This window comes from Caretta caretta, chromosome 1 (genome assembly GCF_965140235.1).
Source record: "Caretta caretta isolate rCarCar2 chromosome 1, rCarCar1.hap1, whole genome shotgun sequence".
Lineage (NCBI taxonomy): Eukaryota > Metazoa > Chordata > Testudines > Cheloniidae > Caretta > Caretta caretta.
This window is the reverse complement of record NC_134206.1, coordinates 5,139,226-5,211,314: the sequence shown is the minus strand read 5'-3', so window position 1 is coordinate 5,211,314 and position 72,089 is coordinate 5,139,226. Positions and strand designations below refer to the sequence as shown.

The 72,089-nt window shown below is 45.6% G+C and overlaps 2 protein-coding genes across 2 annotated transcripts; both read right to left on the bottom strand.

Annotated features, from left to right (window-relative positions):
- Positions 1-18,532: 18,532 nt before the first annotated feature.
- On the bottom strand, positions 18,533-35,741 carry LOC142072979 (olfactory receptor 52P1-like). Its single transcript, XM_075131418.1, has 2 exons — positions 35,461-35,741; positions 18,533-20,422 (listed from the first exon to the last, which is right to left on the bottom strand). The coding sequence occupies exon 2, from the start codon at positions 20,376-20,378 to the stop codon at positions 19,326-19,328; it is 1,053 nt and encodes a 350-aa protein (XP_074987519.1). The 5' UTR covers positions 20,379-20,422; positions 35,461-35,741; the 3' UTR covers positions 18,533-19,325.
- A 17,142-nt stretch (positions 35,742-52,883) lies between these two features.
- Positions 52,884-54,226, bottom strand: LOC142072974 (olfactory receptor 52P1-like). Its single transcript, XM_075131383.1, has one exon. It carries the CDS (start codon positions 54,185-54,187, stop codon positions 53,135-53,137), a length of 1,053 nt encoding a protein of 350 aa, XP_074987484.1. The 5' UTR covers positions 54,188-54,226; the 3' UTR covers positions 52,884-53,134.
- Between the last annotated feature and the right edge of the window lie 17,863 nt (positions 54,227-72,089).

Below are 72,089 nucleotides of genomic sequence, written 5' to 3'. Positions count from 1 at the left end.
AACCGGGTAGAATTAGTGGGGGAAGCAAAAGTGGATGGGAATCTGGGAGGCAGTGACCATGAGTTGGTTGAGTTCAGGATCCTGACAGCAGGATACAGACCCTGGACTTCAGGAAAGCAGACTTCGACTCCCTCAGGGAACGGATGGCCAGGATCCCCTGGGGGACTAACTTGAAGGGGAAAGGAGTCCAGGAGAGCTGGCTGTATTTCAAAGAATCCCTGTTGAGGTTACAGGGACAAACCATCCCGATGAGTCGAAAGAATAGTAAATATGGCAGGCGACCAGCTTGGCTTAATGGTGAAATCCTAGCGGATCTTAAACATAAAAAAGAAGCTTACAAGAAGTGGAAGGTTGGACATATGACCAGGGAAGAGTATAAAAATATTGCTCGGGCATGTAGGAATGAAATCAGGAGGGCCAAATCGCACCTGGAGCTGCAGCTAGCGAGAGATGTCAAGAGTAACAAGAAGGGTTTTTTCAGGTATGTTGGCAACAAGAAGAAAGCCAAGGAAAGTGTGGGCCCCTTACTGAATGAGGGAGGCAACCTAGTGACAGAGGATGTGGAAAAAGCTAATGTACTCAATGCTTTTTTTGCCTCTGTCTTCACTAACAAGGTCAGCTCCCAGACTGCTGCGCTGGGCATCACAAAATGGGGAAGAGATGGCCAGCCCTCTGTGGAGATAGAGGTGGTTAGGGACTATTTAGAAAAGCTGGACGTGCACAAGTCCATGGGCCCGGACGAGTTGCATCCGAGAGTGCTGAAGGAATTGGTGGCTGAGATTGCAGAGCCATTGGCCATTATCTTTGAAAACTCGTGGCGAACCGGGGAAGTCCCAGATGACTGGAAAAAAGGCTAATGTAGTGCCAATCTTTAAAAAAGGGAAGAAGGAGGATCCTGGGAACTACAGGCCAGTCAGCCTCACCTCAGTCCCTGGAAAAATCCTGGAGCAGGTCCTCAAAGAATCAATCCTGATGCACTTGCATGAGAGGAAAGTGATCAGGAACAGCCAGCATGGATTCACCAAGGGAAGGTCATGCCTGACTAATCTAATCGCCTTTTATGATGAGATTACTGGTTCTGTGGATGAAGGGAAAGCAGTGGATGTATTGTTTCTTGACTTTAGCAAAGCTTTTGACACGGTCTCCCACAGTATTCTTGTCAGCAAGTGAAGGAAGTATGGGCTGGATGAATGCACTATAGGGTGGGTAGAAAGCTGGCTAGATTGTCAGGCTCAACGGGTAGTGATCAATGGCTCCATGTCTAGTTGGCAGCCGGTATCAAGTGGAGTGCCCCAAGGGTCGGTCCTGGGGCCGGTTTTGTTCAATATCTTCATAAATGATCTGGAGGATGGTGTGGATTGCACTCTCAGCAAATTTGCGGATGATACTAAACTGGGAGGAGTGGTAGATAAGCTGGAGGGGAGGGATAGGATACAGAAGGACCTAGACAAATTGGAGGTTTGGGCCAAAAGAAATCTGATGAGGTTCAATTAGGATAAGTGCAGGGTCCTGCACTTAGGACGGAAGAACCCAATGCACCGCTACAGACTAGGGACCGAATGGCTAGGCAGCAGTTCTGCGGAAAAGGACCTAGGGGTGACAGTGGACGAGAAGCTGGATATGAGTCAGCAGTGTGCCCTTGTTGCCAAGAAGGCCAATGGCATTTTGGGATGTATCAGTAGGGGCATAGCGAGCAGATCGAGGGACGTGATCGTTCCCCTTTATGCGACATTGGTGAGGCCTCATCTGGAGTACTGTGTCCAGTTTTGGGCCCCACACTACAAGAAGGATGTGGATAAATTGGAGAGAGTCCAGCGAAGGGCAACAAAAATGATTAGGGGTCTGGAACACATGACTTATGAGGTGAGGCTGAGGGAGCTGGGATTGTTTAGCCTGCAGAAGAGAAGAATGGGGGGGGGGGGATTTGATAGCTGCTTTCAACTACCTGAAAGGGGGTTCCAAAGAGGATGGCTCTAGACTGTTCTCAATGGTAGCAGATGACAGAACGAGGAGTAATGGTCTCAAGTTGCAGTGGGGGAGGTTTAGATTGGATATTAGGAAAAACTTTTTCACTAAGAGGGTGGTGAAACCCTGGAATGCGTTCCCTAGGGAGGTGGTAGAATCTCCTTCCTTAGAGGTTTTTAAGGTCAGGCTTGACAAAGCCCTGGCTGGGATGATTTAACTGGGAATTGGTCCTGCTTCGAGCAGGGGGTTGGACTAGATGACCTTCAGGGGTCCCTTCCAACCCTGAGATTCTATGATTCTATGATTCTAATGCATTTTCTAGCTAGATTACTTACTAACTTTACAGGAGTTGGAGGGCTTGCATCCTTGATCTCTTCCCAGCAAAGGTATCACACAGACAGATCAAAGCCTTTCCCCCCCTACAAGTTTGAAAGTATCTTGTCCCCTCATTGGTCATTTTGGGTCAGGTGCCAGCCAGGTTACCTGAGCTTCTTAACCCTTTACAGGTAAAAGGACTTTGCCTCTGGCCAGGAGGGATTTTATAGCACTGTATGCAGAAAGGTGCTTATTCTTCCCTTTATATTTATGACAGGAGGTAACAGAGGCGCAGACCTGTAGCCCTAAACACCAATAGCCTTGTGGCCTTCCTGCCCATTCTGTTGAGCACAAAGTCTCACTTAGCCCATGGCCTCAACTACCTCTTGTTGCAATGAGTTCCTCAGTTTAATTAGGCATTGAGTCAAGAGAGCACTCTTTTTTTATTGGTTTTGAATTTGCCATGTTTCACTTTAATTGAATATCCTCTTGATCTTGTGTTAGGAGACATGGAGAACACAGTCTCAATCTACTCTCTACCAGGCAGTATTTTATAGATTTTCACATCTCCCCTCTAATTGATCTTCTTTGTAAGGTAACAATCCCAGTCTTTTTCAACTTCCATTATGCTGCCCATTCACCTGGCTTGGTTAGCTCTCTCTGAGGACTTCTCTGGACTTGATTAGGACCTAAATAATCTTGTGCCACCTGCATATGTTGCCACATCACTGCTCAACACCCCCTTTCTAGATTGGGAATAAGTATTAAATATTTGCTCTACAGTTTGTTATAAATTGTGTAAACCTCCCACCCCTCTCCCACCACCCACTTGCTGTCCTTCACAGGCACCTTGATCATTTCTGACCCTGATTGACACATGAACCACCTCATGGCAGTTTTCAACCTCACACACTTTGACGCTTCAGCATTCTTTCTAATGGGCATCCCTGACTTGGAAGCTGCTCACGTCTGGATTTCCGTCCCTTTCTCTATTTTCTACTTTATGGGCCTGCTGGGAAATTTCACGCTCTACTATGTTACAGCCAAGGAGCAGACTCTGCACAAGCCGATGTACCTGCCGCTCTCCATGCTGGCACTCACAGAAATCGGCACATCTACTTCCGTCATGCCAAATTCAATGTGCATATTTTGGTTCAATTTGAAAGGTATTACTGTGGGTGGCTGCCTCACGCAGATGTTCTTCATTCACGTGGCTTCTGTGACACATTCAGCCATCCTCATGACAATGGCCTTTGATCGCTGTTTCGCCATATGTAACCCTCTGAGATATGCCACTGCCATCAACAACGCATGAATAGCTAAGCTAGGGCTAGTGGGTTTGATAAGAGCTGTTCTCTTCCTTCTTCCCATGCCCCTGCTCCTGAGCAGGCAGCCATTCTGTGCCAACCACATTATCCCACATACGTGCTGTGACTACATGGCCGTGGTGAAGATGTTGTGTGGCGACATTACAGTCAACAGGATGTACGGTTTGGTAATAGCATTTGTAATCATCATGTTAGACCTGACACTTATTGCCCTGTCCTATGGTCTGTTCATCAGGGCTGTCCTCAGAGTATCCTCCAAGAAAGCCCACCAGAAATCTTTCAGCACGTGCACAGACCATATCGGTGTGATGAAGATGTCTTACCCTTCCTTCCTCTTCTCCACTGTGACATACCAGTTTGGTCAGGAAATTGCTCTCCATGTTCACATCATCTTGACCAGCCTATATTACCTCCTTCTCTCCATGTTCAATCCTATCATTTATGGGGCCAAAACCTTCGAGCTTCGTGAGAAATTGCGTAAGTACACTTGCAAAATATGATTACCCGGTGCCACTGATTTTAAGCCTTCGTGACAAGAGGGTGAAAGTATATCTTGTTAATCAAGGGTGCTCTGTTCTCCTTTGGCTGAGCTCAGCACTGTGGAAGTTCAAGTCTGAGAAGCTCCTCACACCTAACCTCTTATCACTGTATCACCAATCTCTGATCTCTCTGCTGCTAAGTTCCCACTTTCTCACCATCAACTGATCTCTCTCAGTGTCATCTATCAGCCATCAGCCCCAGAAACCCTGTCACTTGTTCTTTCCATGACTTTCAAACCAACAGAAGATACGGTAATTTTCTGAAGCAAGGTGGCTTTCCATTATACCCTGTTTGAACCGGTATCTTGTTCAGTTTGACAATCTGAAGCCATGCTTTCTGATAGCCAAAGACAATAAAGTAAGGACAGTGCTGAAATATACCTGATTTTTCTACATCCAGTCCTTCTTGAAGCCTGGAGGATAAACTCAATGTTACGGTTGGAAAATGTTAATAGAGGAAAGGTGCTGCAGGAATTGAGGGCATTCTAGTAGAGCTTCTTGGTGAGAGTTTTGAAACGATGTGTTTCTGAGAACTGGACCACATTACTCTGAATTTGAGGGCAGTTTGTGAAACAGATGAAACAGAGATTGTCACTATATGTCCAGGTGATTGAATCGCTTGCTGTCAAGGTTCCTCCCCCACTCTGAACTCTAGGGTACAGATGTGGGGACCTGCATGAAAAACCTCCTTAGCTTATCTTTACCAGCTTAGGTCAAAACTTCCCCAAGGTACAAAATATTCCACCCGTTGTCCTTGGACTGGCCGCTACCACCACCAATCTAATACTGGTTACTGGGGAAGAGCTGTTTGGACGCATCCTTCCCCCCAAAATACTTCCCAAAACCGTGCACCCCACTTTCTGGACAAGGTTTGGTAAAAAGCCTCACCAATTTGCCTAGGTGACTACAGACCCAGACCCTTGGATCTTAAGAACAATGAACAATCCTCCCAACACTTGCACCCCCCTTTTCCTGGGAAATGTTGGATAAAAAGCCTCACCAATTTGCATAGGTGACCACAGACCCAAACCCTTGGATCTGAGAACAATGAAAAAGCATTCAGTTTTTTACAAGAAGACTTTTAATAAAAAAATAGAAGTAAATAGAAATAAAGAAATCCCCCCTGTAAAATCAGGATGGTAGATATCTTACAGGGTAATTAGATTCAAAAACATAGAGAACCCCTCTAGGCAAAACCTTAAGTTACAAAAAAGATACACAGACAGAAATAGTTATTCTATTCAGCACAATTCTTTTCTCAGCCATTTAAAGAAATCATAATGTAACACATACCTAGCTAGATTACTTACTAAAAGTTCTAAGACTCCATTCCTGGTCTATCCCCGGCAAAGACCCAGCATACAGACAGACACAGACCCTTTGTTTCTCTCCCTCCTCCCAGCTTTTGAAAGTATCTTGTCTCCTCATTGGTCATTTTGGTCAGGTGCCAGCGAGGTTACCTTTAGCTTCTTAACCCTTTACAGGTGAGAGGAGCTTTCCCCTGGCCAGGAGGGGTTTCAAAGGGGTTTACCCTTCCCTTTATTTTTATGACACTTGCCTTCCTGAGTCTTTCACAACCTAGATTGGCTGATGTCTCATTTTTGCGTCTATACAATTATACAAAATCTGTTATGAAGAGTCTGCACCAATGAAAGAATGATTGCACTGGTTACTGCTGATATGTATGACCAGAAGCAGAAGCATCCTACTTCCAGTGAAGACATTGAGGAGGAAATGTTGCCTTTTAGGGACTAACAGTAACAATATAATGCAACTCAGAATATGCACATTGGCTAGCATCATTGAATGTATTTAGAAATAAATAATATAATAATGTTAGTGTTGTTTTTACGCAACATAAGTTTTCTGCTCCCTTGGGCAAGGCAATTTTTAACAACATAATTTGCTATTTTTTCTTTAAAACACCAGCCACCCATCAATCAGGATTCAATACAAATACTGGGGGTTTGATTTTCAGTTTGATTGTCATCTCATAGATTTGTAGGTTATGTGGAAAAACTCCTTCTGGGGCTTTTAGCTTCTTTTCTTTTCTTTTCTAAATCAGATCTATGTAAGGTATCTAACAAAACGTTTCATTTGTTACTTGATGTATAGACCATTGCATTTATTCTAAAAAACCCCTTTGTTTCAAGAAAGAGATTGCACTACTTTTAGGTTAGTTTTTAAGTTATTTGGGGCTATTAAAGCAGTAAAATGCGGCAAACCTGATGCAGTAGCTCAAGCTGAGCTGGAGGCAGAGCAGCAGCAGCCAGAAAAAGAAAGGTCCAGAGAAGGATCCCTGAAGGCAGAACTGGGCTGAGGCCACAGATGCAGCACTCAGCCATGTTGTATCCTTGGGAGCAGCAGTTGAGGAAGAAATCACTTGAGACACAGAGAGCTGTGAGCCATGAAAGCAGCCATTTATTTTCCACACCCTGAACTAACCAAACCAGCCCAAACTGGCTGGGCTACCCCCTAATAATCTAACTCAGTTGCCAGAGCAACAACAAGCTGCTATTACCATGACAACCAAATACACAACATATTCCTCCCCCCTTTATAAGAACATTTCCTAAATAAAACAAACACTAAACTAGAGAAGGAAGGTAGACTGCCTCCATTCCCAGCTAAACCCCAAGGATTATTTTGCCCCATAACCGTGGGTTCACCCTAGCTAAAGATCCAGACATTGGAGTGTTGTCCCCTTGCTGATTTCAAAGCTTGTTTCATTGTCTGCACAAATCTTTCAGCTAATCCATTGGTCGATGGATGATATGGTGCTGTAGTGATGTGGTGTATCCCATTTGCCTTCATAAACTTTTGAAACTCCTGAGAGATGAACTGCGGTCTGTTGTCACTCGCAAGTTGTCCTGGCAGAAAAAAACGACGAAAGAGTCCCTATAGTTTTTGGATAGTACTCTCTGCAGTAGTGGACTGCATTCTGGAGACTTCTGGCCATTTAGAATGGGCATCTACCACCACTAAGGACATGTTTCCTTCAAGGGGGCCAGCAAAGTCAACCTGAATACATTGACATGTGTTTTCAGGCCAGTCCCTGGGTGTAGGGGTACCCACTGGGGTGCATTCCTGACACCCTGACATGACATACAAGCTCTTGCTTTCTCTTAGAATCATAGAATATCAGGGTTGGAAGGGACCCCAGAAGGTCATCTAGTCCAACCCCCTGCTCGAAGCAGGACCAATTCCCAGTTAAATTGGAGGTCCTGGTGATGTCAAAGAACTATGACGTGATCGGAATAACAGAGACTTGGTGGGATAACTCACATGACTGGAATACTGTCATGGATGGATATAAACTGTTCAGGAAGGACAGGCAGGGCAGAAAAGGTGGGGGAGTAGCACTGTATGTAAGGGAGCAGTATGACTGCTCAGAGCTCCGGTACGAAACTGGAGAAAAACCTGAGAGTCTCTGGATTAAGTTTAGAAGTGTGTGCAACAAGAGTGATGTAGTGGTGGGAGTCTGCTATAGACCACCGGACCAGGGGGATGAGGTAGATGAGGATTTCTTCCGGCAGCTCACGGAAGCTACTGGATCGCATGCCCTGATTCTCATGGGTGACTTTAATTTTCCTGATATCTGCTGGGAGAGCAATACAGCGGTGCATAGACAATCCAGGAAGTGTTTGGAAAGCGTAGGGGACAATTTCCTGGCGCAAGTGCTACAGGAGCCAACTAGGGGGGGCGCTTTTCTTGACCTGCTGCTCACAAACTGGGTAGAATTAGTGGGGGAAGCAAAAGTGGATGGGAATCTGGGAGGCAGTGACCATGAGTTGGTTGAGTTCAGGATCCTGACACAGGGAAGAAAGGTAAGCAGCAGGATACGGACCCTGGACTTCAGGAAAGCAGACTTCGACTCCCTCAGGGAACGGATGGCCAGGATCCCCTGGGGGACTAACTTGAAGGGGAAAGGAGTCCAGGAGAGCTGGCTGTATTTCAAGGAATCCCTGTTGAGGTTACAGGGACAAACTATCCCGATGAGTCGAAAGAATAGTAAATATGGCAGGCGACCAGCTTGGCTTAATGGTGAAATCTTAGCGGATCTTAAACATAAAAAAGAAGCTTACAAGAAGTGGAAGGTTGGACATATGACCAGGGAAGAGTATAAAAATATTGCTCGGGCATGTAGGAATGTTATCAGGAGGGCCAAATTGCACCTGGAGCTGCAGCTAGCCAGAGATGTCAAGAGTAACAACAAGGGTTTCTTCAGGTATGTTGGCAACAAGAAGAAAGCCAAGGAATGTGTGGGCCCCTTACTGAATGAGGGAGGCAAACTAGTGACAGAGGATGTGGAAAAAGCTAATGTACTCAATGCTTTTTTTGCCTCTGTTTTCACTAACAAGGTTAGCTCCCAGACTGCTACGCTGGGCATCACAAAATGGGGAAGAGATGGACAGCCCTCTGTGGAGATAGAGGTGGTTAGGGACTATTTAGAAAAGCTGGACGTGCACAAGTCCATGGGGCCGGACGAGTTGCATCCGAGAGTGCTGAAGGAACTGGCGGCTGTGATTGCAGAGCCATTGGCCATTATCTTTGAAAACTCGTGGCGAACCGGGGAAGTCCCGGATGACTGGAAAAAGGCTAATGTAGTGCCAATCTTTAAAAAAGGGAAGAAGGAGGATCATGGGAACTACAGGCCAGTCAGCCTCACTTCAGTCCCTGGAAAAATCATGGAGCAGGTCCTCAAAGAATCAATCCTGAAGCACTTGTATGAGAAGAAAGTGATCAGGAACAGCCAGCATGGATTCACGAAGGGAAGGTCATGCCTGACTAATCTAATCGCCTTCTATGATGAGATTACTGGTTCTGTGGATGAAGGGAAAGCAGTGGATGTATTGTTTCTTGACTTCAGCAAAGCTTTTGACACGGTCTCCCACAGTATTCTTGTCAGCAAGTGAAGGAAGTATGGGCTGGATGAATGCACTACAAGGTGGGTAGAAAGCTGGCTAGATTGTCGGGCTCAACGGGTAGTTATCAATGGCTCCATGTCTAGTTGGCAGCCGGTATCAAGTGGAGTGCCCCAAGGGTCGGTCCTGGGGCCGGTTTTGTTCAATATCTTCATAAATGATCTGGAGGATGGTGTGGATTGCACTCTCAGCAAATTTCCGGATGATACTAAACTGGGAGGAGTGGTAGATACGCTGGAGGGGAGGGATAGGATACAGAAGGACCTAGACAAATTGGAGGATTGGGCCAAAAGAAATCTGATGAGGTTCAATAAGGATAAGTGCAGGGTCCTGCACTTAGGACGGAAGAACCCAATGCACAGCTACAGACTAGGGACCGAATGGCTAGGCAGCAGTTCTGCGGAAAAGGACCTAGGGGTGACAGTGGACGAGAAGCTGGATATGAGTCAGCAGTGTGCCCTTGTTGCCAAGAAGGCCAATGGCATTTTGGGATGTATAAGTAGGGGCATAGCGAGCAGATCGAGGGACGTGATCGTTCCCCTCTATTCGACATTGGTGAGGCCTCATCTGGAGTACTGTGTCCAGTTTTGGGCCCCACACTTCAAGAAGAGAAGAATGAGGGGGGATTTGATAGCTGCTTTCAACTACCTGAAAGGGGGTTCCAAAGAGGATGGCTCTAGACTGTTCTCAATGGTATCAGATGACAGAACGAGGAGTAATGGTCTCAAGCTGCAGTGGGGGAGGTTTAGATTGGATATTAGGAAAAACTTTTTCACTAAGAGGGTGGTGAAACACTGGAATGCGTTACCTAGGGAGGTGGTAGAATCTCCTTCCTTAGAGGTTTTTAAGGTCAGGCTTGACAAAGCCCTGGCTGGGATGATTTAACTGGGAATTGGTCCTGCTTCGAGCAGGGGGTTGGACTAGATGACCTTCAGGGGTCCCTTCCAACCCTTATATTCTATGATTCTATGATTCTATGATTCTATGAAATCATCCCCCCCTCATTCTTCTCTTCTGCAGGCTAAACAATCCCAGCTCCCTCAGCCTCTCCTCATAAGTCATGTGTTCCAGACCCCTAATCATTTTTGTTGCCCTTCGCTGGACTCTCTCCAATTTATCCACATCCTTCTTGTAGTGTGGGGCCCAAAACTGGACACAGTACTCCAGATGAGGCCTCACCAATGTCGAATAGAGGGGAACGATCACGTCCCTCGATCTGCTCGCTATGCCCCTACTTATACATCCCAAAATGCCATTGGCCTTCTTGGCAACAAGGGCACACTGCTGACTCATATCCAGCTTCTCGTCCACTGTCACCCCTAGGTCCTTTTCCGCAGAACTGCTGCCTAGCCATTCGGTGCTTCAATAGCACTGTCCAATCCAGGCCACCAGAAATAGCTTCGTGTAATTTCCTTCATGCGCACTATTCCACAATGACCAGAATTTAGCTGTTCTAACATCTGTGATCTCAGTGGTGGTGGGATAATGACACGTCTCCCCCACAAAAAACAATCAGATTGGATCGATAACTCCGTCCTCCAGGACATGTAGGTAACAAGGTCCGATGAGACCGGAGAGGTTTCATTGAGATTTTCCATGCATCACAAGGTCCATAACTTGGGACAATACTGGGTCAATGCGAATTGCCTTCTTTATCTGAGTAGCAGTGATGGGTGTATTCTCTACGTGTTCAAAGTAGAAGACTTCCTTTTGGGCAGTATCTTGATGTTTGACTGGCAAAGGTAACCTTGAGAGACCATCCACATTGCCGAGCAGAGTGGATTTCTGATATTTGATTTCATATGTGTGCGCTGAAAGTAACAATGGCCAATGTTGCATACAACTAGCAGCTAATGGGGGAATGCCTGGATAGGGTCCAAAAATTGACGTCAGAGGGCGATGGTCTGCAAGAAGAGTAAAGTTCCGCAAAAACAGGTCCTGATGAAACTTCTGAATTCCAAAAATGATTCCCAATGCCTCACGTTCAATTTGGGCATAGTTAGTTTCTCCTTTGCTTAGAGTGCGTGAAGCAAAGGCAACAGGTCTCTCTTCTCCCGAAGGCATAATGTTTGGCACGACTGCACCCACTGCATAAGGGGAGGCATCGCAGGCCAATTGTAGGGATAAAGATAGATCAAAGTGCGTTAGAACTTCAGAATTTAGCAATGCATTTTTAGCTTTGTTAAATGCAACATCTCAGGCTTCAGTCCACTTCCAGGTCTCGTTCTGCCCAAGGAATTTGCGAAGTGGTTTTAGCAGTGTGGCTAACTGTGAGATGAACTTTCCAAAATAGTTCAATAGTCCTAGAAACCAGCGCAGCTGGCTAACATTTTGAGGTGGGGGAACCTCCACAATAGCCTTAACTTTTGCAGGGGCCTTATGAAGACCCTCAGCATCAATGATGTGTCCCAAATATTCAGCAGAGGGCTGAAAGAATTCACACTTGTCTTTGCGGACTTGTAGGCCATACTCTTCCAGTCTTTGTAGGGTAGCCTCTAAATTCTTTAAGTGATCCTTTTCATTCCTTCCAGTGACCAGGATGTCATCCAGATAGCACTGAACTCCTGGCAAGCCACACAAGATCTGGTCCATAGCCCTGTGGAACAGGGAGGGAACAGACGTTAAGGGTAGGTGACAGTATCGATAAAGCCCCTTATGAGTCACAATAGTCAACAGCTCTTGGGACCTTTCATCGATATGCATCTGTAAACACATTTGACTCAGATCAATCTTACTGAAGTTTTGTCACCCAGCCAGGCCCACGAAGAGGTCATCGATGCGGGGAAACGGGTATTGCTCTGCACACAACACTGTGTTGACAATGACCTTAAAATCACCACAGATCCAGAGGGAGCCATCTTTCTTCATGATTGGAATGATAGGAGTGGCCCATGGAGTATGGCTAACTGGTATTAGGACTCCATTGGTGACCAGGCACTCCAAATCCGCTTCAACTTTCGGCCTGATGGCATATGGCACAGTTCAGGCTCTCAGATATTTTGGTTGACTGTCAGGTTTCATGTTCAGTGTGACAGTGATTCCCTTCATACTTCCCAGATCCTCTCCAAAAACAGCAGCATGTTTCCTTAGTATAGCGGTCAGACCGGTTTCTTCTTTAGTCCTTTGGTGCACTTCTGCCCTGTTCAGCTGAATCTTCCCAAGCCAGGACCTACCCATTCAGGCTGGGTAACTACCTCTCACCACAAACAGTGGCAATTTAGCAGCCTGTCCTTTGAGCTCCACCTTAACATCAATACTGCCCAACATGGGCACAGCTTCTCCCGTATACGTCTTCAGAACAGCTTTTGCTGCCTTAAACGGAAGATGCTGTAGCTTTTCTTTATACACAGCCTCAGAGACCAGTGAGAGGGCTGCCCCGGTGTCCAGTTCCTTGCGTATAGGTTTGCCATCCAACAACGGGGTTACCCAGTATTCATGTGAGCCCACTGCCAAAGACAAAACGTGGAGTGGCTCTTCTTCTTGTGATGAGGTGTCACCTTGGTCATCCTGGATCTGCTCTAGGGTATACGGGTTCCCCTTTTAGGTCGGCCAGAGCACAGGCCTCTTTTTCTTTTGTTTACAGGCACACTCAATGTGTCCCTTTTTGCCACAGTGTCGACACACCAGGTCCTTACACCATCATTGTGATGCCTTGTGACCCGGCTCACCACAGTGGCAACATTCCTGACTCTGCACAGTTTTGTGGGAAGGTTCTTGTGACATTTTATGCACCCTAGAGGATGCACCGATGGATTGCGCCTCCTTTGTAGCCAGTTCCATGGAGACGGCAATATCCACAGCCTTCGGTAAGGGAAGCTGAGCCTCTGTCAATAGGCTCTTCTGTATAGTTTCACTCTGCAAACCACACAGTAACCTGTCACGCAGGGCATCATTTAACATCTCCTTAAATTCACGGTGTTTTGCTCGCCTTTTTAAAGTTGCTACAAATTGTACAACTGTTTCCTCTTCTTTTTGGCCTCTTTTGTGGAACCTCTATCCTTCAGGAATTACCAGTGGTTTGGAGGAAAAATGGGACCCCAGGATTTCTGCAATGTCACTGTAAGATTTGGTCTCAGGCTTAACAGGGTGTAGTAAGCTGCGTAGCAGGGAGTAGGTTTTAGCTCCCACAACACTTAAGAATATTGGCACCTTCTTCTCTGCTGTAATGTCATTTGCAAGAACAAAAAGATCAAAACGCTCAGTATACACATGCCACTGCACTACATTCTCCTCCAAAGGTTCCAGTGGCCCTTTAAGTGTAGCCATGGTTTTAGTTTCATGTTTCACAGTCAGTGCCAACAAGCCAGCACAGTCAGTGCAAACAAGCCAGTTCTTACCCCCTTCCAACAGCTGAAAGATTTTGGTAGGTTTTGTTTGTTTGTTTGTTTGCTTGCCTTGACTTCTACTTCCTTCTGTGGCTGGGGCAGCACAGGGATCCCATTCTCGTCGCCACTTTGTTGTATCCTTGGCGGCAGCACTTTAGGAAGGAATCACTTGAGACGCAGAGAGCGGTGAGCCATGAAAGCAGCCATTTATTTTCCACACACTGAACTAACCAAACCAGCCCAAACTGGCTGGGCTATCCCCTAATAAGCTAACTCAGTTGCCATAGCAACAACAAGGTGCTATTAGCATGACAACCAAACACACAACAAGCCAGAAGAGTTGAAGGCAGCAGTGCTGAAGCAGAGCTGGGGAGCTGCAGCTGGAGCAGACCAGAACCGGGAGCTGGATCCGCACAAACCTGCTGCACCAACAGGGAGCCACGGCTGAGCTAGAGTAGGGAGCTGCAGGGACAGAGCCAGGACAGTGGATGCCGGCAACTAGTAACAAGGTAGCCGATCACAATGAGCAGCTCAGGAGAGCAAGTTGGGGCCATGGACAGAGGGCCTAGCACAGGGAGATGTCACCAGACCGGAGGGCCTTGAAGACTGGACTCAGGAGAGAGGACGTCAATCTGATGTAGGGCCAATTGCTGGGGAGAAGGGTCCTACCACCTAGAGCCTGAGGGTGTGTGGCCACTGCAAAAGCCAGTGTCTGACTTGGCAGTATCACCACAGCACAACTAGAGGCTGGCAGGGGGCCTGGGATGTGTGAGGAACACAAAGAGAACAGTTCTTAGGTCCCAGACATGGCTGTTTGTCAGGACGGGGTTCCTTGTTTCCTTGAACTTTCCCATTTATCCTTAATTTTCTTTCCGGTTTCAGAGTAGCAGCCCTGTTAGTCTGTACTCGCAAAAAGAAGAGAAGGATTTGTGGCACCTTAGAGACTAACCAATTTATTTGAGCATAAGCTTTCGTGAGCTACAGCTCACTTCATCGGATGCATTTAGTGGAAAATACAGTGAGGAAATTTATATACACACAGAACATGAAGGAAAAAAAAAACCAAACCTGTAAGGAGAGTGATCACTTAAGATGAGCTATTACCAGCAGGACAGCAGGGCGGAGGGGGAGGGGGATTTGTGTCCATTTATTCTTTTACGTAGAGACTGTGCAGGCATATCACATTGGTAGATGTGTAGATGTCCACACTATCAGAGGCTCGTTCACCTGCACATCCACCAATGTGATCTATGCCATCATGTGCCAGCAATGCCCCTCTGCCATGTACATTGGCCAAACTGGACAGTCTCTAAAAGAATAAATGGACCCAAATCAGATGTCAAGAATTATAACAATCATAAACCAATCAGAGAACACTTCAATCTCTCTGGTCATGCGATTACAGACATGAAAGTTGCTATATTACACCAACAACAAAAAAACCCTTCAAAAACAGACTCCAACGAGAGACTGCTGAATTGGAATTAATTTGCAAACTGGATACAATTAACTTAGGCTTGAATAGAGACTCGGAATGGATGGGTCATTACACAAAGTAAAACTATTTCCCCATGTTTATTTCCCCCACCCCCGCCCACTGTTCCTCAGATGTCCTTGTTAACTGCTGGAAAGTTTTCACCCACCTCCCCCCCAACCCCCACCCTTCTCTCCTGCTGGTAATAGCTCATCTTAAATGATCACTCTGCTTACAGGTTTTTTTTTTTCCTTCATGTTCTGTGTGTATATAAATTTCCTCACTGTATTTTCCACTAAATGCATCCGATGAAGTGAGCTGTAGCTCACAAAAGCTTATGCTCAAATAAACTGCTTAGTCTCTAAGGTGCCACAAGTACTCCTCTCCAATTTTCTTTCAGTCGCTGTTTAACACATTCTAGTTGGTTTGAAGTTAATGCAGTGATCAGTGGGTCAAAGAAGTGTCCGGTGTGAAGAGAGTACCCCAGAGTGGGGACACCCTAGCCCCTGTCCTAAGTGACCACGATGAGACTGGGGGTTCAGCCTTCCAGGAATCTTTGGCTCAGCCATATCGCCATTACGAGGACTCTTCCAAACAGGAGAGTGGAAGGGGAGTCCTTGAGGTCAGGCAGGCCTCTGGGAAAAGGGAGTGGGAGTAGGGACTTGGACTCTTTCACTACCAGTTCCCTTGGGGTGACGCAAAAGCCAGGAAAGATCCCAACAATAGTTCCCCACTTACATTAGGGAACTGTTAGAAAATGATAGGTTGGATTTATAGTGACGTATAAACAGATGTGTAATTGGTGAAATCTTTCAAGAATTGATAAAAGCCAAAATGTCTAACTTTGGGGAGAACATAAGAACATAAGAATGGCCGTACTGGGTCAGACCAAAGGTCCATCCAGCCCAGTATCCTGTCTACTGACAGTGGCCAATGCCAGGTGCAACGGAGTGTGTGAACCTAACAGGTAATGATCAAATGATCTCTGTTCTGCCATCCATCTCCAGTCTGACAAACAAAGACTAGGGACACCATTCCTTACCCATCCTGGCTAATAGCCATGAATGGACTTAACCTCCATGAATTTATCCAGTTCTCTTTTAAACCCTGTTATAGTCCTAGCCTTCACAACCTCCTCCGACAAGGAGTTCCACAGGTTGACTGTGTGCTGAGTGAAGAAGAACTTCCTTTTCTTGGTTTTAAACCTGTTGCCCATTAATTTCATTTGGTGGATCCTAGTTTTTATATTATGGGAACAAGTAAATAACTTTTCCTTATTCATTGTCTCCACACCACTCATGATTTTATATACCTCTATCATACCCCCCCTTAGTCTCGTAGATACATAGATATTAAGGTCAGAAGGGACCATTATTATCGTCTAGTTTGAGCTCCTCCACAATGCAGGCCACAGAATCTCACCCACCCACTCCTGCAATAGACCTCTCATCTATGTCTGAGCTATTGAAGTCCTGAAATCATGGATTAAAGACTTCAAGTGCAGAGAATCCTCCAGCAAGTGACCCGTGCCCCATGCTACAGAGGAAGGCGAAAAACCCCCAGGGCCTCTTCCAATCTGCCCTGGAGGAAAATTCCTTCCCGACCCCCAATATGGTGATCAGCTGAACCCAGAGCATATAAAATATTCTCCGTCTTATTCTTTCTCCCTTTTTTAATGATTCCTAACATCCTGTTAGCTGATGTTATGAAGATGGCTCAGTTTTGGGAATCTCTCTAACGTCCTCAGCCATGAAGACTGAAGGAAAGAATTCATTTATTTTCTCCATAATGACTTTATCATCTTTAAATGCTCCTTTTGTATCTCAATTGTCATGGTGTCCCACTGGTTGTTTAAGAGGCTTCCTGCTTCTGATGTACTTAAAAATATTTTGTTCTTAACTTTTAAGTTTTTGGCTAGCTGTTCTTCAACTCCTTTTTGGCTTTTCTTATTACATTTTTACACTTAATTTGGCAGTGTTTATGGTCCTTTCTATATACCTCACTAGGATTTGACTTCCACTTTTTAAAAGATGCCTTTTCATATTTCACTGTTTGTTTTACATGGTTCTTAAGCTCTTTTTTAGTTCTTTTACTGTGTTTTTTTCATTAGGGGTAATTTAATTGTGGAAGTTTTGTTTACTCCTTCACATTACACAAGAACCAGGGATGACTGAAGGAAATTAATAGGCTGCAGGCTAAGATATTCAGGGATTCAACCCCATGATCTGGGAATCCCTGGCATCTGATTGCCTATGCTTGGACTGGAGAACAGGAGATGGATCCCTCAAGAACAGCCTGTTCGATTCTTTCAGTGTGAAGATTGGTATTGGTCACTGTCAGAAGACAAGATACTGGACTAGATGGACCATTGGTCTGACCAGCATGGCTGTTTTTATGTTCTTATCTTAGTCTTCTTTTTCTTCTCTGGGTGGTGCTCCTTGTAGTCGATGGGGCCCACATGCCTCACTACATCAAAGAGTCCCTGCCAATGAACCAATCATCTGAAGAGCAAGCTTGGTTGTAACCATAACACACAATCACCCAGACGGAACACTCACAGCTAGACCCCTTTATTATCGGCCTTCTCTTGTACCTGCTGTGCATTTAGCAAAATTCTTCGAGCAAACACTCACAAAGTCTCGAGGCAATTTCTTAATTGAAGAATTTATTGGTCTATGTTCATTACCTGAGGACTTCCAAGACAGCAGTTCAAAGGGCGAAAACTTGAAGCCTTGAGGCACCTCCCTGATTGGTTAAAGGAGGTTGGGGAGGAGTTGATCGTAATGTTCGGAATCTGAGGCTACAGAATTCAATAATGTCTCCAGAACAGTTCCTTGAAATCACTCTACCAACCCATCGGTTTGGAGATGGTAGATCAACATTCTTAATGTCTTTACCCTCAGTAGTCCTTGATCTCTAAGGATTTATTGGGGTATTACCACCCAGAAAAGGACTTTCATAAGGTAATTCACTCGTTTTGCTCATACTCAGGGTGATGGGATTCTGCCTAGGGGGAAATAAACCTCTCCGGATGCCTTTGTCATCGAACCATGCCTGCGGTCTTTCTTTCTGAATAAGATCAAGGACTGCTGAATTAGTAGGTTGCCTTACCTGCCAACACTGATAATTTTGGAGCTCCAAGGAGAGAAGCACTGAACAGTGTTACAGAGGCAACAACATTCCAGGTCTTAACAATTCCGGATGACACTCTGAGTCCAGGGATGAACAATTCTACTGTCTGGGGCAAGTCAGTGATTGTTTTGCCTCCTGCACAAAGTATTGTCACTGTCTCAGTCACTAGGGTTCCACCACTTCTCCATTCACCATGGAGAGTTGTTCATAGACATGGCTAAGGATAAGATTAAGTCATAGAAGTCACAGATTCTGTGACTTTCGGAGACCTCTGTGACATTTACCACTTCAGCCCTGGGGCAGCGGGTGGAGGCTCCTGAGCTCTCAGTCGCCATGTGTGGCCAAGGAACCAGCAGCTTTCAGCCACCTCTGGCGGTGGGGGTATGTGGCCCTCCAAGTGGCTCTTGGCCGTGTGGGGACCCAGATCTCTGAGCTGCCACTGGCAGTGGGAGCCGTGGAGCTCTCTCACATGGGCTGCAGCAGGGGCTCTGGACCTCTGAGGTGCTGGGGCTGCAGTGGGGGCCACAGAGCTGTTATCTGCAGTGGCAGTAAGTGCTGGACCGTCACCCGTCCTGAAGTGTGGCTCAGGCTGTCATACTCCTGATGAGGCTTTAATCTTCCCCATTTCAGTCTCCCCCGCAGACCCTCGTGACCTGTTGGTGACTTTTACTAAAACTATCTGTGACAAAAAACCTTAGTCATGACTATTCAACTGGTCTGCCCCTCTTCCTGAAAAAAATTGTGTTGTGGGCCAGGATATCCCTCCCCGGGTGAACGCATTCTGGATGCTGTCGAGGGTTGTGGTGAATGCAGGCCCATGGACCGATTCAGGCAGTCCGATTCAAAACATAGAGAATCCCTCTAGGCAAAACCTTAAGTTACAAAAAGATACAAAAAACAGGAATACACATGTCCTCCAGGACAGTGAATTTCCAAGCCAAAACAAAGAAATCCAAAAGCATTTTCTAGCTAGATTTCTTACTAACTGTACAGGAGTTGAAGGGCTTGCATCCTTGATCTGTTCCCAGCAACGGTATCACACAGACAGACAAAGGCTTTTCCCCCCTCCAGATTTGAAAGTACCTTGTCCCTCATTGGTCATTTTGGGTCAGGTGCCAGCGAGGTTACCTTAGCTTCTTAACCCTTTTCTGGTGAAAGGATTTTCCTTCTGCTAGGAGTACAACTCGTAAGAACTGCACAGTCAAGGAAGGCTGACTTTTTTTACAGATTGTTTGTGAGCATACTCTTCCTCCATGCCAGGGGTAACTGGGGAACCATGGCGCTCACAGAACTTCTGGTCTTCCTCCCAAACTGCATCCCACTTAGTGCTGGTTCACATACTCTCTGACAATTTGACAGTTCCCTGATGGACACTGCAGGCCTGAGGAGATATCGTCTCTTGTGTCTGCAGAACTTTGCGTGAACTTTGTGTCTGCAGAACTTCTGCAGGTGTATTTGACTACTTTGTCACGAAGCTCTTTCGTTTTGACCCCATAAATGATAGGGTTGAGCATGGGAGGGATGAGGAGATAGAGGTCAGCTAAGATGATATGAACATAGGGTGCGATGCCTTGACCAAAGTAGTGTGTAAGAATGGAGAAGAAGGTAGGGGTATAATATGTCAGCATCACACAGATGTGGGCTGTGCAAGTGTTAAGGGCTTTCTGGTGGGCTTTATGAGAGGAGATTCTGAGGACGGCCCTGATGATCAGACCATACGACAGGGCAATGAACGTCAGGTCAAACCCATTGATTACAAACATTAGCACAAAACCATATATCCTGCTGACTCTGATGTCCCCACACACCATCTTCACCATAGCTATGTACTCGCATTGTGTGTGGGGGATAATGCGGTTGGCACAGAATGTCTGCTGACTGAGGAGCAGGGGCAGGGGCAGAATGAAGAGAACAGCTCTTATGAAACCTACAAGCCCTAGCTTAGCTATTTGTGCATTGCTGAGGATGGTGGCATATCTCAGAGGGTTACATATGGCAACGTAGCGATCAAAGGCCATTGTCACGAGGGTGGATGAGTGCATCACAGAAATCGTGTGGAGGAAGAACATCTGGGTGAGGCAGCCAGCCACAGTAATGCCTTTCAAATTGAACCAAAATATGCCCAGTGCCTTTGGCACAACAAAGGTAGGTGTGGCAATGTCTGTAAGTGCCAGCATGCAGAGCAGGAGGTACATCGGCTTCTGCAGAGTCTGTTCCTTACCTACAACAGACAGAAGCGTGACATTTCCCAACAGGCTGATAATGTAGAATGTAAAGAAAGGGATGGAAATCCAGATGTGGGCAGCCTCCAGGCCAGGGATGCCCGTTAGGATGAAAGTTGAAGTGTCAGAGTGGGTGAAGTTGAAAGGTGCCATGAAGCAGTTGATGCATCGATATGACTCAGAAATGCTCAAGGTGCCTGTAAAGGGAGAAAAGCACAGCAAGGGGGTTCTTATTTGTAAAAAATAATATGGTAAATATGTTATAGTTATGAACATTCTCGGAGTCTTCTTGAGTGAGGAGTGAAGAACTACCGACGATGTCACTCCCTACTTTCCATAGATCTAGAATACGGAGGGAACCGTTTGTTTCAAAACTTGGTTTCCAGACTCGTTTGTGGGAAGATTACAGACTCCCCAAAATGGAGTCCAGAGTTATGTGGCCTGGTCACATGGCCTTTTAGAGTCATAGCATCCACTACGTATAGTCTGTCTGAAGCATTCTCAGGGAGGCTCACCAGGTGGGAGATAAGTTTCTCTAAAGGCCTATTGTTTCCCCCAAAGTCTCATTGCCCTGAATAGGCCCTTCCCAACCATCTATCTAGACTGACATCAAGTTCCCTAGTGGGCGTTACTCACTTGTAACTACATTTGAAATACAGGGAAGTAATCAAAATTCAGAACTTTTGACCAAAATCATCAATACATACAAATAGGATAACCATATTCAGAAAGTCATAACTTTTCCAATAACATCTTACATGACCCATCTTGCATAAACTGTATCATAATTATGCTATAATCATATCATCATATCATCATATCACAATGAACAATATGGGGTACATTGTTACAAAAATATCAAATGTTATTTCTACCAATGAAATGCCTGAAGTTAGAGAACAACAACAAATGGAAACAAAACTGAGTAAAACTTGTGACACCCAGATTGTAGTTCTGTGGCTTGCCATGGGAAAGAGACTCTGAATCTCGCCAAACACACTCTGTACCATGAAAGGTCCCAAAGTTGGCCTTGGACCAACAATCACAAAGAAAAAAATAATTTCAACAGCACTGCCCACCTGTCCACCTACATGCTGCTTTGCAACCCTGTGATGTTCCCCTCTGGTGTTATCTGGACTGGTGATCTGGTTGGTCACCCCAGTCCTTAGCTTTGGTAGCCAGCCTTACCCTGCTCAGCTGTGAGAACCCCACTCCTGGGCTGTTCACGCTCAGTCTTGGACATGTAAACTGCTCTTTGGATTATGCAACCGAATGACACTAGCCAATATCTCCTTTCCCAGACACAACCTTACTCTTGCAGTGTGCAGGTGTACCCGCAGGGCACTCCAAGCTTATGTGAGTTTGTCAGTTTAAGAAAGAAATGGAAATGCCCCAGGCTTGTTATCCCAAGGGGAGTCTCTTACACGCTTCAAACCAAACACACTGCTTCAGGTAGAATAAACAACAAATGTATTAAGTACAAAGATAGAATTTAAGTGATATTCAGTGATAGGCAAAAAGTCAGAGTGGTTACCAAAAGAAAAGGAAATGTAAGCACACTGTCTAAACTCTCAATCCTATTAGACTGGGCAACATCTAGATTAAGGATTTTTCTCACCCCACTGAATATTGCAGTCCTTAATATACAAGTTTCCTGTGTAAACCTGGGCCAATCTCCCCTGTTGGAGTCTTGTCTTCTCAGTGGGGGCAGGAGAAGGGCCCAGTATGTGTCCGCTCTGTCTGTTTTATAGCCTCAATCCATGTGCTTGGGGGGCACAAGTCCAGGCATGTCTGGGGGGCATTGCTGAGTCTCTCCAAGCAAGGTTGAGCAATTCCCTCTGTGGGGCTTCGTGCACGTGAGTCATTGCATTGGAGCTCCCTTGCTGGACAAGGGCTCTTGATGGGTTGTTTGACACCCTGCCCGGGGATTGGTCACTTTCCTTGCTGTTGCCTCTGGAGAGCTAATATCTGATTTATTCCCCAATTTACAACATGTTTTAGTGACCACCATACAACACCATAATCATAACTCCATATTCATTAATGATACACATGTATGGATAGAGGCATGATTTCAACAGATCATAACCTTTCCCTGATACCTTACAAGGCATGTTTTCTATGTAAAATCATGTTTATATGAAAATGAGGACTATGGCGGTTACAGTATGCTCCCCGGTGATAGAGAATGTCTCACCTCCCCCCTTAGTTTGCTACAAGAGGGTTAGCCACCGACTAGCTCAAAGGCAGGGTGTGTTATCGCTCTCTTGGCACCCAGCCTTCAAGGCCATGAGGCGGTGTCATAAATATAAAGTGAAGGGGAAAACTCCTCTCACCTGTAAAGGGTTAAGAAGCTAAAGGTAACCTCGCTGGCACCTGACCAAAATGACCAATGAGGAGACAAGATACTTTCAAAAGCTGGGAGGAGGGAGAGGAACAAAGGGTCTCAGTCTGTCTATATGCTGTCTTTGCCAGGGATAGACCAGGAATGGAGTCTTAGAACTTTTAGTAAGTAATCTAGCGAGGTACGTGTTAGATTATGATTTCTTTAAATGGCTGAGAAAAGAATTGTGCTGAATAGAATAACTATTCCTGTCTGTGTATCTTTTTTGTAACTTAAGGTTTTGCCTAGAGGGGTTCTCTATGTTTTGAATCTAATTACCCTGTAAGGTATCTCCCATCCTGATTTTACAGAGGTGATTTCTTTACTTCTATTTACTTCTATTTTTATTAAAAGTCTCCTTGTAAGAAAAATGAATATTTTTTCATTGTTCTCAGATCCAAGGGTTTGGGTCTGTGGTCACCTATACAAATTGGTGAGGCTTTTTAACCAACATTTCCCAGGAAAGGGGGGGTGCAAGTGTTGGGAGGATTGCTCATTGTTCTTAAGATCCAAGGGTCTGGGTCTGTAGTCACCTAGGCAAATTGGTGAGGCTTTTTACCAAACCTTGTCCAGGAAGTGGGGTGCAAGGTTTTGGGAAGTATTTTGGGGGGAAATAATATTTTGTACCTTGGGGAAGTTTTGACCTAAGCTGGTAAAGATAAGCTTAGGAGGTTTTTCATGCAGGTCCCCACATCTGTACCCTAGTGTTCAGAGTGGGGAAGGAACCTTGACAGGTGGTGTGCCTCAGTTTCCCCATTCAGACACTGCAAACCAGGTTTCTATGCTATGATCAGATTTAAATCTGTTTGCAGCTATTAACTATGAACTAGACTTACCATAAGGTTTAACATCAGTCATCAAATTCTTATCCCAAAACTTTACATTCATACCTTTTTTTGAATCACAGGCATTGGAGCTGCAACTAGATGTAAAGAGACACAGATATTTTCCAAAAAAAGTATCAGAAATAGCATCCTGAAAAACTGGGACCTGGATTGGGGTACCCTCCGTCACCCCTTCCTCTGTCCCTGAGAAGTAAGCTGTGGGACTGCTCCCCTCCAGGAAGCCAGTTACACAGTTCCCTCTCAAAACCTGAGTCAAATGCTGTCAGGGTTCCCTCCCCACCCTGAGCTCTGGGGTACAGATGTGGGGTCCCGCATGAAACACCCCCTAAGTGTATTTCTACCAGCATAGGTGAAAAATTCCCCAAAGGCACAAATCATTTCCTTGTCCTTGGATGGTATTGCTACCACCACCAAGTGATTTAGACAAAAATCCAGGAAAAAAGGGCCACTTTGAGCCCTTGTTTCCCCAAAATATTCCCCGGAAAGCCCTTCACCCCTTTCCTGGGGAGGCTTGAGAAAAATATACTAGCCAATTGGTTACAAAGTGAGCACAGAGGAAACCCCTGGCTTTTTAGGACCCTGAAAATCAATCAGGTTCTGAAAAGGAGAACTTTTTTTTTTTTTAAGTAAAAGAATCACACCTGGAAAATCAGGATGGAAGGTAACTTTACAGAGTAAATAAAAAAGTAAAACACAGAGGATTCCCGACTGGGCTCAGCTTCAAAGTTACAAAAAACAAGAATAAAACTCCCTCTTAGCATATGGAAAATTCACAATCTAAAACAAAAGATAACAAAGGCATTTCCCTGCCTTTACTTACAATTTCTGTAATTGTAATGTATCATTTCAGGTATCTTTTCAGGAGATGATTTACCAGCTTGGTCTCTGTCTCTCTCTGTGTCCAGAGAGGGGACACACAAAGAGAGCACAGATAAAAACTCTTCCCCCCCACTCCAGATTTGAAAGTATCTTCTTCCCTTATTGGTCCAGTTGGCGAGGTGCCAACCAGGTTATCTGACCTTCTTAACCCCTTACAGGTAAAGGGACTCTGTACCTCTGGACAGGAGGGATTTTATGTTACCGCATACATCAAGGTTGTTACCCTTCCCTTTATATTTATGACACAGTCTGTGTACCTGGGTTCCCAGATGCTGATGCAGCCTTCCTTCTAGTGTCCTCGGCATTATGCCCCAAGTGACGAGTGGGGAGACATTCCTCTACCCCCACTATTCCTTCCCCAGTTTCCTCCTCTGGGACCCCTCCTAAGACACATTTCTGTGTGCTCCATAGGAAGTGATCTTTCCTTTGTTCAGCTGCAAAACTCTACCAGTTAACAGCTGAGACAGTTTCCTTACTCACTGACAACATCTCCCCTGCCTCTGTGCCTGAGGGCATGTTGCCTAGTCTCAGCCCCCTCCCATAATTGGAAGCATCCTGCTTCCGTGTGTTACAGAGTGACAGGAATCCTCACTCACCTCAGTGGTTTCTGAGATTCCCTGCCCCTTCTCTAGGCTCTCCTCTGGGACACATTTCTCTATGCTCCCTAGAGTTTGTCTCTGGTTCAGCTGTGACCTGCTGGAAGCTAACAACCTGGACAGTTCTCTCCCTGGCAGGTATTACACCCCATCCCTTCCTGATGTGATGTTTCCTCCAGCTTGAGTGCACGAGTTGTTCTAAACCACCCTCCCGCCTGGAAGCATGTGGCTTCCCCCTGTTGCAGAAGAATCAAGGAGACTCTCTCCCATTCTATCAGCAGTTCCTGAGAACTTACCCTTTCCTTCACCGGTCCCAGGATAAAACTCACTCCTGCGGCAGGCAAATACTTTAAGCTGAGCTGCACAGAAAAAACATGATCACGGAGCAGGTCGACAAAGAGGTGTTCCATTACTCCACAGTCCAAACACTTTCCAGACCTTCCCACACCACAAGGATTTTACCTAGTGGTATAAGGAATCTGCTTTCGCCCACCCTCACAATCTCTGCCGTGTGGCCAGGTAGCACACTGGCCTTTGAGACCACATTCTGCTGAACCACAGAGATATGAGCTCCTGTATCCCTCTGCCTCAAGTACTCCATCCATTTGGAGAGCGTTAACATGCTCCATGTCTGGTTCTGCAGAGGCTAATCTCCTAAAACCAATATGATTGGTTTCAGTTGCTTGGGGAGTTTCTGGGGTGAGGACAGCAGAACTAACATGAACTATTGATTGCCGGCTTCCTCCTAGCACAGGCCATTTATTCCTCAAGTGATCAGTGGAATTACACTGACAGCACCTTTTGAGCTCTTCTGCTTTTACAGGAGAGTTGGGATGGGGGTTAGAGGAATGTTTTTGGGTAAGAGAATGTTTAGGCTCCCATCCCCCTACTGTCTTCCCAGGGGCAAAATGGGACCCTCCCTTCCCACCAGTTGTCAACCCCTCTTTCTGTGGCCTGCCCTCAATAGACACCTGAGTCTAATCGAAGTCATCAGCTAAAAATGCCATCTCAGCCCCAGACTTTACATCTTTGTCCCACAGACACTGCTTTACTTCAGCCGTACTTAATAAATGCTCTTGAGCAACAAGTCCAAGTATTTCTTCAAAACTTGCCACCTCTTTACCCCTCACCCATTTTCCCAAAAAATCTTTCACATTCTTTAAATATTCCCCATTACTCATCCCAATAACCCTCTTAAGATTCCTAAATTTAACTCTATATATTTCAGGGGTAATCTGAAAACTTCGCAAAACTGTATCTTTAAATTTACAGTAGTCTCTAAAGCATCTTCATTAGGCATTCCATTGAAATCATTTGGAGCTTTGCCAGTGAATTTTGCAATCAGGGTAGGGGCTCTCTTACAAGCAGGGATTTTATGTATCACCTACAGCCTGTCGAAGGCAGTCAGATATTCAGCAATATCGTACTCCTGACTGTCTGCAGGACATGAGTGTTCCCATTTGTGGATTTTTGGAGTGATGGGAGTCATTGGAGTCAGGGGCCTCTGGTTCTGCTTCTCTATGAAGTCCAGTTGGTGTTTTCACCCTCTCACTTTCTCCTCTCTCTTTTTTGCTCTTTTTCTTCCATAGCCCTGCTGTGCAGCTTCCTCCCTGGCTGCCTCTTCCTCCGTAGCCCCTTGGGGTGCAGCCTCCTCTTCTTTGACCTCATTGCTGCCTGCCACGTTTGAAACTTGCCGTAGTTTCCCTTCTCTGCTGCTTCCAGTTTTGCCAGCTCTAGTTTTGTAGCTCCAGCGTTGGTTGTCATTTTTTTGCTTTCTTGTGCTTAATTCCCTCATTGAACTTAAACAAACAGAAAATGACATAACAGTGCCTCCTCCTGACTGTCCTTAGCCACTGCACCTTCTCACAGGATGAAGGATGGTCCAGATGAGGACGGTGTCAGAGACAACCTGCTACAGTGTGGTCCACTTTACATTCCAGGCTGAGACACCTCCCGGACGCAGGAGGGCTCATGATGCCTCTTTGGGCTGTGCATTGGGGAGGACGTCCATCCCCCATTTTGCAGAATTTCAGGACTCTGAGTCACTCTGATCTGGATACTGCATTCCACAGAATATCAGGGTTGGAAGGGACCTTAGGAGGTCATCACAGTGTCCCGCTGTCCCACCCCCAGCCCCCACACACTGTGTGTTTCTCGACTTCCCCCAATAACATTTGCAACACCACCTCTAAGCCAGAAACCTGCTTTTAATTTTACTGCCTTTTGTGTTTCTCATCCTCTCCAGAAACAGAGATGTGGGGGCTCAGAGGGAGCAGACCCCTCTCCCCCCTTGAAAAAAATGTTATCCTATTTGTTTTGAAGGTTTAAGCCTGTGAGTTGGAGATATCAGCAACTTTTCTGTCAGTTCTTCTTGGGTCCTAAGAAGCTCACCCGTCCTTAGAGGCCACAGGAGAGCTCCACATGAAGTCACTGGAGACTCAGCGCTGATTTAAATCAGGGCATTTATTTAAGTCACTACATGTGGATTACGGGGGAACTCCTGGATCCGTTGGGAATTTGGCCTTTGATCTCAAAGGGGACCAGATTCACCCTGAGTGTTTAACTTTGGGCTCCCGGCTGTGAAAATCACGGCTTTGGGTCCTGCTGCAGAAAGTGCGATTCTGTTAGGGTGCTGAAAGAGTCTGAAGGAAACCCCCAGTTCATGGGGTGCTCTGAGACCGGGAATGAAAGTTGGGAATTTCAAAACACAGGGTCCCTGATTTTGCTCTCAGAGAGGACAGTGTCAATCTGGAGTGACCCAGTGAAGACAGAATGTGAAAGCAGAATATAGCCAGTGTGTGGCCCATTCTCGTTGTGAACTCTCTGGCTCACAGGTACCCACTGCAGAGGCTTTGGCTGCATTTCCTAACAGGGCAGTGACATTGCTGAACTGGAAAACTTGAGCGAACCAGAGGAAAAAGCACACAGCACAACAAAAAAAAAAAAAAAAAAAAAAAGGAAGTTACTGAGACAGATAGAAGGAAACAGTAAGAGAAAAGGAACTAAATTTAAAACACAATATTTGTCTAAACTCTTTCCAATACATTTATAGTTCCAATTTGACCAGGTAAATCCCTTGGTGTTTCCGAGAGTACTAAAAACTCAGCACTAACCTTAATGCAGAAACAGGCAAGTCACCGCAATCCTGCTCAGCAGAGAAAGGAAATCTCCTTATGGCTACTGCAAGGCAGAGGCTTGAGAATCAGTGTGTGAATGTCACATGGCTGACACTTCACATGTTGCACAGCGACCTTTATGATCCCCCTGAACACTCCCCGCGAACTGTCAGGTTGCCCAGGACTCCCATAGAATTCCCTGGACTCTGTGAGCAGCGGGAAAAGCAGAAAATAGACCGTAGAGAACTTCAGCCTAAGAGCCCCCCTGGGAGTGAAGAAATGATCTGCCAATAACAGGGGCTCAGATTTACAGAGCAAAATGCAGTTTGCGAACGGTTCAGTGCAGCACATGGTGATAGATTTCTTTCCTGTGTGTAGTGCACTTCCACCTGCACTCACTGGGAACGCTGCCACAAGATTGGGGGCCAAAAACACATTTCACTTGATGGTAGCATTGTACCACTGCACACCACCCATGCAGCTGTAATAGCCATTCCCTTCGCCTCTGAAAAATCAGTGCCACTCTGTCGCATCCAAATTACATGATCCTGAACTAATGCAAGCTGAAATGCGTGTAAAAGGGTTTCTTCTCATAGGATTCTGACATCAATGGTAGTTGCCAGTGGCCCTTGGGAGGTGCTAACTTGTTTTATGTCTGACAGCTACCAACTGTTTTAATGGTTAATCTACTCTCTGCATCAGGGAGGCATCACATTTCACTTCTTTGTTGACCTTTCACAGATTGGTGCAGAAATGGGTTATGATATCCTGGGTCAGAGCTAGTCCAACGGGACTTCTCCACTGACTGCGTGATTACTTCCTCTCTTCCCGTGCTAAAATGACCGTGCTTCGGTGAGAACATGGGTGAGAACATGGTGATACAGGAATCAAAGAACTGCTACATGTGGCTCTCCTGTTTGGGCTACTGTCCCTAGCCCCATACTTGCGTCATAGATGCCTTGCGGCCAAATTTGAGGTCCAGAGGGTATAAGACGGATGGGTTGTCACCCCTGGGGTGCAGTCTGGGAGCCATGAGAAATGCTGCACCCCTCTAACCACCCAACTGGGCTGGCCCTGTTTCAAACTGCTTTGCTGGAGATTCAGTCTCTCCAGGCCCTGTGATCACCAACACTAGAGCAGATGGTGCCACACACTGAAACAGAGCTACCTGAGAGTTTAGCGAACCTCCTAAGTATAAACAGCAGACCCCAGCCAATTTCTCCATTTTGTTTCCAATTGTTATTGAATGTTATTTACATAACTTCAGACATTTCACTGGTGGAAAGAACCACCGATCTTTGCACCTCAGCTGCTTCAATCTCCTACCATATCCTGGACCCGCTGTATGAATTCTCTTCCCCATCCCAGGCTGCCTTGCTTCCAACATCATGCTAGTTGCCAGTGTCTTCTCCATACACCTCAGTCACCTGTGGATTCCACAACCTCCGAGCTGCCCCACGCTCCCCACAACTCTTCTTCTGCAGGGGGTGAGATGACTCCCATCAAACCGGCTCCCTTGGCAGGGAGGAGTGACATACTGGTCAGAAATCTACACACAGGTCGCAAATGCTGAGGAACCTATGCTGCTTCTCTTATTACACCGATACACAGTACATGGTGTTTCAAGGACTGCTGCTCAGGAAAAACTCACAGGCTGAGAATTATGCACATTATATAATGAGAGCGGGCAACTCTGGGACATGTGAGGGCCTAGATCAATACAGCTGCCACATGCAGGCACCACTGGTAGCTGACTGACACAGTGGGCCAGTGTGAGACAGATGTTAAACCCAGGATGCTCTGGGACGATTTGCTAGCCAGCTCTGTTAGTTATGAATGGTGAGGGTTGTACATTCATCCTTAGTGCAAAGATTTTATGGGGTGTGTGAAGGTTCCTTCCACACTCTGAACTCTAGGGTACAGATGTGGGGACCTGCATGAAAACCTCCTAAGCTTACTTTTACCAGCTTAGATTAAAACTTCCCCAAGGTACAAAATTATTTTACCCTTGGATTTCCACTGCCACCACCAAACTTTATCTGGGTTTACTGGGAAACATAGTTTGGACATGTCTTTTCCCCCCAAATCCTCCCAACCCTTGCACCCCACTTCCTGCGAAGGTTTGGTAAAAATCCTCACCAATTTGAATAGGTGACCACAGACCCAAACCCTGGGATCTTAGAACAATGAAAAAACATTCAGTTTTCTTACAAGAAGACTTTTAATAGAAGTAAAGGAATCACCTCTGTAAAATCGGAATGGTAGATACCTTACAGGGTAATTAGATTCAAAACATAGAGAATCCCTCTAGGTAAAACATTAAGTTAAAAAAAAACACACACACAGACAGGAATAGTCATTCTATTCAGCACAATTCTTTTCTCATCCATTTAAAGAAATCATTATCTAACACATACCGAGGTAGATTACTTACTAAAAGTTCTAAGATTCCATTCCTGTTCTATCCCTGGCAAAAGCAGCATACAGACAGACCCAGACCCTTTGTTTTTCTCCCTCCTGCCAGCTTTTGAAAGTATCTTGTCTCCTCATTGGTCATTTTGGTCAGGTGCCAGCGAGGTTATCTTTAGCTTCTTAACCCTTTACAGGTGAGAGGATTTTTCCTCTGTCCAGGAGGGATTTTAAAGGCGTTTACCCTTCCCTTTATATTTATGACAGGGCGAAGTTATTATTTTTCTCACCTAAAACTTTTTTGCATGCAGCGCCTTATGGGATCCCTCAGGTTCATGAAATACACACAGAGTGCACATTTTCCAAGGCAGAGCTGTCACCTGAGAATTATGGTTAAATTCAACATACTCATGAATAGAAAATTGTTCTAATGCTTAATTAACTGACACCATTTAAAATGTACACTTTATTTCCAATCAGAAATTCTTTAACTCCAATTTCCAGCCATTGGATTGTGTTACACCTCTCAGAGTAACAGCCATGTTAGTCTGTCTCTGCAAAAAGAAAAGGAGGACTGTGGCATCTTAGCGACTAACAAACTTATATGAGCATAAGCTTTTGTGAGCTACAGCTCCCTTCATCACAAAAGCTTATAGCAAAAGCTTATGCTCAAATGAATTTGTTAGTCTCTGAGGTGTCACAAGTCCTCCTTTTCTTTTTGCTGTTACACTTCAGTATGCTAGCCTGAAAAGCCTATTATTCAATACTAGTTCACAGTGTATATCGTTTCCGACAGTTATCAAGTCACCCCTTAACCATCTTGATTAAACTAAACAGATTCAAATCTTTGAATCTATCACAACAAGGCATGTTTTCTAATTTGTACTAATTCTTGTGACCCCTCTCTGAAAACTCTTCCGTAGATAAACATCCAGTTTTAACTGGGGACACCACAACTAGACAGAGGATTCAAGAAGCAGCCACACCAGTGCCAAATACAAAGGTAAAATAACTTCTCTAACTCTCCTTGAGATTCCAGTTTTTACCATCCAAGGACCACATTGGCTCTTTCGGCCACTAGGCCACACTGGAAATTCATGTTTAGCTAATTATTCCTTCTTACAGATTGCTCTGAATCAGTGACCTGTCTTCTTTATTATTTACAATCCCCCAATTTTTTGTCATCTGCAAACGTCATTGAGATTCAGGCATGAGAAGGGTTAGCAGCTGAGTTGCTGACACATGTTTCTTCTTACATTTGTCTGTTAACATCTGTAACTTATGCCTCAGACAAAGCTGGGTGCCTGCAAGAAAGTGTCTCACCAAAAGAAACAAGGAAGGTGTCAGGCTTCCCTCCCCACTCTGAATTCTTAGGTACAGTTGTGGGGACCAGCATGAAAGCCCCCCTAAGCTTATTTTAGATTAAAACCTGGTACGCTGCCAATACCAAGCAATTTAACAAAGAATCAGGGAAGATCCCACTTGGGGACGTCTTTCCCCAAAATATCCCCCCAAGCCCTTACACCCCCTTTCCTGGGAGGCTTGAGAATAAACAAGATGAGCACAAACCAGCCTTGATTTTTAAGATCCAAAAAAACTCATCAGATTCTTAAAAAACAGAACTTTATTAGAAGAACAAAAACAGATAAGAGAACAACTCTGTAAGATCAGAATGGAAAATAATCTCACAGACAGTCAGATTCAAAACATAGAGAATCCCTCTAGGCAAAACCTTAAGTTACAAAAAGACACAAAAACAGGAATATAATTCCTCCAGCACAGCGAATTTCACAAGCCAAAACAAAGAAAACCTAATGCATTTTCTAGCTAGATTACTTACTAACTTTAGAGGAGTTCGAGGGCTTGCATCCTTGATCTGTGCCCGGCAAAGGTATCACACAGACAGACAAGCCTTTTTCCCCCCTCCAGATTTGAAAGTATCTTGTCCCCACATTGGTCATTTTGGATCAGGTGCCAGCCAGGCTACCTTAGCTTCTTAACCCTTTACTGGTGAAAGGATTTTGCCTCTGGCCAGGAGGGATTTTATAGCACTGTATGCAGAAAGGTGCTTATTCTTCCCTTTATATTTATGACAGGAGGTAACAGAGGTGCAGACCTGTTGCCCTAAACAGCAATAGCCTTGTGGCCTTCCTGCCCATTCTGTTGAGCACAAAGTCTCACTTAGCCCATGGCCTCAACTACCTCTTGTTGCAATGAGTTCCTCAGTTTAAGTAGGCATTGAGTCAAGAGAGCACTCTTTTTTTATTGGTTTTGAATTTGCCATGTTTCACTTTAATTGAATGTCCTCTTGATCTTGTGTTAGGAGACATGGAGAACACATTCTCAATCTACTCTCTACCAGGCAGTATTTTATAGATTTTCACATCTCCCCTCTAATTGATCTTCTTTGTAAGGTAACAATCCCAAACTTTTTCAACTTCCATTATGCTGCCCATTCACCTGGCTTGGTTAGCTCTCTCTGAGGACTTCTCTGGACTTGACTAGGACCTAAATAATCTTGTGCCACCTGCATATGTTGCCACATCACTGCTCAACACCCCCTTTCTAGATTGGTAATAAGTATTAAATATTTGCTCTACAGTTTGTTATAAATTGTGTAAACCCCCCACCCCTCTCCCACCACCCACTGGCTGTCCTTCACAGGCACCTTGACCATTTCTGACCCTGACTGACACATGAACCACCTCATGGCAGTTTTCAACCTCACACACTTTGACGCTTCAGCATTCTTTCTAATGGGCATCCCTGACTTGGAAGCTGCTCACGTCTGGATTTCCGTCCCTTTCTCTATTTTCTACTTTATGGGCCTGCTGGGAAATTTCATGCTTCTCTATGTTATAGCCAAGGAGCAGACTCTGCACAAGCCGATGTACCTGCCGCTCTCCATGCTGGCACTCACAGAAATCGGCACATCTACTTCCGTCATGCCAAATGCAATGTGCATATTTTGGTTCAATTTGAAAGGTATTACTGTGGGTGGCTGCCTCACGCAGATGTTCTTCATTCACGTGGCTTCTGTGACACATTCAGCCACCCTCATGACAATGGCCTTTGATCGCTGTGTCGCCATATGTAACCCTCTGAGATATGCCACTGCCATCACCAACGCATGAATAGCTAAGCTAGGGCTAGTGGGTTTGATAAGAGCTGTTCTCTTCCTTCTTCCCATGCCCCTGCTCCTGAGCAGGCAGCCATTCTGTGCCAACCACATTATCCCACATACGTGCTGTGACCACATGGCCGTGGTGAAGATGTCGTGTGGCGACATTACAGTCAACAGGATGTACGGTTTGGTAATAGCAATTGTAATCATCATGTTAGACCTGACACGTATTGCCCTTTCCTATGGTCTGTTCATCAGGGCTGTCCTCAGAGTATCCTCCAAGAAAGCCCACCAGAAATCTTTCAGCACTTGCACAGACCATATCGGTGTGATGAAGATGTCTTACCCTTCCTTCCTCTTCTCCACTGTGACATACCAGTTTGGTCAGGGAATTGCTCTCCATGTTCACATCATCTTGACCAGCCTATATTACCTCCTTCTCTCCATGTTCAATCCTATCATTTATGGGGCCAAAACCTTCGAGCTTCGTGAGAAATTGCATAAGTACACTTGCAAAATATGATTACCCGGTGCCACTGATTTTAAGCCTTCGTGACAAGAGGGTGAATGTATATCTTGTTAATCAAGGGTGCTCTGTTCTCCTTTGGCTGAGCTCAGCACTGTGGAAGTTCAAGTCTGAGAAGCTCCTCACACCTAACCTCTTATCACTGTATCACCAAGTACTGATCTCTCTGCTGCTAAGTTTCCACTTTCTCACCATCAGCTGATCTCTCTCAGTGTCATCTATCAGCCCTCAGCCCCAGAAACCCTGTCACTTGTTCTTTCCATGACTTTCAAACCAACAGAAGATACGGTAGTTTTCTGAAGCAAGGTGGCTTTCCATTATACCCTGTTTGAACCGGTATCTTGTTCAGTTTGAGAAACTGAAGCCATGCTTTCTGATAGCCAAAGGCAATAAAGTAAGGACAGTGCTGAAATATACCTGATTTTTCTACGTCCAGTTCTTCTTGAACCTTGGAGGATAAACTCAATGTTACGGTTGGAAAATGTTAATACAGGAAAGGTGCTGCAGGAATTGAGGGCATTCTAGTAGAGCTTCTTGGTGAGAGTTTTGAAACGATGTGTTTCTGAGAACTGGACCACATTACTCTGAATTTGAGGGCAGTTTGTGAAACAGATGAAACAGAGATTGTCACTATATGTCCAGGTGATTGAATTGCTTGCCTTCCTGAGTCTTTCACAACCTAGATTGGCTGATGTCTCATTTTTGCATCTATACAATGATACAAAATCTGTTATGAAGAGTCTGCACCAATGAAAGAATGATTGCACTGCTTACTGCTGATATGTATGACCAGAAGCAGAAGCATTCTACTTCCAGTGAAGACACCGAGGAGGAAATGTTGCCTTTTAGGGACAGTAACAATATAATGCAACTCAGAATATGCACATTGGCCAGCATCATTGAATGTATTTAGAAATAAATAATATAATAATGTTATTGTTGTTTTTACGCAACATAAGTTTTGGGCTCCCTTGGGCAAGGCAATTTTTAACAACATAATATGCTATTTTTTCATTAAAACACCAGCCACCCATCAATCAGGATTCAATACAAATACTGAGGGTTTGATTTTCAATTTGATTGTCATCTCATAGATTTGTAGATTATGTGGAAAAACTCCTTCTGGGGCTTTTAGCTTCTTTTCTTTTCTTTTCTTTTCTTTTCTTTTCTTTTCTTTTCTTTTCTTTTCTAAATCAGATCTATGTAAGGTATCTAACAAAACGTTTCATTTGTTACTTGATGTATAGACCATTGCATTTATTATAAAAAACCCCTGTGTTTCAAGAAAGAGATTGCGCTACTTTTAGGTTAGTTTTTAAGTTATTTGGGGCTATTAAAGCAGTAAAATGCGGCAAACCTGATGCAGTAGCTCAAGCTGAGCTGGAGGCAGAGCAGCAGCAGTCATAAAAAGAAAGGTTCAGAGAAGGATCCCTGAAGGCAGAACTGGGCTGAGGCCACAGATGCAGCACTCAGACATGTTGTATCCTTGGGAGCAGCAGTTGAGGAAGAAATCACTTGAGACACAGAGAGCTGTGAGCCATGAAAGCAGCCATTTATTTTCCACACCCTGAACTAACCAAACCAGCCCAAACTGGCTGGGCTACCCCCTAATAATCTAACTCAGTTGCCATAGCAACAACAAGCTGTTATTACCATGACAACCAAATACACAACATATTCCTCCCCCCTTTATAAGAACATTTCCTAAATAAAACAAACACTGAACTAGAGAAGAAAGGTAGACTGCCTCCATTCCCGGCTAAACCCCAGGGATTATTTTGCCCCATAACCCTGGGTTCACCCTAGCTAAAGATCCAGCCATTGGAGTGTTGTCTCCTTGCTGATTTCAAAGCTTGTTTCATTGTCTGCACAAATCTTTCAGCTAATCCATTGGTCGATGGATGATATGGTGCTGTAGTGATGTGATGTATCCCATTTGCCTTCATAAACTTTTGAAACTCCTGAGAGATGAACTGTGGTCTGTTGTCACTCGCAAGTTGTTCTGGCAGAAGAAAACGACTAAAGAGTCCCCGTAGTTTTTGGATAGTACTCTCTGCAGTAGTGGACTGCATTCTGGAGACTTCTGGCCATTTAGAATGGGCATCTACCACCACTAAGGACATGCTTCCTTCAAGGGGGCCAGCAAAGTCAACATGAATACATTGACATGGGTTTTCAGGCCAGTCCCTGGGTGTAGGGGTACCCACTGGGGTGCATTCCTGACACCCTGACATGACATACAAGCTCTTGCTTTCTCTTCAATAGCACTGTCCAATCCAGGCCACCAGAAATAGCTTCGTGCAATTTCCTTCATGCGCACTATTCCACAGTGACCAGAATGTAGCTGTTCTAACATCTGTGGTCTCAGTGGTGGTGGGATAATGACACGTCTCCCCCACAATAAACAGCCAGATTGGAGCGATAACTCCGTCCTCCAGGACATATAGGTACCAAGGTCCGATGAGACCGGAGAGGTTTCGTTGAGATTTTCCATGCATCACGAGGTCCATAACTTGGGACAACACTGGGTCAATGCGAGTTGCCTTCATTATCTGAGTAGCAGTGATGGGTGTATTCTCTACGTGTTCAAAGTAGAAGGCTTCCTTTTGGGCAGTATCTTGATGTTTGACTGGCAAAGGTAACCTTGAGAGACCATCCACATTGCCGAGCAGAGTGGATTTCTGATATTTGGTTTCATATGTGTGCGCTGAAAGTAACAATGCCCAATGTTGCATACAACTAGCAGCTAATGGGGGAATGCCTAGATAGGGTCCAAAAATTGACGTCAGAGGGCGATGGTCAGCAAGAAGAGTAAAGTTCCGCAAAAACAGGTACTGATGAAACTTCTGAATTCCAAAAATGATTCCCAATGCCTCACGTTCAATTTGGGCATAGTTAGTTTCTCCTTTGCTTAGAGTGCGTGAAGCAAAGGCAACAGGTCTCTCTTCTCCCGAAGGCATAATGTTTGACACGATTGCACCCACTCCATAAGGGGAGGCATCGCAGGCCAATTGTAGGGATAAAGATAGATCAAAGTGCGTTAGAACTTCAGAATTTAGCAATGCATTTTTAGCTTTGTTAAATGCAACATCTCAGGCTTCAGTCCACTTCCAGGTCTCGTTCTGCCCAAGGAATTTGCGAAGTGGTTTTAGCAGTGTGGCTAACTGTGAGATGAACTTTCCAAAATAGTTCAATAGTCCTAGAAACCAGCACAGCTGGCTAACATTTTGAGGTGGGGGAACCTCCACAATAGCCTTAACTTTTGCAGGGGCCTTATGAAGACCCTCAGCATCAATGATGTGTCCCAAATATTCAGCAGAGGGCTGGAAGAATTCACACTTGTCTTTGTGGACTTGTAGGCCATACTCTTCCAGTCTTTGTAGGGTAGCCTCTAAATTCTTTAAGTGATCCTTTTCATTCCTTCCAGTGACCAGGATGTCATCCAGATAGCACTGAACTCCTGGCAAGCCACACAAGATCTGGTCCATAGCCCTGTGGAACAGGGTGGGAACAGACGTTAAGGGTAGGCGACAGTATCGATAAAGCCCCTTATGAGTCACAAGAGTCAACAGCTCTTGGGACCTTCCATCGATATGCATCTGTAAACACACTTGACTCAGATCAGTCTTACTGAAGTTTTGTCACCCAGCCAGGCCCACGAAGAGGTCATCGATGCGGGGAAACGGGTTTTGCTCTGCACACAACACTGTGTTGACAATGACCTTATAATCACCACAGATCCAGAGGGAGCCATCTTTCTTCATGATTGGAATGATAGGAGTGGCCCATGGAGTATGGGTAACTGGTATTAGGACTCCATTGGTGACCAGGCACTCCAAATCCGCTTCAACTTTCGGCCTGATGGCATATGGCACAGTTCAGGCTCTCAGATATTTTGGTTGACTGTCAGGTTTCATGTTCAGTGTGACAGTGATTCCCTTCATACTTCCCAGATCCTCTCCAAAAACAGCAGCATGTTTCCTTAGTATAGCGGTCAGACCGGTTTCTTCTTTAGTCCTTTGGTGCACTTCTGCCCTGTTCAGCTGAATCTTCCCAAGCCAGGACCTACCCATTCAGGCTGGGTAACTACCTCTCACCACAAACAGTGGCAATTTAGCAGCCTGTCCTTTGAGTTCCACCTTAACATCAATACTGCCCAACATGGGCACAGCTTCTCCCGTATACGTCTTCAGAACAGCTTTTGTTGCCTTAAACGGAAGATGCTGTAGCTTTTCTTTATACACAGCCTCAGAGACCAGTGAGAGGGCTGCCCTGGTGTCCAGTTCCTTGCGTATAGGTTTGCCATCCAACAACGGGGTTACCCAGTATTCATGTGAGCCCACTGCCAAAGACAAAACGTGGAGTGGCTCTGTCATAAATATAAAGGGAAGGGTAAACCCCTTTGAAATCCCTCCTGGCCAGGGGAAAGCTCCTCTCACCTGTAAACGTTTAAGAAGCTAAAGGTAACCTCGCTGGCACCTGACCAAAATGACCAATGAGGAGACAAGATACTTTCAAAAGCTGGGAGGAGGGAGAGAAACAAAGGGTCTGTGTCTGTCTGTATGCTGGTCTTTACCGGGGATAGACCAGGAATGGAGTCTTAGAACTTTTAGTAAGTAGTCTAGCTAGGTATGTGTTAGATTATGATTTCTTTAAATGGCTGAGAAAAGAATTGTGCTGAATAGAATAACTATTTCTGTCTGTGTATCCTTTTTGTAACTTAAGGTTTTGCCTAGAGGGGTTCTCTATGTTTTTGAATCTAATTACCCTGTAAGATATCTACCATCCTGATTTTAGAGGGGGGATTTCTTTATTTCTATTTACTTCTATTTTTATTAAAAGTCTTCTTGTAAGAAAACTGAATGCTTTTTCATTGTTCTCAGATCCAAGGGTTTGGGTCTGTGGTCACCTATGCAAATTGGTGAGGCTTTTTATCCAACATTTCCCAGGAAAGGGGGGGGTGCAAGTGTTGGGAGGATTGTTCATTGTTCTCAAGATCCAAGGGTCTGGTCTGTAGTCACCTAGGCAAATTGGTGAGGCTTTTTATCCAACATTTCCCAGGAAAGGGGGGGTGCAAGTGTTGGGAGGATTGTTCATTGTTCTCAAGATCCAAGGGTCTGGGTCTGTAGTCACCTAGGCAAATTGGTGAGGCTTTTTACCAAACCTTGTCCAGGAAGTGGGGTGCAAGGTTTTGGGAAGTATTTTGGGGGGGAAGGACGCGTCCAAACAGCTCTTCCCCAGTAACCAGTATTTGTTTGGTTGTGGTAGCAGCCAATCCAAGGACAAAGGGTGGAATATTTTGTACCTTGGGGAAGTTTTGACCTAAGCTGGTAAAGATAAGCTTAGGAGGTTTTTCATGCAGGTCCCCACATCTGTACCCTCGAGTTTAGAATGGGGGAGGAACCTTGACATGGTGGCATAGTGGTGGAATTAACCTGAAATCATTTTGAGATCCAGTTGAGATTTTTTGAACTAGAAATACAGATTTTAAAAAGGATTTTTTTTTCCTGTGGAAAGGAAGTCCAGAAAGCAGCTTTGAAACTGAAAGCAGCTTGTTTTTCTCTGCTTTGTGGCCAAGCAGAGACAAAAGGGGATTATCTTGTGAATTGCAGGTTTTCTTTGCCTGGAGGCAGGGTACTTAACTCCTGCAGGGAAATTCACAGTCTTCCAACCCAGAGGTTTTTTTTTTTTCTTTTCTTCCTAAAAGTAAATAGGGGGTGTGTGTTCTACCCATTTGCTTTTTCTTTGGGCTGGGTAAGCAGGTTTCCAAGTAGTTGGAGGTTTTTTGCTTTAATTTGGGCCCAGAGCAGAGACAAGGGAATTGTCTTTTTCTGTAGGCTGACAGTCACTATCAGAGAATAGGTATTCTATTCCAGCACAGCAAAATTTTACAGCCAAGTTTTGTTTGTTTATTTCTAAAGTGTGTAAAGGGTGTAAAGGGTGTCTAAAGTGTGTAAAGGGTGTAAAGTTATTTCTAAAGTGTCTAAAGGGTGTAAAGTTAGTTAAAAACAGAGAGGTTAGAATGACCAAATCCTCAGCTCGACTGCAGCTGGAATTAGCCAAATTTCAGGCTGAGGAAAAAGAAAGGGAACATGAAAGACAGATAGAACTCATGCGGCTGGAGAAGGAGGTACAGGAGGCTGCCCACAAGAGGGAAATGGAGACAAGGAAGCATGTGGAGGAGGAGAAGGAAAAAGAGAGGAAGCATGTGGAGGAGGTGGAGAGGATAAAGGCCCTGCAGAATATACCAACAAACCCTAGCAATCCTTCTCCAGGTACCACTTCCCATCCCAGAAAGTTCCCCACCTACAAGGCAGGTGATGATACTGAGGCCTTCTTAGAAAACTTTGAAAGGGCCTGCCTTGGGTACAACATCTCTGCTGACCAATACATGGTAGAGCTGAGGCCGCAGCTCAGTGGACCCTTAGCTGAGGTGGCAGCTGAAATGCCTAAGAACACATGAACAAGTATGAACTGTTTAAATCCAAGGCGAGAGTCAGAATGGGGATAACACCCGAGCAGTCTCGTCGGAGGTTCAGAGCCCTAAGGTGGAAACCAGACATGTCATTTACCCGACATGCCTACCACATTGTGAAACATTGGGATGCCTGGATATCAGGAGCAAGTGTTGAATCTCCAGTAAATTTGCCCTTCCTAATGCAAATGGAACAATTCTTAGAGGGTGTTCCTGAGGAAATAGAAAGATACATCCTAGACGGGAAGCCCAAAACTGTAATCGAGGCAGGAGAGATTGGAGCCAGATGGGTGGAGGTGGCAGAGAAGAAGAAAACTGGTCGCAGTTGGAGCGGAGACCAGAAGGGACCACCCCAGACCACACCCTATTACCGGGGGCCGCCCAAAGCCCCACCTACCTCCCAAAGAACCCTCCAGACCCCTTATCGTCCCACCACCCCGTTCTCCAGCAACCCTCCTCGCCCCAGTGACCCGTCAGCTGGACGATGTTTTAAATGTAACGAGCTGGGGCATGTAAAGGCCAACTGCCCCAAGAACCCCAACAGATTACAGTTCATTGCACCGGAATCACCCCAGAGGTCCACAGGCCCAGATACCTCCCAGATACCCTTGGAGCGGAGGGAAACTGTGAGTGTGGGCGGGAAGAAGGTCACCGCGTGGAGGGACACCAGAGCACAAGTGTCAGCTATCCATGCTTCCTTAGTGGACCCCAATTTAATCAACCCAGAGATCCAAGTGACGATTCAACCCTTCAAGTCCAACTCTTTCGATTTGCCTACAGCCAAGTTGCCTGTCCAGTATAAGGGCTGGTCAGGAATGTGGACTTTTGCAGTCTATGATGATTATCCCATCCCCATGCTGTTGGGGGAAGACTTGGCCAATCATGTGAAGCAGGCCAAGAGGGTGGGAACGGTCACCCGCAGCCAGGCTAAACAAGCCGTGTGGCCTAGCTCTGTTCCGGAAACTTCTATCAGGACCTGGTCAGAGGTGATGGACCCGGACCCCAGGCCAATGTCTGCAACAGCAGTAGTGGATCCAGTCCCAGAGACCCAGACGGAACCAGTCCCAGAACTGGAACCAGCCGAACAACCAACACCAGACCCCGTGTCAGCACTGAATCCAGTACTTGCAACCTCAACACCAGAGGGCCCCACCGAACCTGAACTGGCAGCAGCCGATAACCCTACACAGGAGGCTCAGCCGGAGCCTGAACCGCAACATAGTGCACCAGCGGAGAGCGGTTCACAGTCAACAGAAACAGCTCCATCCCCTATATCGCTTCCAGAGGGACCAAGCCTATGTCCCCAATCCAATGAGGAACTGATGTCTCCAGCATCAAGGGAACAGTTCCAGACCGAACAGGAAGCAGATGAAAGCCTCCAGAGAGCTTGGACGGCAGCACGGAGCAACCCACTGCCTCTCAGCTCTTCTAATCGATCCAGGTTTGTTGTAGAAAGAGGACTTTTATACAAGGAAACTCTTTCCGGTGGACACCAGGAAGACTGGCATCCTCAGAGACAGTTGGTAGTTCCAACTAAATACCAGGCCAAGCTCTTGAGCATAGCCCATGATCACCCTAGTGGCCATGCTGGGGTGAACAGGACCAAAGACCGTTTGGGGGGGGTCATTCCACTGGGAGGGAATGGGCAAGGATGTTTCTACCTATGTCCAGTCTTGTGAGGTGTGCCAAAGAGTGGGAAAACCCCAAGACCAGGTCAAAGCCCCTCTCCAGCCACTCCCCATCATTGAAGTTCCATTTCAGCGAGTAGCTGTGGATATTCTGGGTCCTTTTCCGAAAAAGACACCCAGAGGAAAGCAGTACATACTGACTTTCATGGATTTTGCCACCCGATGGCCGGAAGCAGTAGCTCTAAGCAACACCAGGGCTAAAAGTGTGTGCCAGGCACTAGCAGACATTTCTGCCAGGGTAGGTTGGCCCTCCGACATCCTCACAGATGCAGGGACTAATTTCCTGGCAGGAACTATGAAAAACCTTTGGGAAGCTCATGGGGTAAATCACTTGGTTGCCACTCCTTACCACCATCAAACAAATGGCATGGTGGAGAAGTTTAATGGAACTTTGGGGGCCATGATACGTAAATTCGTAAATGAGCACTCCAATGATTGGGACCTAGTGTTGCAGCAGTTGCTCTTTGCCTACAGAGCTGTACCACATCCCAGTTTAGGGTTTTCCCCATTTGAACTTGTATATGGCCGTGAGGTTAAGGGGCCATTGCAGTTGGTAAAGCAGCAATGGGAGGGATTTACACCGTCTCCAGGAACTAACATTCTGGACTTCGTAACCAACCTACAAAACACCCTCCGAACCTCTTTAGCCCTTGCTAGAGAAAACTTACAGGATGCTCAAAAAGAGCAAAAAGCCTGGTATGATAAACATGCCAGAGAGCGTTCCTTCAAAGTAGGAGACCAGGTCATGGTCTTAAAGGCGCTCCAGGCCCATAAAATGGAAGCATCGTGGGAAGGGCCATTCATGGTCCAGGAGCGCCTGGGAGCTGTTAATTATCTCATAGCATTCCCCACCTCCAACCGGAAGCCTAAGGTGTACCATATTAATTCTCTAAAGCCCTTTTATTCCAGAGAATTAAAGGTTTGTCAGTTTACAGCCCAGGGAGGAGACGACGCTGAGTGGCCCAAAGGTGTCTACTATGAAGGGAAATGTGGTGGTGGTGTGGAAGAGGTGAACCTCTCCATGACCCTTGGGTGTATGCAGCGACAGCAGATCCAGGAGCTGTGCACTAGCTACGCGCCAACGTTCTCAGCCACCCCAGGACTGACCGAACGGGCATACCACTCCATTGACACAGGTAATGCTCACCCAATTAGGGTTCAACCTTACCGGGTGTCTCCTCAAGCTAAAACTGCTGTAGAACGGGAGATCCAGGATATGTTACAGATGGGTGTAATCCGCCCCTCTGAAAGTGCATGGGCATCTCCAGTGGTTCTAGTTCCCAAACCAGATGGGGAAATACGTTTTTGCTTGGACTACCGTAAGCTAAATGCTGTAACTCGCCCAGACAACTATCCAATGCCACGCACAGATGAACTATTAGAGAAACTGGGACGGGCCCAGTTCATCTCTACCTTGGACTTAACCAAGGGGTACTGGCAGGTACCGCTAGATGAATCTGCCAAGGAAAGGTCAGCCTTCATCACACATCTCGGGCTGTATTAATTTAATGTACTCCCTTTCGGGCTGCGAAATGCACCCGCCACTTTCCAAAGACTTGTAGATGGTCTCCTAGCGGGATTAGGAGAATATGCAGTCGCCTACCTTGACGATGTGGCCATATTTTCAGATTCCTGGGCAGACCACCTGGAACATCTACAAAAAGTCCTTGAGCGCATAAGGGAGGCAGGACTAACTGTTAAGGCTAAGAAGTGTCAAATAGGCCTAAACAGAGTGACTTACCTTGGACACTAGGTGGGTCAAGGAACTATCAGCCCCCTACAGGCCAAAGTGGATGCTACCAAAAGTGGCCTGTCCCAAAGTCAAAGAAACAGGTTCAATCCTTCTTCGGTTTGGCCGGTTATTACAGACGATTTGTACCGCACTACAGCCAAATCGCTGCCCCACTGACAGACCTAACCAAAAAGAAACAGCCAAATGCTGTTCAGTGGACCGAAAAGTGTCAGAAGGCCTTTAACAAGCTTAAAGCGACACTCATGTCTGACCCTGTACTAAGGGCCCCAGACTTTGACAAACCGTTCTTAGTAACCACAGATGCGTCCGAGCGTGGTGTGGGAGCAGTTTTAATGCAAAAAGGACCTGATCAAGAATTCCACCCTGTAGTGTTTCTCAGCAAAAAACTGTCTGAGAGGGAAAGCAACTGGTCAGTCACTGAAAAAGAATGTTACGCCATTGTCTACGCTCTGGAAAAGCTACGCCCATATGTTTGGGGACGGCGTTTCCACCTGCAAACCGACCATGCTGCACTGAAGTGGCTTCACACCGTCAAGGAAACTAACAAACAACTTCTTCGGTGGAGTTTAGCTCTCCAAGATTTTGATTTCGACATCCAACACATCTCAGGAGCTTCTAACAAAGTGGCTGATGCACTCTCCCGTGAAAGTTTCCCAGAATCAACTGGTTAAAATCGTCCTTGAGATGTGGAAAATATTGTTAGTCTTTATGTACTTGGTAGTATATTTAGAGATGCATGTGTCTTATTAACTCTGTTTTTCCTAGAGCTCCAGGAAGAAATCCCAGCCAGTGTTTCACCCTAGCTGAGATTTGGGGGGCGTGTCATAAATATAAAGGGAAGGGTAAACCCATTTGAAATCCCTCCTGGCCAGGGGAAAGCTCCTCTCACCTGTAAAGGGTTAAGAAGCTAAAGGTAACCTCGCTGGTACCTGACCAAAATGACCAATGAGGAGACAAGATACTTTCAAATGCTGGGAGGAGAGAGAGAAACAAAGGGTCTCCGTCTGTCTGTATGCTGGTCTTTACCAGGGATAGACCAGGAATGGAGTCTTAGAACTTTTAGTAAGTAATCTAGCTAGGTATGTGTTAGATTATGATTTCTTTAAATGGCTGAGAAAAGAATTGTGCTGAATAGAATAACTATTTCTGTCTGTGTATCCTTTTTGTAACTTAAGGTTTTGCCTAGAGGGGTTCTCTATGTTTTTGAATCTAATTACCCTGTAAGATATCTACCATCCTGATTTTAGAGGGGGGATTTCTTTATTTCTATTTACTTCTATTTTTATTAAAAGTCTTCTTGTAAGAAAACTGAATGCTTTTTCATTGTTCTCAGATCCAAGGGTTTGGGTCTGTGGTCACCTATGCAAATTGGTGAGGCTTTTTATCCAACATTTCCCAGGAAAGGGGGGGTGCAAGTGTTGGGAGGATTGTTCATTGTTCTCAAGATCCAAGAGTCTGGGTCTGTAGTCACCTAGGCAAATTGGTGAGGCTTTTTATCCAACATTTCCCAGGAAAGGGGGGGTGCAAGTGTTGGGAGGATTGTTCATTGTTCTCAAGATCCAAGGGTCTGGGTCTGTAGTCACCTAGGCAAATTGGTGAGGCTTTTTACCAAACCTTGTCAAGGAAGTGGGGTGCAAGGTTTTGGGAAGTATTTTGGGGGGAAGGACACGTCCAAACAGCTCTTCCCCAGTAACCAGTATTAGTTTGGTGGTGGTAGCGGCCAGTCCAAGGACAACGGGTGGAATATTTTGTACCCTGGGGAAGTTTTGACCTAAGCTGGTAAAGATAAGCTTAGGAGGTTTTTCATGCAGGTCCCCACATCTGTAACCTAGAGTTCAGAGTGGGGGAGGAACCTTAATAGGCTCTTCTTCTTGCGATGAGGTGTCACCTTGGTCATCCTGGATCTGCTCTAGGGTATACGGGTTCCCCTTTTAGGTCGGCCAGAGCACAGGCCTCTTTTTCTTTTGTTTACAGGCACACTCAATGTGTCCCTTTTTGCCATAGTGTCGACACACCAGGTTCTTACACCATCATTGTGATGCCTTGTGACCCGGCTCACCACAGTGGCAACATTCCTGACTCTGCACAGTTTTGTGGGAAGGTTCTTGTGACATTTTATGCACCCTAGAGGATGCACCGATGGATTGAGCCTCCTTTGTAGCCAGTTCCATGGAGACGGCAATGTCCACAGCCTTCGGTAAGGGAAGCTGAGCCTCTGTCAATAGGCTCTTCCGTATAGTTTCACTCTGCAAACTACACAGTAACCTGTCACGCAGGGCATCATTTAACATCTCCTTAAATTCACGGTGTTTTGCTAGCCTTTTTAAAGTTGCTACAAATTGTACAACTGTTTCCTCTTCTTTTTGGCCTCTTTTGTGGAACCTCTATCCTTCAGGAATTACCAGTGGTTTGCAGGAAAAATGGGACCCCAGGATTTCTGCAATGTCACTGTAAGATTTGGTCTCAGGCTTAACAGGGTGTAGTAAGCTGCGTAGCAGGGAGTAGGTTTTAGCTCCCACAACACTTAAGAATATTGGCACCTTCTTCTCTGCTGTAATGTCATTTGCAAGAACAAAAAGATCAAAACGCTCAGTATACACATGCCACTGCACTACATTCTCCTCCAAAGGTTCCAGTGGCCCTTTAAGTGTAGCCATGGTTTTAGTTTCATGTTTCACAGTCAGTGCCAACAAGCCAGCACAGTCAGTGCAAACAAGCCAGTTCTTACCCCCTTCCAACAGCTGAAAGATTTTGGTAGGTTTTTTTTGTTTGTTTGTTTGCTTGCCTTGACTTCTACTTCCTTCTGTGGCTGGGGCAGCACAGGGATCCCATTCTCGTCGCCACTTTGTTGTATCCTTGGGGGCAGCACTTTAGGAAGGAATCACTTGAGACGCAGAGAGCGGTGAGCCATGAAAGCAGCCATTTATTTTCCACACACTGAACTAACCAAGCCAGCCCAAACTGGCTGGGCTATCCCCTAATAAGCTAACTCAGTTGCCATAGCAACAACAAGGTGCTATTAGCATGACAACCAAACACACAACAAGCCAGAAGAGTTGAAGGCAGCAGTGCTGAAGCAGAGCTGGGGAGCTGCAGCTGGAGCAGACCAGAACCGGGAGCTGGATCCGCACAAACCTGCTGCACCAACAGGGAGCCACGGCTGAGCTAGAGTAGGGAGCTGCAGGGACAGAGCCAGGACAGTGGATGCCGGCAACTAGTAACAAGGTAGCCGATCACAATGAGCAGCTCAGGAGAGCAAGTTGGGGCCATGGACAGAGGGCCAGCACAGGGAGGTGTCACCAGACCGGAGGGCCTTGAAGACTGGACACAGGAGATAGGACGTCAATCTGATGTAGGGCCAATTGCTGGGGAGAAGGGTCCTGCCACCAAGAGCCTGAGGGTGTGTGGCCACTGCAAAAGCCAGTGTCTGACTTGGCAGTATCACCACAGCACAACTAGAGGCTGGCAGGGGGCCTGGGATGTGTGAGGAACACAAAGAGAACAGTTCTTAGGTCCCAGACATGGCTGTTTGTCAGGACGGGGTTCCTTGTTTCCTTGAACTTTCCCATTTATCCTTAATTTTCTTTCCGGTTTCAGAGTAGCAGCCCTGTTAGTCTGTACTCGCAAAAAGAAGAGGAGGATTTGTGGCTCCTTAGAGACTAACCAATTTATTTGAGCATAAGCTTTCGTGAGCTACAGCTCACTTCATCAGATGCATTTAGTGGAAAATACAGTGAGGAAATTTATATACACACAGAACATGAAGGAAAAAAAAAAAACCAAACCTGTAAGGAGAGTGATCACTTAAGATGAGCTATTACCAGCAGGACAGCAGGGCGGAGGGGGAGGGGGATTTGTGTCCATTTATTCTTTTACGTAGAGACTGTGCAGGCATATCACATTGGTAGATGTGTAGATGTCCACACTATCAGAGGCTCGTTCACCTGCACATCCACCAATGTGATCTATGCCATCACGTGCCAGCAATGCCCCTCTGCCATGTACATTGGCCAAACTGGACAGTCTCTAAAAGAATAAATGGACACAAATCAGATGTCAAGAATTATAACAATCATAAACCAGTCAGAGAACACTTCAATCTCTCTGGTCATGCGATTACAGACATGAAAGTTGCTATATTACAACAACAACAAAAAAACCCTTCAAAAACAGACTCCAACGAGAGACTGCTGAATTGGAATTAATTTGCAAACTGGATACAGTTAACTTAGGCTTGAATAGAGACTCGGAATGGATGGGTCATTACACAAAGTAAAACTATTTCCCCATGTTTATTTCCCCCACCCCCGCCCACTGTTCCTCAGATGTTCTTGTTAACTGCTGGAAAGTTTTCACCCCCCTCCCCTCCAACCCCCACCGTTCTCTCCTGCTGGTAATAGCTCATCTTAAATGATCACTCTGCTTACAGGTTTTTTTTTTCCTTTATGTTCTGTGTGTATATAAATTTCCTCACTGTATTTTCCACTAAATGCATCCGATGGAGTGAGCTGTAGCTCACAAAAGCTTATGCTCAAATAAACTGCTTAGTCTCTAAGGTGCCACAAGTACTCCTCTCCAATTTTCTTTCAGTCGCTGTTTAACACATTCTAGTTGGTTTGAAGTTAATGCAGTGATCAGTGGGTCAAAGAAGTGTCCGGTGTGAAGAGAGTACTCCACAGTGGGGATACCCTAGCTCCTCTCCTAAGTGACCACGATGAGACTGGGGGTTCAGCCTTCCAGGAATCTTTGACTCTGCCATATCGCCATTACGAGGACTCTTCCAAACAGGAGAGTGGAAGGGGAGTCCTTGAGGTCAGGCAGGCCTCTGGGAAAAGGGAGTGGGTGTAGGGACTTGGACTCTTTCACTACCAGTTCCCTTGGGGTGACGCAAAAGCCAGGAAAGATCCCAACAATAGTTCCCCACTTACATTAGGGAACTGTTAGAAAATGATAGGTTGGATTTATAGTGACGTATAAACAGATGTGTAATTGGTGAAATCTTTCAAGAATTGATAAAAGCCAAAATGTCTAACTTTGGGGAGAACATAAGAACATAAGAATGGCCGTACTGGTCAGACCAAAGGTCCATCCAGCCCAGTATCCTGTCTACTGACAGTGGCCAATGCCAGGTGCAACGGAGTGTGTGAACCTAACAGGTAATGATCAAATGATCTCTGTTCTGCCATCCATCTCCAGTCTGACAAACAAAGACTAGGGACACCATTCCTTACCCATCCTGGCTAATAGCCATGAATGGACTTAACCTCCATGAATTTATCCAGTTCTCTTTTAAACCCTGTTATAGTCCTAGCCTTCACAACCTCCTCCGACAAGGAGTTCCACAGGTTGACTGTGTGCTGAGTGAAGAAGAACTTCCTTTTCTTGGTTTTAAACCTGTTGCCCATTAATTTCATTTGGTGGACCCTAGTTTTTATATTATGGGAACAAGTAAATAACTTTTCCTTATTCATTGTCTCCACACCACTCATGATTTTATATACCTCTATCATATCCCCCCTTAGTCTCATAGATTCACAGATATTAAGGTCAGAAGGGACCATTATTATCGTCTAGTTTGAGCTCCTCCACAATGCAGGCCACAGAATCTCACCCACCCACTCCTGCAATAGACCTCTCATCTGTGTCTGAGCTATTGAAGTCCTCAAATCATGGATTAAAGACTTCAAGTGCAGAGAATCCTCCAGCAAGTGACCCGTGCCCCATGCTACAGAGGAAGGCGAAAAACCCCCAGGGCCTCTTCCAATCTGCCCTGGAGGAAAATTCCTTCCCGACCCCCAATATGGTGATCAGCTGAACCCAGAGCATGTGGGCAAGATTCACCAACCAGATACCCAGGAAAGAATTCTCTGTAGTAACTCAGATCCCACCCCATCTAACATCCCATCACAGGCCATTGGGCCTATTTACCAAAGATCAATTAATTGCCAAAATCATGTTATTGCAACATACCATCTCCTCCATAAACTTATCGAGCTTAATCTTGAAGCCAGGTAGGTCTTTTGCCCCCACTGCTTCCCTTGGAAGGCTATTCCAGAACTTCACTTCTTTGATGGTTAGAAACCTTCGTCCAATTTCAAGTCTAAACTTCTCCTCTTTTCCAACCTGAAAAGTCCTAGCCTCTTTAATCTCTTCTCATATGGGAGCTGTTCCAAACCCCTAATCATTTTAGTTACCCTTCTCTGAACCTTTTCTAACGCCAGTATATCCTTTCTGAGTTGAGGAGACCACATCTGTATGCAGTATTGAAGATGTGGGCACACCATGGATTTATATAAGGCAATAAAATATTCTCCGTCTTATTCTTTCTCCCTTTTTTAATGATTCCTAACATCCTGTTAGCTGATGTTATGAAGATGGCTCCGTTTTGGGAATCTCTCTAACGTCCTCAGCCATGAAGACTGAAGGAAAGAATTCATTTAGTTTCTCCATAATGACTTTATCATCTTTAAATGCTCCTTTTGTATCTCAATTGTCCAGGGGTCCCACTGGTTGTTTAAGAGGCTTCTTGCTTCTGATGTACTTAAAAACATTTTGTTCTTAACTTTTAAGTTTTTGGCTAGCTGTTCTTCAACTCCTTTTTGGCTTTTCTTATTACATTTTTACACTTAATTTGGCAGTGTTTATGGTCCTTTCTATATACCTCACTAGGATTTGACTTCCACTTTTTAAAAGATGCCTTTTCATATTTCACTGTTTGTTTTACATGGTTCTTAAGCTCTTGTTTAGTTCTTTTACTGTGTTTTTTCATTAGGGGTAATTTAATTGTGGAAGTCTTGTTTACTCCTTCACATTACACAAGAACCAGGGATGACTGAAGGAAATTAATAGGCTGCAGGCTAAGATATTCAGGGATTCAACCCCATGATCTGGGAATCCCTGGCATCTGATTGCCTATGCTTGGACTGGAGAACAGGAGATGGATCCCTCAAGAACAGCCTGTTCTGTTCTTTCAGTGTGAAGATTGGTATTCGTCACCGTCAGAAGACAAGATACTGGACTAGATGGACCATTGGTCTGACCAGCATGGCTGTTTTTATGTTCTTATCTTAGTCTTCTTTTTCTTCTCTGGGTGGTGCTCCTTGTAGTCGATGGGGCCCACATGCCTCACTACATCAAAGAGTCCCTGCCAATGAACCAATCATCTGAAGAGCAAGCTTGGTTGTAACCATAACACACAATCACCCAGACGGAACACTCACAGCTAGACCCCTTTATTATCGGCCTTCTCTTGTACCTCCTGTGCATTTAGCAAAATTATTCGAGCAAACACTCACAAAGTCTCGAGGCAATTTCTTAATTGAAGAATTTATTGGTCTATGTTCATTACCTGAGGACTTCCGAGACAGCAGTTCAAAGGGCGAAAACTTGAAGCCTTGAGGCACCTCCCTGATTGGTTAAAGGAGGTTGGGGAGGAGTTGATCGTAATGTTCGGAATCTGAGGCTACAGAATTCAATAATGTCTCCAGAACAGTTCCTTGAAATCACTCTACCAACCCATCAGTTTGGAGATGGTAGATCAACATTCTTAATGTCTTTACCCTCAGTAGTCCTTGATCTCTAAGGATTTATTGGGTATTACCACCCAGAAAAGGACTTTCATAAGGTAATTCACTCATTTTGCTCATACTCAGGGTGATGGGATTCTGCCTAGGGGGAAATAAACCTCTCCGGATGCCTTTGTCATCGAACCATGACTGTGGTCTTTCTTTCTGAATAACATCAAGGACAGCTGAATTAGTAGGTTGCCTTACCTGCCAACACTGATAATATTGGAGCTCCAAGGAGAGAAGCACTGAACAGGGTTACAGAGGCAACAACATTCCAGGTCTTAACAATTCCGGACGACACTCTGAGTCCAGGGATGAACAATTCTACTGTCTGGGGCAAGTCAGTGATTGTTTTGCCTCCTGCACAAAGTATTGTCACTGTCTCAGTCACTAGGGTTCCACCACTTCTCCATTCACCACTGAGAGTTGTTCATAGACATGGCTAAGGATAAGATTAAGTCATAGAAGTCACAGATTCTGTGACTTTCGGAGACCTCTGTGACATTTACCACTTCAGCCCTGGGGCAGCGGGTGGAGGCTCCTGAGCTCTCAGTGGCCATGTGTGGCCAAGGAACCAGCAGCTTTCAGCCACCTCTGGCGGTGGGGGTATGTGGCACTCCAAGTGGCTCTTGGCCGTGTGGGGACCCAGATCTCTGAGCTGCCACTGGCAGTGGGAGCCGTGGAGCTCTCTCACATGGGCTGCAGCAGGGGCTCTGGACCTCTGAGGTGCTGGGGCTGCAGTGGGGGCCACAGAGCTCTTATCTGCAGTGGCAGTAGGTGCTGGACCGTCACCCGTCCTGAAGTGTGGCTCAGGCTGTCATACTCCTGATGAGGCTTTAATCTTCCCCATTTCAGTCTCCCCCGCAGACCCTCGTGACCTGTTGGTGACTTTTACTAAAACTATCTGTGACAAAAAACCTTAGTCATGACTATTCAACTGGTCTGCCCCTCTTCCTGAAAAAAATTGTGTTGTGGGCCAGGATATCCCTCCCCGGGTGAACGCATTCTGGATGCTGTCGAGGGTTGTGGTGAATGCAGGCCCATGGACCGATTCAGGCAGTCCGATTCAAAACATAGAGAATCCCTCTAGGTAAAACCTTAAGTTACAAAAAGATACAAAAAACAGGAATACACATGTCCTCCAGGACAGTGAATTTCCAAGCCAAAACAAAGAAATCCAAAAGCATTTTCTAGCTAGATTTCTTACTAACTGTACAGGAGTTGAAGGGCTTGCATCCTTGATCTGTTCCCAGCAACGGTATCACACAGACAGACAAAGGCTTTCCCCCCCTCCAGATTTGAAAGTACCTTGTCCCTCATTGGTCATTTTGGGTCAGGTGCCAGCGAGGTTACCTTAGCTTCTTAACCCTTTTCTGGTGAAAGGATTTTCCTTCTGCTAGGAGTACAACTCGTAAGAACTGCACAGTCAAGGAAGGCTGACTTTTTTTACAGATTGTTTGTGAGCATACTCTTCCTCCATGCCAGGGGTAACTGGGGAACCATGGCGCTCACAGAACTTCTGGTCTTCCTCCCAAACTGCATCCCACTTAGTGCTGGTTCACATACTCTCTGACAATTTGACAGTTCCCTGATGGACACTGCAGGCCTGAGGAGATATCGTCTCTTGTGTCTGCAGAACTTTGCGTGAACTTTGTGTCTGCAGAACTTCTGCAGGTGTATTTGACTACTTTGTCACGAAGCTCTTTCGTTTTGACCCCATAAATGATAGGGTTGAGCATGGGAGGGATGAGGAGATAGAGGTCAGCTAAGATGATATGAACATAGGGTGCGATGCCTTGACCAAAGTAGTGTGTAAGAATGGAGAAGAAGGTAGGGGTATAATATGTCAGCATCACACAGATGTGGGCTGTGCAAGTGTTAAGGGCTTTCTGGTGGGCTTTATGAGAGAAGATTCTGAGGACGGCCCTGATGATCAGATCATACGACAGGGCAATGAGCGTCAGGTCAAACCCATTGATTACAAACATTAGCACAAAACCATATATCCTGCTGACTCTGATGTCCCCACACACCATCTTCTCCAGAGCTATGTGCTCACATTGTGTTTGGGGGATAATGCGGTTGGCACAGAATGTCTGCTGACTCAGGAGCAGGGGCAGGGGCAGAATGAAGAGAACAGCTCTTATCAAACCTGCAAGCCCTAGCTTAGCTATTTGTGCATTGCTGAGGATGGTGGCATATCTCAGAGGGTTACATATGGCAACGTAGCGATCGAAGGCCATTGTCACGAGGGTGGATGAGTGCATCACAGAAATCGTGTGGAGGAAGAACATCTGGGTGAGGCAGCCAGCCACAGTAATGCCTTTCAAATTGAACCAAAATATGCCCAGTGCCTTTGGCACAACAAAGGTAGGTGTGGCAATGTCTGTAAGTGCCAGCATGCAGAGCAGGAGGTACATCGGCTTCTGCAGAGTCTGTTCCTTACCTACAACAGACAGAAGCGTGACATTTCCCAACAGGCTGATAATGTAGAATGTAAAGAAAGGGATGGAAATCCAGATGTGGGCAGCCTCCAGGCCAGGGATGCCCGTTAGGATGAAAGTTGAAGTGTCAGAGTGGGTGAAGTTGAAAGGTGCCATGAAGCAGTTGATGCATCGATATGACTCAGAAATGCTCAAGGTGCCTGTAAAGGGAGAAAAGCACAGCAAGGGGGTTCTTATTTGTAAAAAATAATATGGTAAATATGTTATAGTTATGAACATTCTCGGAGTCTTCTTGAGTGAGGAGTGAAGAACTACCGACGATGTCACTCCCTACTTTCCATAGATCTAGAATACGGAGGGAACCGTTTGTTTCAAAACTTGGTTTCCAGACTCGTTTGTGGGAAGATTACAGACTCCCCAAAATGGAGTCCAGAATTATGTGGCCTGGTCACATGGCCTTTTAGAGTCATAGCATCCACTACGTATAGTCTGTCTGAAGCATTCTCAGGGAGGCTCACCAGGTGGGAGATAAGTTTCTCTAAAGGCCTATTGTTTCCCCCAAAGTCTCATTGCCCTGAATAGGCCCTTCCCAACCATCTATCTAGACTGACATCAAGTTCCCTAGTGGGCGTTACTCACTTGTAACTACATTTGAAATACAGGGAAGTCATCAAAATTCAGAACTTTTGACCAAAATCTTCAATACATACAAATAGGATAACCATATTCAGAAAGTCATAACTTTTCCAATAACATCTTACATGACCCATCTTGCATAAACTGTATCATAATTATGCTATAATCATATCATCATATCATCATATCACAATGAACAATATGGGGTACATTGTTACAAAAATATCAAATGTTATTTCTACCAATGAAATGCCTGAAGTTACAGAACAACAACAAATGGAAACAAAACTGAGTAAAACTTGTGACACCCAGATTGTAGTTCTGTGGCTTGCCATGGGAAAGAGACTCTGAAACTCGCCAAACACACTCTGTACCATGAAAGGTCCCAAAGTTGGCCTTGGACCAACAATCACAAAGAAAAAAATAATTTCAACAGCACTGCCCACCTGTCCACCTACATGCTGCTTTGCAACCCTGTGATGTTCCCCTCTGGTGTTATCTGGACTGGTGATCTGGTTGGTCACCCCAGTCCTTAGCTTTGGTAGCCAGCCTTACCCTGCTCAGCTGTGAGAACCCCACTCCTGGGCTGTTCACGCTCAGTCTTGGACATGTAAACTGCTCTTTGGATTATGCAACCGAATGACACTAGCCAATATCTCCTTTCCCAGACACAACCTTACTCTTGCAGTGTGCAGGTGTGCCCGCAGGGCACTCCAAGCTTATGTGAGTTTGTCAGTTTAAGAAAGAAATGGAAATGCCCCAGGCTTGTTATCCCAAGGGGAGTCTCTTACACGCTTCAAACCAAACACACTGCTTCAGGTAGAATAAACAACAAATGTATTAAGTACAAAGATAGAATTTAAGTGATATTCAGTGATAGGCAAAAAGTCAGAGTGGTTACCAAAAGAAAAGGAAATGTAAGCACACTGTCTAAACTCTCAATCCTATTAGACTGGGCAACATCTAGATTAAGGATTTTTCTCACCCCACTGAATATTGCAGTCCTTAATATACAAGTTTCCTGTGTAAACCTGGGCCAATCTCCCCTGTTGGAGTCTTGTCTTCTCAGTGGGGGCAGGAGAAGGGCCCAGTATGTGTCCGCTCTGTCTGTTTTATAGCCTCAATCCATGTGCTTGGGGGGCACAAGTCCAGGCATGTCTGGGGGGCATTGCTGAGTCTCTCCAAGCAAGGTTGAGCAATTCCCTCTGTGGGGCTTCGTGCACGTGAGTCATTGCATTGGAGCTCCCTTGCTGGACAAGGGCTCTTGATGGGTTGTTTGACACCCTGCCCGGGGATTGGTCACTTTCCTTGCTGTTGCCTCTGGAGAGCTAATATCTGATTTATTCCCCAATTTACAGCATGTTTTAGTGACCACCATACAACACCATAATCATAACTCCATATTCATTAATGATACACATGTATGGATAGAGGCATGATTTCAACAGATCATAACCTTTCCCTGATACCTTACAAGGCATGTTTTCTATGTAAAATCATGTTTATATGAAAATGAGGACTATGGCGGTTACAGTATGCTCCCCGGTGATAGAGAATGTCTCACCTCCCCCCTTAGTTTGCTACAAGAGGGTTAGCCACCGACTAGCTCAAAGGCAGGGTGTGTTATCGCTCTCTTGGCACCCAGCCTTCAAGGCCATGAGGCGGTGTCATAAATATAAAGTGAAGGGGAAAACTCCTCTCACCTGTAAAGGGTTAAGAAGCTAAAGGTAACCTCGCTGGCACCTGACCAAAATGACCAATGAGGAGACAAGATACTTTCAAAAGCTGGGAGGAGGGAGAGGAACAAAGGGTCTCAGTCTGTCTATATGCTGTCTTTGCCAGGGATAGACCAGGAATGGAGTCTTAGAACTTTTAGTAAGTAATCTAGCTAGGTACGTGTTAGATTATGTTTTCTTTAAATGGCTGAGAAAAGAATTGTGCTGAATAGAATAACTATTCCTGTCTGTGTATCTTTTTTGTAACTTAAGGTTTTGCCTAGAGGGGTTCTCTATGTTTTGAATCTAATTACCCTGTAAGGTATCTACCATCCTGATTTTACAGAGGTGATTTCTTTACTTCTATTTACTTCTATTTTTATTAAAAGTCTTCTTGTAAGAAAACTGAATATTTTTTCATTGTTCTCAGATCCAAGGGTTTGGGTCTGTGGTCACCTATACAAATTGGTGAGGCTTTTTATCCAACATTTCCCAGGAAAGGGGGGGTGCAAGTGTTGGGAGGATTGCTCATTGTTCTTAAGATCCAAGGGTCTGGGTCTGTAGTGACCTAGGCAAATTGGTGAGGCTTTTTACCAAACCTTGTCCAGGAAGTGGGGTGCAAGGTTTTGGGAAGTATTTTGTGGGGAAAGACATTTCCAAACAGCTCTTCTCCAGTAACCAGTATTTGTTTGGTTGTGGTAGCAGCCAATCCAAGGACAAAGGGTGGAATATTTTGTACCTTGGGGAAGTTTTGACCTAAGCTGGTAAAGATAAGCTTAGGAGGTTTTTCATGCAGGTCCCCACATCTGTACCCTAGTGTTCAGAGTGGGGAAGGAACCTTGACAGGTGGTGTGCCTCAGTTTCCCCATTCAGACACTGCAAACCAGGTTTCTATGCTATGATCAGATTTAAATCTGTTTGCAGCTATTAACTATGAACTAGACTTACCATAAGGTTTAACATCAGTCATCAAATTCTTATCCCAAAACTTTACATTCATACCTTTTTTTTAATCACAGGTATTGGAGCTGCAACTAGATGTAAAGAGACACAGATATTTTCCAAAAAAAGTATCAGAAATAGCATCCTGAAAAACTGGGACCTGGATTGGGGTACCCTCCGTCACCCCTTCCTCTGTCCCTGAGAAGTAAGCTGTGGGACTGCTCCCCTCCAGGAAGCCAGTTACACAGTTCCCTCTCAAAACCTGAGTCAAATGCTGTCAGGGTTCCCTCCCCACCCTGAGCTCTGGGGTACAGATGTGGGGTCCCGCATGAAACACCCCCTAAGTGTATTTCTACCAGCATAGGTGAAAAATTCCCCAAAGGCACAAATCATTTCCTTGTCCTTGGATGGTATTGCTACCACCACCAAGTGATTTAGACAAAAATCCAGGAAAAAAGGGCCACTTTGAGCCCTTGTTTCCCCAAAATATTCCCCGGAAAGCCCTTCACCCCTTTCCTGGGGAGGCTTGAGAAAAATATACTAGCCAATTGGTTACAAAGTGAGCACAGAGGAAACCCCTGGCTTTTTAGGACCCTGAAAATCAATCAGGTTCTTAAAAGGAGAACTTTTTTTTTTTTAAGTAAAAGAATCAAACCTGGAAAATCAGGATGGAAGGTAACTTTACAGAGTAAATAAAAAAGTAAAACATAGAGGATTCCCGACTGGGCTCAGCTTCAAAGTTACAAAAAACAAGAATAAAACTCCCTCTTAGCATATGGAAAATTCACAATCTAAAACAAAAGATAACAAAGGCATTTCCCTGCCTTTACTTACAATTTCTGTAATTGTAATGTATCATTTCAGGTATCTTTTCAGGAGATGATTTACCAGCTTGGTCTCTGTCTCTCTCTGTGTCCAGAGAGCGGACACACAAAGAGAGCACAGATAAAAACTCTTCCCCCCACCCCAGATTTGAAAGTATCTTCTTCCCTTATTGGTCCAGTTGGCGAGGTGCCAACCAGGTTATCTGACCTTCTTAACCCCTTACAGGTAAAGGGACTCTGTACCTCTGGACAGGAGGGATTTTATGTTACCGCATACATCAAGGTTGTTACCCTTCCCTTTATATTTATGACACAGTCTGTGTACCTGGGTTCCCAGATGCTGATGCAGCCTTCCTTCTAGTGTCCTCGGCATTATGCCCCAAGTGACGAGTGGGGAGACATTCCTCTACCCCCACTATTCCTTCCCCAGTTTCCTCCTCTGGGCCCCCTCCTAAGACACATTTCTGTGTGCTCCATAGGAAGTGATCTTTCCTTTGTTCAGCTGCAAAACTCACTGACAACATCTCCCCTGCCTCTGTGCCTGAGGGCATGTTGCCTAGTCTCAGCCCCCTCCCATAATTGGAAGCATCCTGCTTCCGTGTGTTACAGAGTGACAGGAATCCTCACTCACCTCAGTGGTTTCTGAGATTCCCTGCCCCTTCTCTAGGCTCTCCTCTGGGACACATTTATCTATGCTCCCTAGAGTTTGTCTCTGGTTCAGCTGTGACCTGCTGGAAGCTAACAACCTGGACAGTTCTCTCCCTGGCAGGTATTACACCCCATCCCTTCCTGATGTGATGTTTCCTCCAGCTTGAGTGCAGGAGTTGTTCTAAACCACCCTCCCGCCTGGAAGCATGTGGCTTCCCCCTGTTGCAGAAGAATCAAGGAGACTCTCTCCCATTCTATCAGCAGTTCCTGAGAACTTACCCTTTCCTTCACCGGTCCCAGGATAAAACTCACTCCTGCGGCAGGCAAATACTTTAAGCTGAGCTGCAGAGAAAAAACATGATCACGGAGCAGGTCGACAAAGAGGTGTTCCATTACTCCACAGTCCAAACACTTTCCAGACCTTCCCACACCACAAGGATTTTACCTAGTGGTATAAGGAATCTGCTTTCGCCCACCCTCACAATCTCTGCCGTGTGGCCAGGTAGCACACTGGCCTTTGAGACCACATTCTGCTGAACCACAGAGATATGAGCTCCTGTATCCCTCTGCCTCAAGTACCCCATCCATTTGGAGAGCGTTAACATGCTCCATGTCTGGTTCTGCAGAGGCTAATCTCCTAAAACCAATATGATTGGTTTCAGTTGCTTGGGGAGTTTCTGGGGTGAGGACAGCAGAACTAACATGAACTATTGATTGCCGGCTTCCTCCTAGCACAGGCCATTTATTCCTCAAGTGATCAGTGGAATTACACTGACAGCACCTTTTGAGCTCTTCTGCTTTTACAGGAGAGTTGGGATGGGGGTTAGAGGAATGTTTTTGGGTAAGAGAATGTTTAGGCTCCCATCCCCCTACTGTCTTCCCAGGGGCAAAATGGGACCCTCCCTTCCCACCAGTTGTCAACCCCTCTTTCTGTGGCCTGCCCTCAATAGACACCTGAGTCTAATCGAAGTCATCAGCTAAAAATGCCATCTCAGCCCCAGACTTTACATCTTTGTCCCACAGACACTGCTTTACTTCAGCCGTACTTAATAAATGCTCTTGAGCAACAAGTCCAAGTATTTCTTCAAAACTTGCCACCTCTTTACCCCTCACCCATTTTCCCAAAAAATCTTTCACATTCTTTAAATATTCCCCATTACTCATCCCAATAACCCTCTTAAGATTCCTAAATTTAACTCTATATATTTCAGGGGTAATCTGAAAACTTCGCAAAACTGTATCTTTAAATTTACAGTAGTCTCTAAAGCATCTTCATTAGGCATTCCATTGAAATCATTTGGAGCTTTGCCAGTGAATTTTGCAATCAGGGTAGGGGCTCTCTTACAAGCAGGGATTTTATGTATCACATACAGCCTGTCGAAGGCAGTCAGATATTCAGCAATATCGTACTCCTGACTGTCTGCAGGACATGAGTGTTCCCATTTGCGGATTTTTGGAGTGATGGGAGTCATTGGAGTCAGGGGCCTCTGGTTCTGCTTCTCTATGAAGTCCAGTTGGTGTTTTCACCCTCTCACTTTCTCCTCTCTCTTTTTTGCTCTTTTTCTTCCATAGCCCTGCTGTGCAGCTTCCTCCCTGGCTGCCTCTTCCTCCGTAGCCCCTTGGGGTGCAGCCTCCTCTTCTTTGACCTCATTGCTGCCTGCCACGTTTGAAACTTGCCGTAGTTTCCCTTCTCTGCTGCTTCCAGTTTTGCCAGCTCTAGTTTTGTAGCTCCAGCGTTGGTTGTCATTGTTTTGCTTTCTTGTGCTTAATTCCCTCATTGAACTTAAACAAACAGAAAATGACATAACAGTGCCTCCTCCTGACTGTCCTTAGCCACTGCACCTTCTCACAGGAGGAAGGATGGTCCAGAAGGGGACGGTGTCAGAGACAATCTGCTACAGTGTGGTCCACTTTACATTCCAGGCTGAGACACCTCCCGGACACAGGAGGGCTCATGATGCCTCTTTGGGCTGTGCATTGGGGAGGACGTCCATTCCCCATTTTGCAGAATTTCAGGACTCTGAGTCACTCTGATCTGGATACTGCATGCCACAGAATATCAGGGTTGGAAGGGACCTTAGGAGGTCATCACAGTGTCCCGCTGTCCCACCCTCTGCCCCCCACACACTGTGTGTTTCTGGACTTCCCCCAATAACATTTGCAACACCACCTCTAAGCCAGAAACCTGCTTTTAATTTTACTGCTTTTTGTGTTTCTCATCCTCTCCAGAAACAGAGATGCGGGGGCTCAGAGGGAGCAGACTCCTCTCCCCCCTTGAAAAAAATGTTATCCTATTTGTTTTGAAGGTTTAAGCCTGTGAGTTGGAGATATCAGCAACTTTTCTGTCAGTTCTTCTTGGGTCCTAAGAAGCTCACCCGTCCTTAGAGGCCACAGGAGAGCTCCACATGAAGTCACTGGAGACTCAGCGCTGATTTAAATCAGGGCATTTATTTAAGTCACTACATGTGGATTACGGGGGAACTCCTGGATCCGTTGGGAATTTGGCCTTTGATCTCAAAGGGGACCAGATTCACCCTGAGTGTTTAACTTTGGGCTCCCGGCTGTGAAAATCACGGCTTTGGGTCCTGCTGCAGAAAGTGCGATTCTGTTAGGGTGCTGAAAGAGTCTGAAGGAAACCCCCAGTTCATGGGGTGCTCTGAGACCGGAAATGAAAGTTGGGAATTTCAAAACACAGGGGCCCTGATTTTGCTCTCAGAGAGGACAGTGTCAATCTGGAGTGACCCAGTGAAGACAGAATGTGAGAGCAGAATATTGCCAGTGTGTGGCCCATTCTCGTTGTGAACTCTCTGGTTCACAGGTACCCACTGCAGAGGCTTTGGCTGCATTTCCTAACAGGGCAGTGACATTGCTGAACTGGAAAAATAGAGCGAACCAGAGGAAAAACCACAGCACAAAAAAAAAAAAAAAAAAAGGAAGTTACTGAGATAGATAGAAGGAAACAGTTAGAGAAAAGGAACTAAATTTAAACACAATATTTGTCTAAACTCTTTCCAATACATTTGTAGTTCCAATTTGACCAGGTAAATCCCTTGGTGTTTCCGAGAGTACTAAAAACTCAGCACTAACCTTAATGCAGAAACAGGCAAGTCACCGCAATCCGGCTCAGCAGAGAAGGGAAATCTCCTTACAGCTACTGCAAGGCAGAGGCTTGAGAATCAGTGTGTGAATGTCACATGGCTGACATTTCACATGCTGCACAGCAACCTTTATAATCCCCCTGAACACTCCCCGCGAACTGTCAGGTTGCCCAGGACTCCCGTAGAATTCCCTGGACTCTGTGAGCAGCGGGAAAAGCAGAAAATAGACCGTAGAGAACTTCAGCCTGAGAGCCCACCCGGGAGTGAAGAAATAATTTGCCAATAACAGGGGCTCAGATTTACAGAGCAAAATGCAGTTTGCGAACGGTTCAGTGCAGCACATGGTGATAGATTTCTTTCCTGTGTGTAGTGCACTTCCACCTGCACTCACTGGGAACGCTGACACAAGATTGGGGGCCAGAAACACATTTCACTTGATGGTAGCATTGTACCACTGCACACCACCCATGCAGCTGTAATAGCCATTCCATTCGCCTCTGAAAAATCAGTGCCACCCTGTCGCAGCCAAATTACATGATCCTGAAATAATGCAAGCTGAAATGCGTGTAAAAGGCTTTCTTCTCACAGGATTCTGACATCAATGGTAGTTGCCAGTGGCCCTTGGGAGGTGCCAACTTGTTTTCTGTCTGACAGCTACCCAATGTTTTAATGGTTAATCTACTCTCTGCATCAGAGAGGCATCACATTTCACCTTTGTTGACCTTTCACAGATTGTTGCAGAAATGGGTTATGATATCTTGGGACAGAGCTAGTCCAACGGGACTTCTCCACTGACTGTGTGATTCCTTCCTCTCTTCCCGTGCTAAAATGACCGTGCTTCGGTGAGAACATGGGTGAGAACATGGTGGTACAGGAATCAAAGAACTGCTACATGTGGCTCTCCTGTTTCGGCCACTGTCCCTATCCCCATACTTGCGTCATAGATGCCTTGCGGCCAAATTTGAGGTCCAGAGGGTATAAGACGGATGGGTTGTCACTCCTGGGGTGCAGTCTGGAAGCCATGAGAACTGCTGCACCCCTCTAACCACCCAACTGGGCTGGCCCTGTTTCACACTGCTTTGCTGGAGATTCAGTCTCTCCAGGCCCTGTGATCACCAACACTAGAGCAGATGGTGCCACACAATGAAACAGAGCTACCTGAGAGTTTAGCAAACCTCCTAAGTATAAACAGCAGACCCCAGCCGATTTCTCGGTTTTGTTTCCAATTGTTATTGAATGTTATTTACATAACTTCAGACATTTCACTGGTGGAAAGAACCACTGAACTTTGCACCTCAGCTGCTTCAATCTCCCACCATATCCTGGACCCGCTGTCTGAACTCTCCTTCCCCATCCCAGGCTGCCTTGCTTCCAACATCATGCTGGTTGCCAGTGTCTTCTCCATACACCTCAGTCACCTGTGGATTCCACAACCTCCGAGCTGCCCCACGCTCCCCACAACTCTTCTTCTGCAGGGGGTGAGATGACTCCCATCAAACCGGCTCCCTTGGCAGGGAGGAGTGACATACTGGTCAGAAATCTACACACAGGTCGCAAATGCTGAGAAACCTATGCTGCTTCTCTTATTACACCGATACACAGTACATGGTTCTTCAAGGACTGCTGCTCAGGAAAAACTCACAGGCTGAGAATTATGCACATTATATAATGAGAGCGGGCAACTCTGGGACATGTGAGGGCCTAGATCAATACAGCTGCCACATGCAGGAACCACTGGTAGCTGACTGACACAGTGGGCCAGTGTGAGACAGATGTTAAACCCAGGATGCTCTGGGACGATTTGCTAGCCAGCTCTGTTAGTTATGAATGGTGAGGGTTGTACATTCATCCTTCGTGCAAAGATTTTATGGGGTGTGTGAAGGTTCCTTCCACACTCTGAACTCTAGGGTACAGATGTGGGGACCTGCATGAAAACCTACTCAGCTTACTTTTACCGGCTTAGATTAAAACTTCCCCAAGGTACAAAATTATTTTACCCTTGGATTTCCACTGCCACCACCAAACTTTATCTGGGTTTACTTGGAAACATAGTTTGGACATATATTTCCCCCCAAAATCCTCCTAACCCTTGCACCCCACTTCCTGGGAAGGTTTGGTAAAAATCCTCACCAATTTGAATAGGTGACCACAGACCCAAACCCTGGGATCTTAGAACAATGAAAAAACATTCAGTTTTTTTACAAGAAGACTTTTAATAGAAGTAAAGGAATCACCTCTGTAAAATCGGAATGGTAGATACCTTACAGGGTAATTACATTCAAAACATAGAGAATCCCTCTCGGTAAAACATTAAGTTAAAAAAAAAAACACAGACAGGAATAGTCATTCTATTCAGCACAACTCTTTTCTCAGCCATTTAAAGAAATCATTATCTAACACATACCTAGCTAGATTACTTACTAAAAGTTCTAAGACTCCATCCCTGGTCTATCCCTGACAAAAGCAGCATACAGACAGACCCAGACCCTTTGTTTTTCTCCCTCCTGCTAGCTTTTGAAAGTATCTTGTCTCCTCATTGATCATTTTGGTCAGGTGCCAGCGAGGTTATCTTTAGCTTCTTAACCCTTTACAGGTGAGAGGATTTTTCCTCTGTCCAGGAGGGATTTTAAAGGTGTTTACCTTTCCCTTTATATTTATGACAGGGCGAAGTTATTATTTTTCTCACCTAAATCTTTTTTGCATGCAGCGCCTTATGGGATCCCTCAGGTTCATGAAATACACACAGAGTGCCCATTTTCCAAGGCAGAGCTGTCACCTGAGAATTATGGTTAACTTCAACATACTCATGAATAGAAAATTGTTCTAATGCTTAATTAACTCACACCATTTAAAATGTACACTTTATTTCCAATCAGAAATTCTTTAACTCCAATTTCCAGACATTGGATTGTGTTACACCTCTCAGAGTAAAAGCCATGTTAGTCTGTCTCCGCAAAAAGAAAAGGAGGACTGTGGCATCTTAGAGACTAACAAATTTATTTGAGCATAAGCTTTCGTGAGCTACAGCTCCCTTCATCGCAAAAGCTTATAGCAAAAGCTTATGCTCAAATGAATTTGTTAGTCTCTAAGGTGTCACAAGTCCTCCTTTTCTTTTTGCTGTTACACTTCAGTATGCTAGCCTGAAAAGCCTATTATTCAATACTAGTTCACAGTGTATATCGTTTCCGACAGTTATCAAGTCACCCCTTAACCATCTTGATTAAACTAAACAGATTCAAATCTTTGAATCTATCACAACAAGGCATGTTTTCTAATTTGTACTAATTCTTGTGACCCCTCTCTGAAAACTCTTCCGTAGATAAACATCCAGTTTTAACTGGGGACACCACAACTAGACAGAGGATTCAAGAAGCAGCCACACCAGCGCCAAATACAAAGGTAAAATAACTTCTCTAACTCTCCTTGAGATTCCAGTTTTTACCATCCAAGGACCACATTGGCTCTTTCGGCCACAAGGCCACACTGGAAATTCATGTTTAGCTAATTATTCCTTCTTACAGATTGCTCTGAATCAGTGACCTGTCTTCTTTATTATTTACAATCCCCCAATTTTTTGTCATCTGCAAACGTCATTGAGATTCAGGCATGAGAAGGGTTAGCAGCTGAGTTGCTGACACATGTTTCTTCTTACATTTGTCTGTTAACATCTGTAACTTATGCCTCAGACAAAGCTGGGTGCCTGCAAGAAAGTGTCTCACCAAAAGAAACAAGGAAGGTGTCAGGCTTCCCTCCCCACTCTGAATTCTTAGGTACAGTTGTGGGGACCAGCATGAAAGCCCCCCTAATCTTATTTTAGATTAAAACCTGGTACGCTGCCAATACCAAGCAATTTAACAAAGAATCAGGGAAGATCCCACTTGGAGACATCTTTCCCCAAAATATCCCCCCAAGCCCTTACACCCTCTTTCCTGGGAGGCTTGAGAATAAACAAGATGAGCACAAACCAGCCTTGATTTTTAAGACCCAAAAAACCCCATCAGATTCTTAAAAAACAGAACTTTATTAGAAGAACAAAAACAGATAAGAGAACAGCTCTGTAAGATCAGAATGGAAAATAATCTCACAGACAGTCAGATTCAAAACATAGAGAATCCCTCTATGCAAAACCTTAAATTACAAAAAAGACACAAAAACAGGAATATAATTCCTCCAGCACAGCGAATTTCACAAGCCAAAACAAAGAAAACCTAAACCTTGGAAACAAGCAGGGAGAACTGGAGGTCCTGGTGATGTCAAGGAACTATGACGTGATTGGAATAACAGAGACTTGGTGGGATAACTCAAATGACTGGAGTACTGTCATGGATGGTTATAAACTGTTCAGGAAGGACAGGCAGGGCAGAAAAGGTGGGGGAGTAGCACTGTATGTAAGGGAGCAGTATGACTGCTCAGAGCTCCGGTACGAAACTGGAGAAAAACCTGAGAGTCTCTGGATTAAGTGTAGAAGTGTGTGCAACAAGAGTGATGTAGTGGTGGGAGTCTGCTATAGACCACCGGACCAGGGGGATGAGGTAGATGAGGCTTTCTTCCGGCAGCTCACGGAAGCTACTAGATCGCATGCCCTGATTCTCATGGGTGACTTTAATTTTCCTGATATCTGCTGGGAGAGCAATACAGCGGTGCATAGACAATCCAGGAAGTTTTTGGAAAGCGTAGGGGACAATTTCCTGGCGCAAGTGCTACAGGAGCCAACTAGGGGGGGTGCTTTTCTTGACCTGCTGCTCACAAACCGGGTAGAATTAGTGGGGGAAGCAAAAGTGGATGGGAATCTGGGAGGCAGTGACCATGAGTTGGTTGAGTTCAGGATCCTGACACAGGGAAGAAAGGTAAGCAGCAGGATACAGACCCTGGACTTCAGGAAAGCAGACTTCGACTCCCTCAGGGAACGGATGGCCAGGATCCCCTGGGGGACTAACTTGAAGGGGAAAGGAGTCCAGGAGAGCTGGCTGTATTTCAAAGAATCCCTGTTGAGGTTACAGGGACAAACCATCCCGATGAGTCGAAAGAATAGTAAATATGGCAGGCGACCAGCTTGGCTTAATGGTGAAATCCTAGCGGATCTTAAACATAAAAAAGAAGCTTACAAGAAGTGGAAGGTTGGACATATGACCAGGGAAGAGTATAAAAATATTGCTCGGGCATGTAGGAATGAAATCAGGAGGGCCAAATCGCACCTGGAGCTGCAGCTAGCGAGAGATGTCAAGAGTAACAAGAAGGGTTTTTTCAGGTATGTTGGCAACAAGAAGAAAGCCAAGGAAAGTGTGGGCCCCTTACTGAATGAGGGAGGCAACCTAGTGACAGAGGATGTGGAAAAAGCTAATGTACTCAATGCTTTTTTTGCCTCTGTCTTCACTAACAAGGTCAGCTCCCAGACTGCTGCGCTGGGCATCACAAAATGGGGAAGAGATGGCCAGCCCTCTGTGGAGATAGAGGTGGTTAGGGACTATTTAGAAAAGCTGGACGTGCACAAGTCCATGGGGCCGGACGAGTTGCATCCGAGAGTGCTGAAGGAACTGGCGGCTGTGATTGCAGAGCCATTGGCCATTATCTTTGAAAACTCGTGGCGAACCGGGGAAGTCCCGGATGACTGGAAAAAGGCTAATGTAGTGCCAATCTTTAAAAAAGGGAAGAAGGAGGATCCTGGGAACTACAGGCCAGTCAGCCTCACTTCAGTCCCTGGAAAAATCATGGAGCAGGTCCTCAAAGAATCAATCCTGAAGCACTTGTATGAGAAGAAAGTGATCAGGAACAGCCAGCATGGATTCACGAAGGGAAGGTCATGCCTGACTAATCTAATCGCCTTCTATGATGAGATTACTGGTTCTGTGGATGAAGGGAAAGCAGTGGATGTATTGTTTCTTGACTTTAGCAAAGCTTTTGACACGGTCTCCCACAGTATTCTTGTCAGCAAGTGAAGGAAGTATGGGCTGGATGAATGCACTACAAGGTGGGTAGAAAGCTGGCTAGATTGTCGGGCTCAACGGGTAGTTATCAATGGCTCCATGTCTAGTTGGCAGCCGGTATCAAGTGGAGTGCCCCAAGGGTCGGTCCTGGGGCCGGTTTTGTTCAATATCTTCATAAATGATCTGGAGGATGGTGTGGATTGCATTCTCAGCAAATTTCCGGATGATACTAAACTGGGAGGAGTGGTAGATACGCTGGAGGGGAGGGATAGGATACAGAAGGACCTAGACAAATTGGAGGATTGGGCCAAAAGAAATCTGATGAGGTTCAATAAGGATAAGTGCAGGGTCCTGCACTTAGGACGGAAGAACCCAATGCACAGCTACAGACTAGGGACCGAATGGCTAGGCAGCAGTTCTGCGGAAAAGGACCTAGGGGTGACAGTGGACGAGAAGCTGGATATGAGTCAGCAGTGTGCCCTTGTTGCCAAGAAGGCCAATGGCATTTTGGGATGTATAAGTAGGGGCATAGCGAGCAGATCGAGGGACGTGATCGTTCCCCTCTATTCGACATTGGTGAGGCCTCATCTGGAGTACTGTGTCCAGTTTTGGGCCCCACACTTCAAGAAGAGAAGAATGAGGGGGGATTTGATAGCTGCTTTCAACTACCTGAAAGGGGGTTCCAAAGAGGATGGCTCTAGACTGTTCTCAATGGTATCAGATGACAGAACGAGGAGTAATGGTCTCAAGCTGCAGTGGGGGAGGTTTAGATTGGATATTAGGAAAAACTTTTTCACTAAGAGGGTGGTGAAACACTGGAATGCGTTACCTAGGGAGGTGGTAGAATCTCCTTCCTTAGAGGTTTTTAAGGTCAGGCTTGACAAAGCCCTGGCTGGGATGATTTAACTGGGAATTGGTCCTGCTTCGAGCAGGGGGTTGGACTAGATGACCTTCAGGGGTCCCTTCCAACCCTTATATTCTATGATTCTATGATTCTATGAAATCATCCCCCCCTCATTCTTCTCTTCTGCAGGCTAAACAATCCCAGCTCCCTCAGCCTCTCCTCATAAGTCATGTGTTCCAGACCCCTAATCATTTTTGTTGCCCTTCGCTGGACTCTCTCCAATTTATCCACATCCTTCTTGTAGTGTGGGGCCCAAAACTGGACACAGTACTCCAGATGAGGCCTCACCAATGTCGAATAGAGGGGAACGATCACGTCCCTCGATCTGCTCGCTATGCCCCTACTTATACATCCCAAAATGCCATTGGCCTTCTTGGCAACAAGGGCACACTGCTGACTCATATCCAGCTTCTCGTCCACTGTCACCCCTAGGTCCTTTTCCGCAGAACTGCTGCCTAGCCATTCGGTGCTTCAATAGCACTGTCCAATCCAGGCCACCAGAAATAGCTTCGTGTAATTTCCTTCATGCGCACTATTCCACAATGACCAGAATTTAGCTGTTCTAACATCTGTGATCTCAGTGGTGGTGGGATAATGACACGTCTCCCCCACAAAAAACAATCAGATTGGATCGATAACTCCGTCCTCCAGGACATGTAGGTAACAAGGTCCGATGAGACCGGAGAGGTTTCATTGAGATTTTCCATGCATCACAAGGTCCATAACTTGGGACAATACTGGGTCAATGCGAATTGCCTTCTTTATCTGAGTAGCAGTGATGGGTGTATTCTCTACGTGTTCAAAGTAGAAGACTTCCTTTTGGGCAGTATCTTGATGTTTGACTGGCAAAGGTAACCTTGAGAGACCATCCACATTGCCGAGCAGAGTGGATTTCTGATATTTGATTTCATATGTGTGCGCTGAAAGTAACAATGGCCAATGTTGCATACAACTAGCAGCTAATGGGGGAATGCCTGGATAGGGTCCAAAAATTGACGTCAGAGGGCGATGGTCTGCAAGAAGAGTAAAGTTCCGCAAAAACAGGTCCTGATGAAACTTCTGAATTCCAAAAATGATTCCCAATGCCTCACGTTCAATTTGGGCATAGTTAGTTTCTCCTTTGCTTAGAGTGCGTGAAGCAAAGGCAACAGGTCTCTCTTCTCCCGAAGGCATAATGTTTGGCACGACTGCACCCACTCCATAAGGGGAGGCATCGCAGGCCAATTGTAGGGATAAGGATAGATCAAAGTGCGTTAGAACTTCAGAATTTAGCAATGCATTTTTAGCTTTGTTAAATGCAACATCTCAGGCTTCAGTCCACTTCCAGGTCTCGTTCTGCCCAAGGAATTTGCGAAGTGGTTTTAGCAGCGTGGCTAACTGTGAGATGAACTTTCCAAAATAGTTCAATAGTCCTAGAAACCAGCGCAGCTGGCTAACATTTTGAGGTGGGGGAACCTCCACAATAGCCTTAACTTTTGCAGGGGCCTTATGAAGACCCTCAGCATCAATGATGTGTCCCGAATATTCAGCAGAGGGCTGAAAGAATTCACACTTGTCTTTGCGGACTTGTAGGCCATACTCTTCCAGTCTTTGTAGGGTAGCCTCTAAATTCTTTAAGTGATCCTTTTCATTCCTTCCAGTGACCAGGATGTCATCCAGATAGCACTGAACTCCTGGCAAGCCACACAAGATCTGGTCCATAGCCCTGTGGAACAGGGAGGGAACAGACGTTAAGGGTAGGTGACAGTATCGATAAAGCCCCTTATGAGTCACAATAGTCAACAGCTCTTGGGACCTTTCATCGATATGCATCTGTAAACACATTTGACTCAGATCAATCTTACTGAAGTTTTGTCACCCAGCCAGGCCCACGAAGAGGTCATCGATGCGGGGAAACGGGTATTGCTCTGCACACAACACTGTGTTGACAATGACCTTAAAATCACCACAGATCCAGAGGGAGCCATCTTTCTTCATGATTGGAATGATAGGAGTGGCCCATGGAGTATGGCTAACTGGTATTAGGACTCCATTGGTGACCAGGCACTCCAAATCCGCTTCAACTTTCGGCCTGATGGCATATGGCACAGTTCAGGCTCTCAGATATTTTGGTTGACTGTCAGGTTTCATGTTCAGTGTGACAGTGATTCCCTTCATACTTCCCAGATCCTCTCCAAAAACAGCAGCATGTTTCCTTAGTATAGCGGTCAGACCGGTTTCTTCTTTAGTCCTTTGGTGCACTTCTGCCCTGTTCAGCTGAATCTTCCCAAGCCAGGACCTACCCATTCAGGCTGGGTAACTACCTCTCACCAGAAACAGTGGCAATTTAGCAGCCTGTCCTTTGAGCTCCACCTTAACATCAATACTGCCCAACATGGGCACAGCTTCTCCCGTATACGTCTTCAGAACAGCTTTTGCTGCCTTAAACGGAAGATGCTGTAGCTTTTCTTTATACACAGCCTCAGAGACCAGTGAGAGGGCTGCCCCGGTGTCCAGTTCCTTGCGTATAGGTTTGCCATCCAACAACGGGGTTACCCAGTATTCATGTGAGCCCACTGCCAAAGACAAAACGTGGAGTGGCTCTTCTTCTTGTGATGAGGTGTCACCTTGGTCATCCTGGATCTGCTCTAGGGTATACGGGTTCCCCTTTTAGGTCGGCCAGAGCACAGGCCTCTTTTTCTTTTGTTTACAGGCACACTCAATGTGTCCCTTTTTGCCACAGTGTCGACACACCAGGTCCTTACACCATCATTGTGATGCCTTGTGACCCGGCTCACCACAGTGGCAACATTCCTGACTCTGCACAGTTTTGTGGGAAGGTTCTTGTGACATTTTATGCACCCTAGAGGATGCACCGATGGATTGCGCCTCCTTTGTAGCCAGTTCCATGGAGACGGCAATATCCACAGCCTTCGGTAAGGGAAGCTGAGCCTCTGTCAATAGGCTCTTCTGTATAGTTTCACTCTGCAAACCACACAGTAACCTGTCACGCAGGGCATCATTTAACATCTCCTTAAATTCACGGTGTTTTGCTCGCCTTTTTAAAGTTGCTACAAATTGTACAACTGTTTCCTCTTCTTTTTGGCCTCTTTTGTGGAACCTCTATCCTTCAGGAATTACCAGTGGTTTGGAGGAAAAATGGGACCCCAGGATTTCTGCAATGTCACTGTAAGATTTGGTCTCAGGCTTAACAGGGTGTAATAAGCTGCGTAGCAGGGAGTAGGTTTTAGCTCCCACAACACTTAAGAATATTGGCACCTTCTTCTCTGCTGTAATGTCATTTGCAAGAACAAAAAGATCAAAACGCTCAGTATACACATGCCACTGCACTACATTCTCCTCCAAAGGTTCCAGTGGCCCTTTAAGT

Excerpts from the sequence above, each read along its gene's own strand:
- LOC142072979 (XM_075131418.1), bottom strand. The coding sequence starts at position 20,378 with ATGGCACCTTTCAACTTCACCCACTCTGACACTTCAACTTTCATCCTA.
- LOC142072974 (XM_075131383.1), bottom strand. The coding sequence starts at position 54,187 with ATGGCACCTTTCAACTTCACCCACTCTGACACTTCAACTTTCATCCTA.